The sequence below is a fragment of the Ostrea edulis genome, chromosome 9 (assembly GCF_947568905.1).
Source record: "Ostrea edulis chromosome 9, xbOstEdul1.1, whole genome shotgun sequence".
Lineage (NCBI taxonomy): Eukaryota > Metazoa > Mollusca > Bivalvia > Ostreida > Ostreidae > Ostrea > Ostrea edulis.
In genome coordinates, this window is record NC_079172.1 from 61,046,209 (window position 1) to 61,107,156 (window position 60,948).

Consider the following 60,948-nt stretch of genomic DNA (forward strand, 5'->3'; position numbering starts at 1 on the left):
ACCGTCCAATATCCTCTCAAACAGTACGCAACCGCTTTAAAGAGGTACAGCTATGTGCCAAACGTCTAAGGGGAGCTGTCGTGCTAACCCAGATACATTGAACATTACGCCTGGCTTTAAAGATCTACCAGAGCTGATTGAGCAATTTTGTTTCTTTATAAATGAGACAAAATCAAGTTATTGAGCTCTGATGGTAGGAAGAGGTGTATCGGCGACAAAGAGAACGCCATAGCGCTGTTTGTGTAGAGGAGGTGGACAGATTTGGTGGAGGTGGTACTATCATGGTCTGGGCGGGAGTATCAATGCACGTGAGAACTCCGATTATTCGTGTTATCAGTGGTGTCACAGCAAGGAGATATAAAAATTTATGACATTCTCAGATCATGCAGTTCTTGTACCGCATATCACAGCTAATAGAGGCAGAGGCTCCCTGTCATAGTGCAAGAACAACTCAACAATTTCTTGCAGGAAACACCATCCCCGTTATGGCCTGGCCTGCGAAATCCCCGAATCTTAATCCCATTGAACACATTTGGGATTTAGTCAAAAGTAATATCAACCCCCTCCTCCATGGAACATTAAGGAATTTGAAAGGTCTGTACAACAGATACATCAGCCTACTATTTAAAGATACATTTTATCCATGAGACAACGATCTCTTTCTGTAATTATAGCCATAGGTGATCATACACCGTACTAATTGTGTATTGTGATTTTGTTTTTATTTTGAGAGTATGTCATGTCTAGGAAATTTGGATGGAGGTCTTATGAGATACGTTTCGGGGATTCACGCAGTAAGAAATAGAAACATGTATCATTAATTAGGGATAAAAGATTTACATATGGTTTGCGTTTAGTCCTTTTATTTGAGAAATTAATGAGTGAACACTTAGAACTTTGGTTCAGTGTCTATCTATATCTATATCTATGCATGAATTTTTCACATTTATATCTTTCCATTTTATGTTTCAAATTGTTCAAAGGATTTACCAGTCGCTCAGTGGCAGAGCTTTCGCTTCGTAAGTTGCAGAACGCGGGTTACATTTTTTCTGTAATGCTTGCTACCTTCATCAACCGATAAAACCAAACAAAAAAATGCATGAAAAGACAGTTCTATCTATAGACCGTAGAAATATCTTGATATTCATTAAACGAATCATCTGATCCCATTGTATTTATCAATTATTTATATCATTGGTGTAATTATAGGTTCTGCAACAATTGTCAAAAACAGTAATGAGATAAGCCACTGAATTGAAAAAATAGTTTTTGAGGAGTAAAAGTATTATGCAATAAAGCAGAATAGGATCCGGCAGAATCGAGACTCGGGTACTCGTTCAAATAAAGATAATGTGCGATGTGTTGTTGCGGATATTAGAACTCCGGATGTAGACAAGGACTGGTCGCCGTGTTCGGTGCTGGGCTCTCGTTGAAAATCTGCATTGCGATTAAATGAAGAGAGCAATGTACTCGCATCTCGTTTGTTGAAACATAATTATCTTCTATCTGCCTAAGCAGATAGATTCTACTTTAAAAATGTTCCATAAATTATGGTTTTGCACATTGTTTTCAGCTCATGTTCAATCCTTTTCGACATTTAATGGAAAATATTTATCTGGTCATTTTTTCCTGACCCTGGATAACATGGGGATGCGGATGTGTGCACGGGACTGTGAAGCTTACGGTGGGGGCTGTAAGTCCGTGAACTTTGACCGTGACCACTTCGTCTGTGAATTGAACGCAAAGAATGCGACAGACAATCCAAATGATCTGGTAGATAAATCGTCTAGTGTCCATATTGAAGTTAACCAGTCCTCCGTAAGTGTATCTATATGTTGTTTTTGGAAAAAAACCAATGTACATTAAGGGTCAGATTTGACCCTTTGTAAGAGTTAATAATTTTCTGTCCTTATACTATCTAAGGTATGTATATTATATGTGTACATGGAGTAATTATATATATGCATCCATATATGAGGCCTCTGCTGGTGGACTGTTAGTCCCCGAGGGTCTCTACAGCCCAGTAGCTAAGTACTCCGTTACTAGCTTGAAAATACGGATGTATATTTAATTGCTGTTATAAAATTTAGAAATTCATTTCAAAATTAAGGATTATCTCCCTCATGCATAGCTCTTATCCTTGGACGAATTTGGCTCGACTTTCTTTGACACGCTGTTTTTGACTATATTTAGCTCTAAAACTTCATAGTTATTTCGGATTTCAAACATTTCGGTCGAGCATCACTGAAGAGACATTATTTGTCGAAATGCGCATCTGGTGCATCAAAATTGGATCCGTATAAGTTTTACATCCAATAATGTGTTATAAAATAGCAAAGTTGACAAGTTTTGTGAGTAATTTTATACTTGTATACGTTATGTATAACAATATCACGGAGATGTTTTCTCAGTTTTATACCGAACACAAATCAGTTCGTTTTATCTAGTTGCCATCAAAATGCTTTGAAAGTGTAAACGTAAACAAAAATATTGTTAAACGGGCTGTATCCTTGCATAGAATGAACAAAACCTAGAATTGTACAGTGGGAAAATGAGATGCAAATTAACACGAACCGTTTAATAAACCGATAGGTTAATTACAGAAGTAATATGAAGACACAAAGAACACCTTTTTATTGAAATGACATAAAATATCTAATCAAACAATATTCATAATAACGTTAATTTTTGTTGTTGAATTCACTGCAAGTTTCTAATTATATATATATATATATATATATATATATATATATATATATATATATATATATATATTTAATACAGTATGGCTGGCAAAGTTAAATAAAAAAAGCAATACCAATCCTAACAATTCTAGTTTCTTCTGATATTTGATACAGGTTACTGGTACTTGTGGCTCTAAGACGTGTTCTACCTGGGATAAATGTATCGTAACACACTCCGGACCCCAATGTGTTCTTATGGGTAAGTTCCATTTCTATATGCATACTATTGAACGTAAGAGTAGTCTCAAGAAGCAGTAATATGTAACAAACTGTAGATCTGAGGTGCATCTTCAAAGGTATTTCTACTTTTATTGAAGGTGCTTGCATTGAATTCTCTGTTATATTGAAGTAAAATTAACTTCCAAGTAACAATATTTATTTACATGTAGTGTACGATTGGTTATACGGGACATTTAGATATAATGAACAATTCCTGAATTTCCATTGATCCAGAGTGGACTGTATCTTGTTCAATGTCCCTCACGAAAAGTTTTCACTCACATTGAGATGTAGCCATTCCCGGCGACGGGCTGCAAAATTCAGGCCTATGCTCGGAGCTTACGACCTTTGAGCAGGGACGGATCCTTATCGTGCCACACCTGCTGTGACACGGAGTCTCGTTTTTTGTTTTGTCTCATCCGAAGGATCGCTCTATTTAATCGGCTCTTACGACAAGCAAGGAGTATTGATAACCTATTATAACCCAGATCTACACGGTATTAAGGTTATGTAACATAGTTTACATGAATACAGTGAAAAACGACCATGTCACTTTACTTATTGTGACAGAGAAATTGTACTTATTTTCTTGAAAAGATGTAACTGTAAGCCTGGCATCAAGATCATATGCTATATAGATATATCATTACCAATAAAGATAAGGGGTGGACCCGTTGGCGAAAAAAGAGGGAACCATATAGCATATAGGAAACTTGAATCTATTTTTATTTACTAAAAGTGAATGCTGAAATATTTCATTATTGGATTAGAGATTAATGAAGTTTTATTTATATTGCATTGTGTGATCTTCATTACATTGCAGAGTTTTTTCGCCGTTCTTTTTCAATTAGACATCTTTATTTCATTGGTAGATACTGTAAGATGTGTATATAGAAGGAAACGGTGGTCCAACACCTCACAGAGCTTCGTAGAAAATACATGTTTACCTATTCTTATGCTATTCCAATTATTGGTTGGTAGTTTTTTAACGTCCCGTCGAGATTTTTTCACCCATGTTGATTCATCGCCATGATGTGAAACTCTCACTTCTACGGCCTTGAGCGTTAATCATAGGTCTAAAACGTTACTTCACCAACAGCTGGTGATGTCTCAGTATTAGTGTTCATGGAAATTCCAACAGACTGTTGTAAGCCATGATGATCAAAGACTACGTAGATAAATTGCACAACAAAAACTATACAATGACTTTTTCATGGCAGTATTCGAGTTAATGGGATAACGTATTATTTTCTTGCGTGACGTCAAACATCTTTCCAAATTTTGCTCCTTTATCAGATGACCTGTTGTTATATTCTTACGAAGCAGAATTTATTCAAAAGCTTCTACACGAAAAGAAGAAAAGCTGTTGCTGTGGTCTTCCTCTAGATATTTAGATCTATTGACGACGTTTTATCTCTGGATATTTAGATTTTTTGACTACGTTTTATCTCTTGTTTAGATATATGGACGACGTTTTATCTCTGGTAATGCTAATTTTTATTCATACGTCGATTCCCAGTTAATAAAACTCACAATCCCAAACATAAAGTCATATTAAGGACCGTTTTCTCTGATTTTTAACAATTTCTACGTTGAGCCAAATTGATTATTAATGGAACCCTAACATTGTTGACGTTAAATGATTTTAAGGAAAATCTATAAAGAAAATCACAGCTTCCAACCTTTTATAGGCATATTATGAACGGAATGCATCGACCAAACCGTTTTCATGTTATAGCTATTTGTTGGTATACAAAAACACTAATCTCTTATTTTGATTGTGGTTGAGGCATGTCTCCATTCTTTCTTAAGCCTATAAGTTTACAATACTGGCTATAATAGACCTGCGGATAAAAAATGTGGAAAGTATGGGCGTGTTTCGATCTTAGCTAATTCGTTATTTGTCGCTTATGTCATAGCTAGTTTGTGTAGCTATTTCCTCATCATAGCTACTTGTCCACGAATTATACTTAATGTACATTAACTCTTGGGGTTGTATTTTCAAAAAAGATTATAACGAGCATAGAATGTGCGAAATGTTGACTTTAAACGGGCTTCTTGAAATCCTTGTCACATCAATGTGTTTAACAATAGACTGCTTCAATCGAAAAACTTATCATACGCCGAACAAGTTCTTGGGCATCGAATCAGTTGAGATATATAAAAAGCATATCATTTGTTGAAGGTGATGGTATATTGCTACATAGATATGGGAAGTTGAGGATGAGGAAGCTGAAGTCTTTCCGTTTGTCAAAAATTCAGCTTTTAGTTTGCCGTTAAAATCTATGTTTAATAAAATATCAAAGTAATAAGCAGATGTGGAAGACTGAAGTGTCTTTTATTTTGGATTTTCAAAAACCAGGTTTTCTCAAAAACATACCGTACATAGTGTTTGGTTTCATTGGAATTGTATCAAAAAGCTGAAAACAATACACATATCAGAGGCGCATTTTCACACATCCTGCAAGGCGTCAATAGCCATAACAAAGCTCTCAGTATTTGTAAATAACACACACCATGGAACACGGAGGGTACGGTGGTTTTTCCTCGGTGGGGTGTATAATACTGGTGTCGTGAACTGGATGGATGAAAATGATTATTCGTAATAAATAAAACATTGTCGATATAAAAAAATATCGAGTTGAAGGTCACAACAAGAGATTGATTCTTCTCATGTAGAAGTGCTTGAATAAAGTTTACCTCATTAAGATATAAACAAGGTCAGCTAACAAAGAAACAGGATTCATGCCCAAAGGATTTCCAACAGATTGATGGAATACCTGATCATCAAAGAGTACAAAGATACCGTCAATGAGGACATCCGGTATCTTTTTATTATCAACGGAAGAGTACTTGTGTGTAGAATCAGAGTGGTGTTTAACAACGTAATTTTTTTAATGCCTGATCACTAGATACGAATATTTCCTTTTCCCATTTTGCTGAAGAATCAAAAGTCTAGTCTTTAATTTATCATGAGAAATGGTCGTGTGACGTGTTGAAAAGTCATACGTTTTGATGTTGATTTTTCATTTGTCACTGATAGCATGAATAAATTGCATAACTAATTCGTTCTGTGTCGTTGATGTAAAACTTATACGGTACAAAGTTTGATGTACCAGATGCGCATTTCGACAAATAATGTTTCTTCAATGATGCTCTAGCCGACATATTGGAAATCCGAAATAACAATAAACTTGTACGAATTAATAAGAAAAACAGAGTGCCAAAGACTGGAGTGAAATTCGTCTAAGTATCAGAGCAATGCACGAGGGAGATAATCTGTAATTTGGAAATGAATTCAAAAATTTTATCACACCAATTAAATATACATTCGTATTTTCAAGATACATGTAGTAACGAAGTACTTAGTAACTGGGCTGTAGAGATCTTCGGAGTCTAACAGTTCACCAGCAGAGGCTTCCACCCAGGGTCGTAATGTAAAACTTGTACGGTACCAATTTTGATACATCAGATGCGCATTTCGACAAATAATGTCTCTTAAGTGATGCTCAAGCTGAAATATATTATAGCAAGTTTGTATAGCTAATCCGTCATCTGTCGCTTAGATTGTATGCATTACCTATCTAAAATTAAATTACCTAGACACATTTGTTATTTTCAGTTTAAGGCCAAAATTAAAGGACAAACCAGCCCATTTCCTTACTATGTACGATTTCACAAACATTCGAATATTTCTTTGAATTCGACAAGAATTTGTCAGAATGGTTGATTTTAGAAATCATGAAGCACATCAATCGATAATGATTTTATTGAAATTGTAATACATTAGCGTTTACACTCTGATTAAACTATGATTAAATTGGTTGTTTGATTGAGAATAACACTTAATAATTTCACATCCAAAGCAATGAGACAAACGATTATCATTTTCCAACACGACTGTTTCACAATTAAAGAAGTACTGAATTATTTGATAAAGATATTTTTCAGAAATTGCTGTTGTAAAAGCTTGACTATTTGCTATGGATGCTTTTTTGTAGGTTGTGACATTCCCAAGATTAAAAACGCTGTCTTCAATAGTGGTTTTCTTCCGTTCAGGGAGTCTCTGCAATGTCAGACTGGATATCAAAGTTTAATGAACTGGACATGCGCAGACAAAGGCAAGGACCCCACTGACTTCAAATGCTGTAAGTAGTTTCTGAATTTTACCTAACGTAAATATCCTGAAAAAAATATAAATTAAAATTCCATGTTAAACCTATGCATTTGTTTGTTAAAGATCAATTTAAAAATCCTGTGAGGATCCGGGTTAGAATAGGTCCTCCGAACCCCCTTGCTTGTCGTAAGAGTCGACTAAATGGGGCGGTCCTTCGGATGAGACCACAAAAACCGAGGTCCCGTGTTGCAGCAGGTGTGGCACTATCAACATCCCTCCCTCCTCGATGGCTCTGAGCACTGAGCGTGGGCCTAGATTTTGCAGCCCTTCACCTGCAGTGGTGACGTCTCCGTATGAGTGAAATATTCTTGAGAGGGACGTAAAACAATATTCAATCAATTTAGATAGACTCATCTTCTTACTTTTTCTAAACTGTTTGTTGATAGTAGGCGTTTCAGATTATCACTAAAACTGAGTTTATCTACGAAAAGTCTTTTCGTTTAGAAAGTTTACAATAGTGGAATTACAATTCCATTTTTCTCTCTTTGATATCATTACACATTGCAATGATAGGTATTTCTTCATAAACGTGAACCAGTTACAAACATAGCGTGCATAAACACATACATGTAATTACACGAACCTGTTACAAACATTGCGTGCAAGAACGCATACATGTAATTACGCGAACCAGTCACAAACATTGCCTACAAGAATGCATACATGTAATTACCCGAACCAGTTACAAACATTGGGTGCAAGAACACATACATGTAATTACGTGAACCAGTTACAAACATTGCGTGCAAGAACGCATACATGTAATTATGCGAACCAGTTACAAACATTGCGTGCAAGAATGCATACATGTGATTATGCTAACGAGTTACAAACATTGCGTGCAAGAACGCATACATGTGATTATGCGAACCAGTTACAAACATTGGGTGCAAGAACACATACATGTAATTACGCGAACCAGTTACAAACATTGCGTGCAAGAACACATACATGTAATTACGCGAACCAGTTACAAACATTGCGTGCAAGAACACATACATGTAATTACGCGAACCAGTTACAAACATTGCGTGCAAGAACACATACATGTAATTACGCAAACCAGTCACAAACATTGCGTGCAAGAACACATACATGTAATTACTTGATGAAGATATCGTACTTAATCACATACATGTAATTACTTGATGAAGATATCGTACATAATTTAACATGCAAGTACTGGATGAAGATATCGTACTTAATTTAACATGTAATTACTGGATGAAGATATCGTACTTAATTTAACATGTAATTACTGGATGAAGATATCGTACTTAATTTAACATGTAATTACTGGATGAAGATATCGTACTTAATCACATACATGTAATTACTAGATGAAGATATTGTACTTAATTTAACATATAATTACTTGATGAAGATATTATACTTAATTTAACAGGTAATTACTGGATGAAAATATCGTACTTAATTTAACATATAATTACTTGATGAAGATATTATACTTAATTTAACATGTAATTACTGGATGAAAATATCGTACTTAATTTAACATGTAATTACTGGATGAAGATATCGTACTTAATCACATACATGTAATTACTGGATGAAGATATCGTACTTAATTTAACATGTAATTACTGGATGAAGATATCGTACTTAATTTAACATGTAATTACTGGATGAATATATCGTACTTAATTTAACATGTATTTACTGGATGAATATATCGTACTTAATCACATACATGTAATTACTGGATGAAGATATCGTACTTAATCTAACATGTAATTACTGGATGAAGATATCGTACTTAATCTAACATGTAATTACTGGATGAAGATATCGTACTTAATCTAACATGTAATTACTGGATGAAGATATCGTACTTAATCTAACATGTAATTACTGGATGAAGATATCGTACTTAATCTAACATGTAATTACTGAATGAAGATATCGTACTTAATCTAACATGTAATTACTGGATGAAGATATCGTACTTAATTTAACATGTAATTACTGGATGAAGATATCGTACTTAATTTAACATGTAATTACTGGATGAAGATATCGTACTTAATTTAACATGTAATTACTGGATGAAGATATCGTACTTAATTTAACATGTAATTACTGGATGAAGATATCGTACTTAATTTAACATGTAATTACTGGATGAAAATATCGTACTTAATTTAACATGTAATTACTGGATGAAGATATCGTACTTAATTTAACATGTAATTACTGGATGAAGATATCGTACTTAATCTAACATGTAATTACTGGATGAAGATATCGTACTTAATTTAACATGTAATTACTGGATGAAGATATCGTACTTAATCTAACATGTAATTACTGGATGAAGATATCGTACTTAATCTAACATGTAATTACTGGATGAAGATATCGTACTTAATCTAACATGTAATTACTGGATGAAGATATCGTACTTAATCTAACATGTAATTACTGGATGAAGATATCGTACTTAATCTAACATGTAATTACTGGGTGAAGATATCGTACTTAATTTAACATGTAATTACTGGATGAAGATATCGTACTTAATCTAACATGTAATTACTGGATGAAGATATCGTACTTAATTTAACATGTAATTACTGGATGAAGATATCGTACTTAATTACTTACATGTTAAATTATAATTATATTATAACTGGTTATTCCGATAGAAATGAAAGTATAATGCAAATATGAAAAAAAATCATTTATGAAAGCACATGAGGGTATGAACTGCAACTCTTCACACCAGTAACATGAGGGTATGAACTGCAACTCTTCACGCCGGTAACATGAGGGTATGAATTGCAACTCTTCACGCCGGTAACATGAGGGTATGAATTGCAACTCTTCACGCGGTATAATTTTCATGAAAATCTATTGAATTGAAGGACCCGAAAAGTAGCAGCTCAATCCTTCCTGCATGTTCAAGTGAAGTTCCTGGTTAGAACAGGTCCTCATACCCGTTGCTTGTCGTAAGAGGTGACTAAGTGGGGGCGGTCATTCGGATGAGACCACAAAAACCGAGGTCCCGTGTCACAGCAGGTGTGATACAATAAAGGCCCCTCCTTGCTCAATGACCATGATTGCCGAGCATAGGCCTAAATTTTGCAGCCCTTCACCGGCAATGGTGACATATCCATATGAGTGAACGATTCTCGAGAGGGACGTTAAACAATATACAATCAATCATTGCATTCTTAAGTATTCGAACTTTTTTATACTGGCATAATTCATGAAGAACGTCATCGCTTCATGAGAAATAACCCCCATTAAAAGTTTTACTGTTATACAGCTGTAAACTTTTAAAAGTAAACAATATTTCTTTAGATATGTAAACACTCTGCTTTATATTTTAAACACCTCATTTGTCATAGTACCCGTCGAAGGCCCTATTGTTATCGGTATTCGTCGTTGTTTTATCGGTGGGATTCGCCGCTTTATGAAAAGATGACAGTTCGCACGAGTAACTGAGATTTTCAGCATGCAGGAAAGCAAATATTATTTCTATGCAAATAATTGATAATGACAAAAGATAAATATGCTTTAAAGTGCGAATAACAGGATTTAAACCCCCATTTTTATTGTGCCTAAACATGGTCAACGTTTGTATCATGTCTATAAAAGGTGAAGATAACAAACAATGATCAATCCCATAACACCTGTAGGCATTACAAAATTAAGCGTTGGGCAAACATGGACCCCTGGACGTACCAGAGGCGGAATCAGGTTCATTGGAGGAGTAAGCATACCCTGTTTACAGGTTACATCTGCCGTGAACCCTATGCCTTGATCAAGTAAACGGAGTAATCTGTAATCAAAATATGCTGTGTGTACAATATGCATACAAGTACAATGTATACCTAAACAATTTAGAGTGCTTAAACATGAAAAGGTGAAGATAACGAACATCGATCTTACAACTCCTATAAGTCCAGAGAAGGGCAAACACGGAACCTTGGACACACCATAGGTGGGATCAGGTGCCTAAGAGGTAGAATCATCCCCTGTTGACCGGCAACACCCGATCAGGCAAACAGAGTAACCCGAATTCAAAATAAGTGCAAAGAATGACTTAACAATTGGCATGAAACACCTCAGACAGCACCTTGTTTATATGAAACGTTGTCATGGTAAGTGGCAATGTTGGCCATAACACACCAATAACATTTTAAGATGAACTCTTTTTGATTAAACACGTGGTCATGTGTAACCATCAAAACATGATCTAAATTTGGCGTAGCCATGTTAGGTAGCTAGTCAAATCGACATTTTCATAACCACAATAAAATCTATGTAAACTTAACATCCCTACGAATATTTTATTTAAATATTTTGGATGAAATCGCCCCATTTGGGTTGCATAATAACTTTTTAAAAATCGTTGAATGATGAACATAGCTCACGGCTTTTATGAGTTTGATCTCAATCCCCGCCACTCTGTTATAGTGGTTGGACCAGACTAGGATTTCATAACATCAGCTTGGACTACTCTTCAATACCCCGGAGCCTATCTTAAGTCTAGAAGAATTATATATTTTTCATTTTATATAATTATTCGTGTTTACGATCAATGACGACTGAATACACACCTCGTATCGGATATTACGAATAGATACCAAAATTAACAGGGTTCGAATTGACTTCCTAACTAACACGGATACGTCAACAAACGATCCCATTTGAAACTGTGAGTTTTCGGGTTGCATGGGACTTAAATGAATATTTGAAGGTATGTTTGGGGGAAATATAGTGGGAAAATATGTTAGAAATCTTTTGACATCGAAGTTTTGAGACGACATTGCAAGAATACAATGAAATAAGACTACAACTATGCGAATTTTTTCTGTACCGTAAATAGAAGGTTTCTATAAGGGGTGGATTTGTAGATCTCTAGTGGGTCTCAATATTTTCCCAAAAAGCTACAGGTGATGTGTGGTAAAGACTTGTTTCTATGTTGCAGAGCTTTTCTAATAAGTACAATTTTGTCTATTTGCGATTGTATCGGTTGTAGACGAATCATGCTTTGATATATAGCTGGCCTCGTTGATATCGTGAACTTTTGTATGTCCTTTTCAACAAGATGTTGAAATCTGTTTAAATGGTCCAATCTTTTGTTTTCGAATTGTTTTGTAATTCACAACCAAATGATACAGAGGGTAAGATGCTCTTGTTATAAATATTTACTGATGTTTTTGGATGAGGTTTTTAAACATGCTTGCTTTGAATCCAAAGTAAGATTTCGTTCTCTTGATTCAAAGACAGGTAGTGTTTGGTATAGAATCAACGTCTGTAGTACACAAAATGAACATAACTTGTCCAATATGCAATGCAGTTGCTAAATACTTTTTGTAGTTATCTCTAAACAAAACTTTTTATTTTTTATTTTTCGACGTTAAACATAAAACGCCGATTACATGAATACTCATTGGCCAAATTAACGAACACTTGTAATGCTAGGGTGAAAGACCTCATAAAGCTATGTCATCTCTCAAAGTTGACAAACAATGTTCCGGAAGTCTTTAAATGATGATTAAACACCTTTCGCTTCTTCTAGAAGTCATCCGATGATATATGCAAGAATACCAATGTGCAATTGGCAAAATTATCCGCTCAAACAAACCTCATGCTTTCATTGTTAATTTATAATCTCCATCAGACAAACCCACAAAAAAATAACGTAAATGTGATGGAACTCTTTCCAAATACACAGAGACGGAAACGCAGTCATGGACATTGTTCATATAAAATTCCAAGTTTAAATGATGTCACGCTTGTTTACCTTTACCTTACGTCAACAGAAAATTAAGAATACAAAACTAGATTTTACAAAATTATCCGCTCATACAAACCTCATGTTTATAGATCATTTCAACAAGAAAACCATCATATATCGATCATTAGGTAATATATCATTTTTAGTATTTACAATCCCGTGGGGATCCAGGTTGAATAGGTTCTGAGTATCCCTTGCTTCTCGTGATACGCGATTAAATGAGGCGATCCTTTGGATTAGACCGTATAAACAGAGGCCCCGTGTCACATAAACTCCATCCCTGCTTAAAGGCCGTAAGCGCCGAGCATAGGCCTAAATTTTACAGCCCTTCTCCGACAAAGGTGACGTCTCCTTGTGAGTGATAAATTCTCAAGAGGGATGTTCAACAATATGCAATCGGTATTTGCAATATTTTACATAAAGTTGATACATGTAGGGCGATGTTTTAATCAACGTTTTGGAAAAATTCAATTAGAAACTGCAATGATCATAAAAGGAATGAGGTACGATTCATCCAGGAGTATATGTCATAGTTAACGATTCCAAATTCACCAGTACTAAAACGAAAAGAAAAATCACCAAGTGACAATCAGTTGTATATTCGTATTTAATGGTTTCAGATGAAAGAAAGTGGCCTATTTGTTAGGTCAATGAAATCAAATTTAGCTAATAATCCAATGTTTAAAAAATGAAGCTTTAATATTTTTCATTATTTACATTTCCAATGTTTTCTCTTCGATATCTTTACCAAATGTAATGATAACAATTTCCCCATAAATGTGACACAGATGGGAACAAGGTGTGGATGAACCTGGACAGATATAGTACGTCCATTTGAACGGATGGGAATTCCAACAGAAATGAAAGTAGAATATAGATATAAGGAAAATATTTTATTTTTGAAAATACTTCAGCGTATGAACTGCAACGCTTCTCGCTAGTATACATTTCATGAAGCCCTTCATGAAGTTTTCTGGCATAAATCGTCACAGTTTTTGCCCTCATGTACTTTCAAAATTGAACTTCATTTCTAAATTGGCAACTTAAAAACCAAGCTAGTAAAGTTAATATTGATCAAACATCACTTTGTCACTGATGACTCATCGTGTAGTCTCTCTGGTATTGATTATGAGGACAAAAGTCCTAGACGTGAGTTGTTAATTGTTTGTACAATTTCACGAATTCATGATTCCTTCTTTAAATTTTTCTAGAGCAAAGATTTGTCCATAGATATTAATATGTTTTTTTTATGCTGTACCTACGTATATTTACATTTTCAACTGTATTCTCCTACATAACACTATTACGAGTAATACGTATTTATCATTGCATAAATCCACTACGGGGGCTGTGCGTATGAACATTTGTTAAAAGGCAATACCTTTACTAAGGCAATACACATCTAGCAATCGCTCTCAGTTACTACAGAAGTCTATCAATAGATGAAATGAACATCACAAAATGTATTTATGGTTTTTATTTGTATTCCAAGCAGTGGATTTTCATCAATAATTGTTAAAAGCATTTCTGTAAACAATGTCTTTAGTTACTAATGTATATCTAAAATTTCGTCTGTTACAACTTCACCCTGGACATTAGGCTTTAGCAAAAAAGTCATTCACAGAATGTATGGCCGATAAATCGTCAAAGTGCATTAAGACCTACACCACCACTACCTCTGTGCCACAGCACCCATAATAAGGTGATTGATATCGGTTTCCAAGTTTATGTCGGGACATCGAAGCGAGGCGTCAATAAAAACCTGTAACAGAAATTTATCGAGTCAAAAGAAGCGTTCAGTGAGTCCATGTTTATCAACAATTACATATCCAAATCCAAACCGTCCCTTACCTTCTTGTTTAGTTATTTCCGGAGATTCATCTGAGCTGAGTCCTCTGTCCTGTCTATAAATGATTTGCCTACACCTGACGACTGCCGCCCTGTTCTTCATGTTCCTCCACCTCAGTCTTCTGTTAACTCCGTAATATCCACAGAATATCTTTCAAAGTCGGTCTTCAACGTCTTCTCTTTTCAAAAGTGAAATCGCATCACAACTGTAAGTGTAACCTTGCGCACCCCGGTTTAAATCGTACCCCACCCCCTAAAATTAAACATATGGAAGAGTTTCCCATTATATACTCGCGAGTTAATGTATATGTATGCAAGGTGAAGATAACGAACAGTGATCAATCTCATAACTCCTACAAGCAATACAAAATAGATAGTTGGGGAAACACGGACCCCTGGACACACCAGAGGTGGGATCAGGTGCCTAGGAGGAGTAAGCATCCCCTGTTGACCGGTCACACCCGCCGTGAGCCCCATATCCTGATCAGGTAAACGGAGTTATCCGCAGTCAAAATCAATGTGCCAAGAACGGCTTAACAATCGGTATGAAACACGTCAGACAGCATTTGACCCAATGCGAGGTTGTATTGACGAACTAGATCGTTATAACGACCATAGAATTTGCGAAATGCTGACTTCAATCGAGACTGTTGAAATCCCTGTACCATCAACTTGTTTGTCAGTAGCTTACCTCGATTTAAAAACTGACTATACCCAGAACAAGCTCTTGCATATCGAATCAGTATATGTTGATATACTTGCTTTTTAGCGTCTTAATAATTAAATCAGTTCTTCATTTGTTGGAACTTTGTTTTGTGTTTTCGTCATTTTGAAATAAAGATATGACGCTTCGTTGTGCAGGTCAATAATATGAAATGTATGGAAACGTGTTGTTAACACGATTCAAGAATGTTACTAATCAAAAATGTAAATATAAGTAATAAGGTATCATCTAAAAATATTTATCGGGATATAAATTCGGGTTGGTACGTGATCAAATTTTCCATAAAGCCCTTCGGGTTAATGGAACTTGATCACGTGACCAACCCGTATTTATACCCCGAGAATTATTTTTAAATGATACCTTATTTCTTAAATATACACAATCATAACAATGTAACCACTTTCGTTAAACAGTTTACTACTAGTTTTCAAATTCCTTAAACATTTAGCACAAAATGTATAGAATATGCATCTTTCCTTGTTCGTGTAGTTTAAAATTCAATTATAATTGAGTAATGTATTTTCTATTCTTTTTTCTTAATACCTTTACCTTTTGGTTTTTTTGTTTTGTTTTACTTTTTGCGTCTTCGTACATTGTGTACCTTTCCGTATAAAACATATTATTTCTATACCATTTACAAGATAACTTGAATATAATCAAATAACATGGAGAGGGCGTTTGTAGATATATAGTCTATTGTCCCATCCTTTTCTGTATTAAATGAATATGTTTATAAAGTATGCTTTTATTGAGAAATACAATACATTGGAATATTTAGATAAGGTGTCTTCGGGATGGTTGCTGATTTACCGAAGTCAGGAGGGTGGAAATGTCTCCGATTATTTAATGTTCACTTCCAATGGTACAAGCGATGAAACTGATGATAATATCGTCGATGAACATTGTATCGCTACCACCAAGTCCGATCTGTGCACCTCCAAGTACAGAACATCGCTGATTGACCAATGGGAATCGCTGGACATTACACAAGTGAGTATATATTTACCCAAACTAATGACAACGTAAAGCATTATTTTCTATGATGAAAAAGTGAAGAAAACGAAGAGTGAGCATTCTCATAATGCCAATAAACAATACAAAATCAAGAATAGGGCAAACATGGACCCCTTGACATACTAGAGGTGGGATCAGATGACTGCGCTTAGTAAGAATTTCCTGTCGACCATTCACATCCGCTGTGAATCCTACATTGTATATCGTGATCACATAAACTGTGTAATTGTGTTGTGTTGACACCAACGGACAAATCGAGTTCATGTGAATAAATCGTTTATTGATTTGTAAATGGAAAAGGTTCAAATTTAACACACTGTAGCTCATTAAAAGCACCATGAAATGATTTTAATTTTTTTTTTTACAGTTGTTTTTCAATGTAGAAATCAGTAATATTTTCCCCACAAAACGGATTAATACTACAAAACTCAGGTGCGAACATCTTTAACTTACCTTGTAGAAAGCGCATCTAAATAAGCTCTTTTATAAACTTACCGTGTGGAAAACACATTCAAATATTTTTTTTAATAAACTCATCGGGGAGAAACGCATTGATACATTAAGTTCTTATTTCATCAATCAGAAAGCGCTTTAGTTCTATTACCGACACTTACAGATGTTAAACTGCAGATATGCAATCTCATGTTTGTTTTCACTGGGAATTCGAAGTCGTACTTGCACTCACCATTTTGTGGAAAAGTTTGAATGTATTTTTCTTACCCTTCATGTGTTTTTCAAATATACATTTCAGATTAGTATTTCTGTAAACATTGTAGCAGGAAGAAATAATTTCGTTTGCTCCTTCAAAGGTACAACTTCATCTATACAAGAGTGGTACAAAAGTGGCAGAGGTTGTTTTCAACGGGACAGGGAGTACGAACACAAACTGGTTCTCCGGAAACAGAGTCGTGTCGAGCACGTGGACAGATGTGACACCAACGCAGACGTACAACTACTTTTCAATTGAAGGACATATGCCACATAAGTAATTATAAGCCACACATATTTGGGGGTTGGGGTTGACAAGAGGGCTCCCCCACTGTTTAAACAATGATCATTATGTGTTATTTTGAAATATTGGGTGACTGCTCCTAACTAATTTTGATAGTAATAGTAAATGAGATGAATGAAAACTTGAAAGTTGTACTCCCAACTTCTCCGTCACCCTTCCCTTCATTTGAAAAACGATGCCACGTGCCTGCATATATTGTATTGCAACCAACGTTCATTAAAGATTACCTTTAATACGCAAGATCGTAAATATCAAATTAGCGGAACTATCTTGTAAAGAAGTCCGGAAAAGCGTGTCGATCTTGGGTATTTTTTATTTATTCAAACATGGCATTGGAAGACGATTTAACCTGTGCTTTCCACAATTCAAAGCATTTTTAAATGAAAGATTTGTAAAAACGTCCGGATACAGGAAAAATGAACTCCTGAATTTTGCTCGTGAAACTATATGTTTTGACGCAAGCTCTTCTCAGCTTTGGGAATTTCCTGGCTGACAGCAGTAGGAAACAATCCACCACATTTCCATTAAAATCTATCATTTGTGGATATTTCTGTGTATTATGTTTCTTTCTTGAATCATTACTACAGTCTACTGCAATGCAATGATAGTGTACCATTGTTAAAATAAGGTGAATCGATCTCGACAAAAGTTGTAGAACTGGTATTATTTAGCAACATGCCCAAATTTTCACAAACTCTGGGTCTCGCGAGACCTTGAACGGGGAAAGTAAAATTTAAAACCAAGACGGAAAAGGCAGTCGTGATCTTGCGTATTGCTAATGAGAAACCATTGGAGGAGGCGAATTTAACAGACTGTTTTGACCACAGAAATTTCTTCATTTCATCGAAAGTTAGTATCTTGACTATCTTTATGCAGAGATAAATATTTTATTGAAAAGTCGTGATAGACATATATAGGAAGATGTTTAAAAATCATCACAATGTAAATTAAATACATACATTTGAAGTCTTGTTTTCGATTACAGTTACCTAGTGACTGAGGTTTTAATTAGAATCGGAAGTGACATGATAGCAAACCTCGTCAAATAACGATCTAAATTGACGAAAAATACAACTTGATATCTTTTTGAGAAATCAAGACATTTGAAAATATCTAAAGGTAATAATAAGAAAGAATAATAAAATCAGTAGAGAATGTTACATTGAATCACATACATGTAGATATATTAATAAAACACAGCAAAATACGAATCCTTTACACGTCTTTCAAATTCAATATATAAAATTGAACAGAATAACTAGTACTGGGTTGATTTTACAATAACATGTTTATAAGTAATAATATATTTCCTCAAATATTTCTAAAAGGTTTTACCATAAAATGAACCTCCATGAAATTAACCTGAATTCTAATGTATAGCCGATTAACTAGTCAACTTATTTTTGATAGGCAAATACCGTATCACAATCGCAATGTCTGGGGCCATCGCTCACTCAAAAATGTCACGTTGTTTTGAAAATGATGAGAATATCCCCTGTACACGAGGTAAATGAATAATCGTGTTTTGTAATGTCATTTCAGTGACTTTTGGAGAAATTTCCAAATTTGGAACTATTATGAAGATTGTGCTAATGACGTGTTTTGGATGACATCATCACTTTCTAAGCCTGGACATGGATGTCCTCAGGAACAGAATAGTACAATACATTATTTGTATTGTCCTCAGACAACGAAGTGTAACTTTGAAAATAGTGAGTGCAATAAAATTCTCACTGTCTGTATGGATAGAAATGATTGTACCGCTGTAACATACTAAATCTGAACTTACTTAAGAAATCCTATCGAAATCCTATAAAAAAGTGTGAACTAAGAAAAAATATGAAAAAAGGAAGAACCATTATAAGATTTTGTCTCTTGAAGCTATATACTATTTTTTTCAGATCACGAGTCGGCTGACGTCATGACTATATCCATTCAGGTTCCTGGTGTAACTTAAAGAAGGATTGCAGTCGCATGTATCTTGTTTGTGGAATTCTAATCCCATCATCGTGTTTGGTTAATATATCTGACATTTTCATATCGTGATGCGAAATCAATCACTAGCTGTGGTTGACTGAATGATTCTCGAGTCATTTAACTTGAATCGGTATTTCAAATGAACTCGATCCACTCTTAGGACTGAACTAAATACATATATTATCATTATACTAAAATAGTATTTTTAGACTGTGTTCACACACACACACACATACACACACAGAGAGAGAAAAGATGTAATAACGAAGCATTTATGAAAGACTGTAGTGACGTAGTGACTTTTATTTCGTGTTTACTGGGATATGTCCAATCGACATATGAGTGATGATGATTACTGTGAATTGATAATCGTCGATGTCGTCGATATATCTAAAGATCAAGTTGAAGGCGACAGTTGGGTTTTTTCTTTTCATATAAAATCTTTTCAATGATTCTGCCTCCTCCTAAGAATGTAAGAATGAACCGTCTATGATGTCACTTAGTATGGTATTTAATTCATTATCAGAAATGGTCTTGTAAAGTGTTGAAAAGTCTATAGGCTACAACAGTATTTTAATGTTGTGTATTTGAGATGTTTTGTGATTTAAAATCTACGAATAGTTGTTTATGATGTTTTAGAATCCCCATTTGATTATATGTTGTGACGTAATACGTTTCACAGTGAAGATGGGTTTGGTAGACCATTTACCGGATCCAGCGATGCATCTATCTTTGTAAGGTTTTTTGTGAAGTTTAAGAACCCAGTATAAGTAAGGTATAGGTAAGGTAAAAAAAAAACTATCATTCATACGTCATATTGACTGGGATATCAAACGTGTTTAAAACTGAAGTATTGTTTTGAAGAATTTCATCTTTTGAAATGGCAGTTCGAGTATAAGTAGAATTGTCAATGTGGAATCAATGCCAAGTTCACTTAAAACACAATTGTAATACAAAGACAAAGACAATTACAATTATAATGTTGTAACAAGCTGTGTCCGCTGGAACCAATATATTCCTGATGCAACCTATAAAATCCTTTTATCACTTCTTGTGTCATAAACACAGAAGGATAAATGGTATATATTGTGTAATAAACATGTATCATTCTGCTAGGATTGTATACATGACTATAAGTCTGCTAGGATTGTATACATGACTATAAGTCTACAATTTATGTTCATTTGCCGGTATCGTATTGTAAATATCTGTACCACAATCGACCTTCTGTATCAGGAGAGGGTATGGATAGATGTAACATGTCACCCAATCCTATCCGTTTGATTACTAAAACATGTTCTAATCAAAAGAATATATATATGAAGTTTACATAGGAAACTTCATGATCTTATATATACCAATTACTAAGCAATATATTTTGCTCATCGAAATGTAAAACACTTAGGTCTGCCAAACCATTTGAAGGCAAAATATAAGGTTGAAAGATTTATATTGATTTGCAACTCCAACCTGTTATTTTTTTGAAAAAGCAATGAAATGTGTGGGATGTCGATTATTTACAGTCTTCGTTGATATTATTTTTGAGATATCAAGGAATCTTTAGTTATTCTTTGAACAAATTACAACTACCAGAGTGAATACAGATTTATTGTATATAACTTGAGAGATAACATGATGACAATCAAAATAATAATGAAAGGTTTACCTCCATGCCATATGACATGAAATGTGAACATAACGAACAGTGATCAATCTCATAACTCCTGTAAGCAATAAAAAGAGTTGGGCAAAAACGGACCCCTGGATATACCAGAGGTGGTAACAAGTGCCTAGTAGGAGTAAGCATCCCATGTCGACCGGTCACAACAGTCGTGAGCCCTATATCTTGATCAGGTATATGGAGTTATCCGTAGTCAACATTAGTGTGCCAAGAACGGCCTAACAATCGGTATGAAACACATCACACAGCATTTGACCCAATGATATATTGTATTGCTAAACTAGATTGTTATAACAACCATAGAATTTGTGAAATGCTGACTTTAAACGAGACTGTTGGAACCCATGCACCATAAACTTGTGTCTCAGTAGCCTGCTTCGATTTGAAAACTGACCATAAGCAGAACAAGCTCCTGCGTATCGAATGAATTGAGATACATAAACGCAATATGCAGGTGATGATGGAATATTGCTACATAAATATGGAAGTTGACGATGGACAAGCTGAAATCATTCCGTTTACAATAAAGTTGAGTTGTTAGTTTACCGTTAATATCTACTTTCAGTAAAATATCTAAGTATGAAGCAGAAGTGGGCGACTGTGTGGTGTCTTTTATTTCGAGTTCACAGGGATATATGGAATCCACATATGAATAAAAATTATTTTTGTTAACAGATGATGCGTTGTCGATATATTTAAATGTCGAATTGAAGGTCACAGCAAGGGATTTTTTCTTCTCCCGAAGAAGATTTTTAATAAATTTTGCTTCATAGGAATATAAAAACATGTCAGCTAACAAAAGAGCACAATTCGTCTCCATGAGGATTCCAACAGAGTGTTGGACGACCTGATCACCAAAGACCACGAATATATTATAAATGAGGAACTCCAACATATGATTTATTTCAACTTCAGAGTACTCATGCGTGAAATCAGAGTGGCGTTTGACAAAGTAATTTTTTTGGATGACTGATCACTAGATAGGAGTATTTGCATTTTCCATTTTTTGTTGAAGAAGCAACTGCCTTTGATGTCAAAAAGTCTAGTCTTTAATTTATCGTGAGGAAGGGTCGTGTAAAGTGTAAAAAAGTCATATTTACATATTTTTGTCAAATGTATATTTCTTTTATTATTCATCTAATATTTTTACTTTTTATCATTGATAAATTACATGTATGTGTTAATGTTTGATGCACAGTAACCATAGAATCTCTACGGATACGAGTTAACTCCACCTTAGATTAATGAAGTGTAACATTACTACTTCGTACATTGTGCACCAGTTCTTTGCATGAAAGGGATGTGTCCGAACTTAGCATTGATTAATAAGCCTAAAGACCAAACACATGTTGTCTGCGGTGTAAATACATTTGTAAAGTTAGTGTAGTTTTAGTGCTAGGTGTATTTTGTTGCTTTCTTATTAATCTCTATTAATATTGGCCACATTATGTATTTTTTTCGTTTGTCCTGAAGAAGGGAGAGATCGTCTCGAAAATTTGTCAATCTGAACGTTCGTATAATCTTTGCACACACACACACACACACACACACACACACACACACACACACACACACACACACATATATATATATACAAAGCACTAAAATGACCAGATTGTTCGTGTCGTTGGTCATTTTAGTGCTTTGTATAATTTTTTTGTATTTGACCTTGTATCCATGTTGTGGATCCGACACTTTGAGGTATCGGGTGTTGTTGGAACTTTAGTGCTTTTATATATATATATATATATATATCTGTAGTTTGTAAAAAAGAATTCGGTATTTGATACAGTAAATACTATTTTATAACTGTCTGAAGAGGCATTAAAGCCGAAAGCGCTAACAGTGAAATGTTATTCGAGTTTTGTGTTTCTTGACTTTTATTATTGGATATATATATATATATATATATATATATATATATATATATATACATATATATATCTGTAGTTTGTAAAAAAGAATTCGGTATTTGATACAGTAAATACTATTTTATAACTGTCTGAAGAGGCATTAAAGCCGAAAGCGCTAACAGTGAAATGTTAATCGAGTTTTGTGTTTCTTGAATTTTATTATTGGATATATATATATATATATATATATATATATATATATATATATATAAAGCACTAAAATGACCAACGACAAGAACAACAAGATTGTCAAATTTTCGGGACGACCCTTCCCTTCTTCAGGGCAAACGAAAAGAATTACATAATGTACATAATATATATATATATATATATATATATATATATATATATATATATTTAAAGTATTGTATGCAAAGAAAGTGTTATAATAACTTCTTTTTTTTTTTTTTTACCAATATTGATGTATTTACGATTTAACTACTTACTGTAATATTTCTTTTTGTGATCACTTAGGCGAGAAGTTAACTGCCTTGTGAGCAAACATTTCTAAAATTTTGCAACATTACTTACCAAATATTTAATTGTACGCATAGTCATATCTTTGGATGTGTCCACGACGTCGAGTGAGTATTGTTCATTTTATAATTAGAATGTTATCCTTTTCAAATGTTTTTCTCGCAATATGAAATGAACTTTGACGTTACTTTTCAATTGTACATATGTATAATATTTACTGTGACGTCATAGTACTCTTGTGTATGTAGTTTTGTATTACGTTGCTATGACAGATAAACACAACTGAAGAAAATCGGTAATACGGTCAAAATATTTCTAGAAAGTGTTTAGAGCTTCCAAAAGTTTACTCCGAAAAAAATATATATATAGATATATAGAATGACATACGGTCGATAATTTACTACCTAAAGAAGACATTTATACTTTATGTTTAATAATAAATTACATAGTTTACAGGGTGTATTACTATTAACTTTAAAATTATTTGCCTTATGATGAGAGAAGAAGATTCTTGATTTTGTATCACTAGATGGTCGATTTAACCTGATATTGGGGCTTAAACTATTGAACCAGGTACCAGATCTTTGACCCAAGGAACATGAATGGTAGAAACCTCTGTTCATTAGCTCTGTGTGCGAAGTTTGATTGATTGATGTACAAGGGTCAAAATATGACCCATTATAGGAGCCTGGTACCATAAATCCTGACCCAGGGACCATGAATTTTACCATCAAAGTAGATGTTTCACTCCTTGTCATCGCTATGTACTGTTTGATCGTTTAGTGTCCAGGAATAAAAAAGACAAGAAATAGCTTGCATATATTTTCAATATACAAATTCTAAATCTCCAACTTACATTTAGAACCAGAACCCCTGACACAGGAGTCATGCATTCCACAATTTATTTACTAGGAACTTCTGCCTTTATCATTTAACCAGAACCCCATACCCAGCTGGGACTATGCATTTCGCAAATTTGGCAGAGGCATCCTTGCTCACCACGACTAAATTTGTAATTTGTCTGTTTGCTGACTCTAAGGATAGAAAACAATTAAGAACTGCACACCTTTAAGGCCATGACCCTATGGCTCTGGCGATTGGGATTCACAGAGGACGAAAACAATGCGCCACTGATGGTCCATCTCGAATTTGATGCAAACATGGTCTTATTGTTTTAAAAAAAGGAATTGATTATGTTTCAATGTTGACCTACGACGGACGACGACGGACAAACACCTATCGTAATAGACCCATAACCTGTGTGGTATTCACTCGATTCAGGAGGGGGAGATGGGGGAGCTTAGAAATACACAATTTGCATTGAAAGGATTTTTCGAAATAAAAATTAAACGATGTAGACGAGACAATAATGGATATTTCCCCAAACTGATTCATTTTTATATTTAATCAATTCGTATGAACATAGATATTTCTTATTAATCATACATGCAATCAAAAATTGACTTTTACGTGAATATTATATCAAAATTTAACGCGTTTACGATAGAAACGTGCACTGTTTTCAATGTTAATTTGTTTCTAACCAATAATGTCCCTTCATGAAGAGCATTTAATTGAATTCTGTTGTAACTTAAAACATGACATTTCGAAACGTTGAATTTGATTGCTGTCTGTAAACAAGTTTGGGATTTAATTATCGATTTTAGTGTTTGCTTAGAATGGACGTTCCCAGTTTGTCAATTAAATGTCCAATTAAAATTGACACGGACACTTAATGCTTCTCGGTTGAAAGGACAACGCAAAATTACGAAGCAATATTCCATTCACAATTTCGAAGGTTGAATTATTAATCAAACTCTGCCTGAAATTTCTAATATGTTTATATTGACGATTCTAAGAAAACCAAGCCAAATGAATGACAATAATATGAATTGGTATATAATTTCTGTTAATCGGTATTTGACTCAAAAATAATAGATTGCCTATAGAAATTTACACATATGGTGAGAATGACAATTTTCTCTAAATGACAGATCGCGTTGAGGTGATTCACCCCAGATAGTCATAATGAACTCGAAAAAATCAAACGGCAGCTACAGAACTGTTTAGCTTATTAGTATGAAAACCTGGTTTGCACTGCAATATACCATGGCATGTATATTGCATGACAATAAATTATATCTCTTTGTCCATCCTCTTGTTTCTCTGGTTTAGCTTCAGAAGTGTTTTAGTTTTAGCTTCAGACATGTTTTAGCGTTAGCTTCAGATCTGTTTTAGTTTTAGCTTCAGAACTGTTTTAGCTTTACCTTCAGAACTGTTTTAGTTTTAGCTTCAGAACTGTTTTAGTTTTAGCTTCAGAACTGTTTTGCATTTAGCTTTAGAACTGTTTTAGCTTCAGAACTGTTTTAGCTTCAGAACTGTGGCTCTCGGATATTTTTTTTAAGGTTAGACCAGAGTGCCATATGTCCACCCCTTATAAAAACGCTTTGAATTACAGCAAAAAGTTTTACATGACTGTAACCTCAAATTAAAATTAAAATTACCAGACATCGAACACCCCAACTGATTATCCTTGATGCATGTAGTATCAAAGATATAAGGCAAACATTACAACTCATCTAAGGGAATATCACTGACGTCGGTTGACCAGCTGCTAAAGTTCAAATCCACAACATTCAATTTATGCGTAATTCTACGTCTTTTTGTACAGTGCAGAGGGTGACTTTAGGAGATCAGAATTCACCCGCCCGTTTGCTGTAATTCCCACCATAAAAAGTATGATCTAGGGCGCACCCTTCCTTTTCAAATTTTCTGTATACGCCTCAGTTGTAGTGGCACTAAGCCTTATCAAAGACTTAATTATTCTCGAATTTAAAAATCTGCGGGATGAATTTGAGAAGTGATGGGGATTGGTTGTTAGCAAACTTATTTGCCTACTGTGAGTAACTTAATCACGTAATAGTTAAGTCCGAGGATTAACAGCTCATGTCCATTATAACAACAGGAGTTTACATACACGTAGAATGCCGGTTAGAAAGCTACATATACATTGTTTTTCGTGTGTTGACTTTCTAAAATGTGGTATGAATAAGGTATTGTGACCGAAACGTGGTAACAAACGCTGTCAAACAAAATATTAAGAATCAATTTGTCCACAGGTAGTCAAGTGATGCTTTTAATTCTTCCAAGGGTACAATGTGCAGAATTTTAGAATCCAATTTTGGTCTAGAAACCTATCTTGAAAATCTACCAAAATAACACAGCAGCATTTTTAAAATATCCGTACCACGAACCATCGTCTGCTAGTGAAAAAAATATATAGCATAATTGAGGGCTTGTCATTTTTTCAATGGTGAAATCAGGCTTCATACCAAGTGATGAAACGAGCCATTAAGTGAACATTTAATGGAATGAGCCATCTTGAAATAAAATGAACTTGGGCATTTAACGAAATCTACTTAATACTGATTGTTGCAGACACAGGGGTATGGTGAATCTGAATTTATACATTTGTTCTATTCATAAGGTAATGGCAATAAACACACATCAATATATATGTTCTTTGGGATCCTTTATAAAAGTGATAAGAAAGTATCCCGATATGCATCGAACGAATCTGATGTTATGGTATTTATCAATTATCTATATAGATCTATAGTCTGATTTCATTGACATAATTCCATGTTCTGCAACAATTGTCATAAACAGAGTAATGCCTAGGAAATGGAAAATCGTTATTTAGATGTAAAATTATTATTCAACAAGGACAATAGAACCGGAGAGAATCCGGACTCGGGTACGCGATCAAATAAAGACAGTGTGCGATGTGTTGTAGCGGATATTAGAACTCTGGATGTAGACAAGGACTGCTCGCCGTATTCGGTGCTGGGCTCCCGTTGCGAATTCTGCATTGCGATTAAAGCAAGAGAACAATGAGACGAACTCGCATCTCGACTGGTAAATCGTAATAGGCCTTGCTCTGCCTAAATGAACAAATTCTGCTCTTAAAATGTTCCATAAATTGTGGTTTTGCACATTGTTTTCAGCTCATGTTCAATCATTTTCGACATTTAATGGAAAATATTTATCTGGTCATTCCTTCCTGACCCTGGAAAACATGGGGATGCGGATGTGTGCGCGGGACTGTGAAGCTTACGGTGGGGGCTGTAAGTCCGTGAACTTTGACCGTGACCACTTCGTCTGTGAATTGAACTCAAAGAATGCGACAGACAATCCAAATGATCTGGTAGATAAATCGTCTAGTGTCCATATTCAAGTTAACCAGTCCTCCGTAAGTGTATCTATATGTTGTTTTTACCCTTTTTACGAGTTAGTAATTTTTGTCCTAATACTGTCTACGGTATGCACATTCTATATGTACAGGGAGTAATAATGTCTATGCATCCGTTGATATGATATAGAATATGAAAGTTAATATGTTTTGTGAGTACGTTTTAACGTTGCATCGTGGATGTATTAACGTCAAGAAGTGTTTTCTCTATTTAATACCGAACAAATATTAGTTCGATTTACCTGGTTGCCATTAAAATACTCCGGGAATATAAAAAAATATATTGTTAAATGGGGTGTATTCTTAAATATACTGAACAAATACGGAGACACCAAAATGAATCTTTTTATTCAAAAAATGAAATGAAATCATTAAATAATTCAATCGAGCAATATTTACAATAACATTCATATTTTGTAATTCAAAGTCACAAGAACTTTATCTAGATGTTGAATTTTAAACAAGGAAATGGGTTCCCGAATCTACAAGTTTTTAAATCAGAAATTGAAATAATGGAACAGATTGAACATATTGATCTCCAAAGAACAACTATATAAATATTGTTTATGTAAGTTGTCTTTATACGTCAATTCGTGATTTACAATTCTGTACAAAACGTTTCCGATACTCATCATTTCCGGTCATGAACAAAGGGAAATTAATAGATAAATAGATTATTTTTCGGTACTTAAAACATCAGATGACGACGCCGAAAGGCTTGTATTTAGCCAATTTATGAATGGATGTGTTATGTCACATGCTGTTTTGTTAAATACTGAAAAAAGCAGCCTTTTTCAGTCTTTCGGGATGGCGGTTTGCATGCACTTATCATTTTATAACGATCACACAACATTCTTAAAAACTATAATCCGTTTGCAAATCATATAGATGGTGAATATTGTTTTGTAAATTGTTGCAATATTTATTTATTTATTATCATTATACAAGTAAATATTTTAAATATAGTGTCTAAAGCTTAAATTGATACACAGTACCAAGTTTTACAAATGTAATGGGATGGGAATTAGTCAAAGCAAAGTAGGATTTGAACCCGGAGTATCTGAATCCCAAGTAATGTTTTCTGCTAACTGACCTACCTAGATCCATCTATACTAGACAACATTTCTAACTCCCCACCTAAGTTTTGTCATCCACTGGTTTTATTTTCTATTATTTTGACATAGGTTTTGATTGGTATAAAATATAACATCTTCAAAAGAAGTCAATTTTTTTTCAATGTTCATTTATTGAAATATTCAATTAAAAACATGAAAACTTAACAGTACCCTAAATTTTGAAATTCTCAACAATCAACAATGTGTGTGTCCCCCATTCGCTCGAATAACTGCCTGGCACCTGTTTCGCATTGAGGTCACGTAATTGTGTAAAAACTTTGTGGAATGTTATTCCAAGTGTTAGTAAGGTTTCTCTCAAGCTCTGCCAGATTCTGCGGCTGGGGAAGCTGTCTTACTCGCCTGTCTACCTCGTCCCATACATGTTCAATGGGATTGAGGTCTGGACTGCAAGGGGCCAGTCAATAACGCGGATATTGTGACTCTGCAGCATCTGTTGGGTGGTTCTTGCCGTGTGTGGGGTCGCATTATCCTGCATAAGGACCATTCCGCGATTTGCTTGGATGTGCGGGATTGACACTGGCTGAAGGACAAGGTTTTGGTACCTTGCTGCATTCAGGTTCTGGTGGATTGGGATCATTGGTGTTTTTGTGTGAAACGATATTCCCGCCCACACCATGACAGAATCACCTCCAAATTGCTCTCGCCCCCTTACCCATGCGTCAATATATCGTTCGACAATTCTGCGGTAGACGCGGGACCGTCCATCTGATCGCCTTAAATTGAATCTGGACTCATCTGTGAAAAGAACTTGTCCCCAGTCCGCGCGCGTATACCTCAGATGGCGTCTTGCCCACGCTAATCGAAGTTGTCTATGTCTTGCAGACAATACCAACCCTACATAAGGCCTTCTTGCTCGCAATCCCCCTTCCCTAAGTCTCACAGTTTGATCACTGAGGGGTCTTCCATGTGTTCCCAATGTGCGCCTTGCTGTTGCTCGACCTGTCAAATGTCTGTCGCGTAAATGGGTCACTCTTATGTAGTGATCCTGTTGAGGGGTTGTTACACGCCATTTGGGCCGTCGGCGTAGATCCGCTACACTTCCGGTTCCATTGAATTTTCGGATTAGGTTTGCGATGGTCTTGTGGTCTCTATTGAAATTTCTAGCAACCTGTGAAAATGATCAATGCAATTGAATTTTTAAATTGTTTCCTACACTGTGTATCTGAAAGTTTTTCGCAAAAGATCGAATGTAATGGAAGAAAGCAAACCTCTCGTAAACTGCAACCAGCATGGACCATGCCAACTGCTCTTGCGCGTTCCTCTGTCGACATGCGCCGCATTTGACTTCAGTAATTTTGTGTTTTTCAAATGCAAATGAGTGTATTGAGAACAAGAAAACAAAGAATTTTGAAAAGCAAGCCAGTAAAACCAATCGAGCACGAGATTTTCAATTTCAACAAAACCCGCTACGGTCCAGTGGCTACGAACGCGTTCTTGAAATCTTTGTGCTAAAAAGGTCAACATTTTAGTTAGCTGACGATATTATAAATTACAAATTGCATAACTGCAAAGGTTTGTAAAATTTAGAAATTATTAACTTGGGGAGTTAGAAATTTGGTCCAGTATATATGATACTGGTCATGAAAACATTCTTTCGATGATACTCATATCATGAAAATGGTTAGTAAAATACTAGCTATATAATTAAAAAGGGTTTTAATTCATAATCAATATTGACTGATGAGTCAATCGTACATATTTACTTCAAACTTTGCAAGAAGACACGAAACATATTTTCGAAATATTTACTGCATATCATATATTCATTTTTTTCGAAAAACTAAATCTGGATAAGATATAATGATAGAAATTCCCAAATCTCTTAATGCTATCTAATATGAATATTAAAAATAATATATGATATTTCATCGCAACTATGAAGTTTAAAGCTACATTATGTAGAATCGTTAAAGCATTATGAATATTGACAACGTACGCTTAAGAAAATGTAGAAATAAGATACATAGCACAAGGATGATTTAAACTGTGCGCAGATACAAGGGCAAACCAGCAATACTGAATGAGCTGTACTTAAAACCCATTTGTAGTCTCGTGTGATCTGATGATCCGCACCTTTCAACTCAACGTGATCAGACTCTTCGAATCAAGTTACTGTAGTAATAATATATATTTATTAGTTTTGGTATATATCGCTTTGCAGTAAAATATAACTCCGTTTCCCTTATCAAGATACAGGCTCACACTGTTTAATCCTAGACACCTGCTCCCACCTCTGGTATATCCAGAGGTCCGTGTTTGCCCAACTCTCTATTTCATATTGCTTATAGGAGTTATGAGATTGATCACTGTTCGTTATCTTCGCCTTTATAGGAGTTATGAGATTGATCACTGTTCGTTATCTTCGCCTTTATAGGAGTTATGAGATTGATCACTGTTCGTTATCTTCGCCTTTATAGGAGTTATAAGATTGATCACTGTTCGTTATCTTCGCCTTTATAGGAGTTATGAGATTGATCACTGTTCGTTATCTTCGCCTTCCATCAAACTGATCTGAACACTGAATAATGAGTGCACGATACATATGTAAATAGAAATCAGATGAAAACATTTTCAAATCCATATTTGATGGAATGAAAGGTGAAGATAACGAACAGTGATCAATCTCATAACTACCACAAGGAATACAAAATAACGACTTGGGCAAATATGGACCCCTGGTGTTGCTGTATGAGGTGTTTCATACCAATTGTTAGACCGTTCTTGGCACACTGATTTTGACTACGGATTACTCCGTTTATCTGATCAAGGTGTAGGACTCACGGTGGGTGTGATAGGTCGACGGGGATGCTTACTCCTCCTAGCCACCTGGTCCCACCTCTGGTATATCCAGGGATCTGTGTTTACCCAACTCTCTATTTTGTATTCCTAGTGGGAGTTATGAAATTGATAACAATCCGTTAGCTTCATCTTCATACTGTTATGCGGGTAATTGTATATTCTTAGCCGGTTACCTTTTTTGTTGGTAAATGCGTTTTGGTAGTTCATAAGTATGTGTGTTCAAGAGTTCCCCCTTCTCTAACGACAAATTTCAAATCATTTTAGAGACAACATGACACATTCTTTTGGAGGAAATGTAGAGTATTTTATCCTCTTTAAGAATAGATAATTTGTGCACCGATTTGTTTAAAAATTGAAAAAAAAAGTTTCAGGGATCATGTCCTTATATGCCTTGACCTTAAAAAGGACATTCGGGGTCAAAGGTCAGAGAAGTACATGTTTTTCATAATCTTTTCTATATATTCTCTAGCAATTCTTACTAGACAAGATTGCAAAATAGGACATTCTTGTTGCAGGTTCACATTCGCCTACTAAGATGCTAAAAATAAGTATTGAATTTATCTAATTTCCCAGATAACTGATTATTAGTAGTTACTAAATAGCAATAATTTTGGCACAATTTTGGCCGATTGTAGCCTTTTTTATCTCTGTACAATACATGTTATGCTGTTGTACATATCTGGGATGCAAAGATGTCAAACATTGGTCACATACCTTTGTAGGAAATTTTACAGAGATAATTTTTTATTATATATTTTGCAACCTTTACAGTGATAATAAAGATCAAATGCCACTCTATTGTAAAATATACGTTAAAGTTGTTTATAACTTCATCACAATTGAATAGTTTTTAATTAGACGACAACGTAATGAAATTCGAGATTTAACTTTGCAGAGGTTTTTAGTATTCTACAAACGTAGTTTATAAAGATATGAAATATTAGGTAGTTCATAAATATCTACTTACTAAATCAGCTTTTTGTGGGTGCCTTCATCGTCTTGTTAGAATTTCTAGAATTCATAAAAATGTATGTTAAACCATCTTACTGGACACATTTCTACAATTGCTCAGTACACAGAATGCAACCTTACTTAGACATTTTCGTAGCTATCTTATGCTGCCATGTAAACTAAGAATAAGTAATTTAAAGTTTTCTGACCATCCTTTAGTATTATGATACTGTACACTTTCTGTTCATCCATTATTATACTACTTTACTATACTTTGTTGTGCAATACATCTGTACTTGATTGACACTTGCAACCTAGAGAATTTTTTTTTTATTAAAGTTCTATTTCTATAACGATGTTTGTCACTTCAATATAAAGATGAAGTAGCCTTGTTTATCTGAGTCGTGAATAAGAAGGATCTGGAATCTTATCTTAGTATCAATAGACAGTGAATTGTGTGGTAGTAAGCATTCGTTAAGCTTTCTATAAGCACCCTACAGAGTTACATTATGGATTTTTACATCTGGGGATTGGACTTAACGTCCATTTTGTGACAGTTTATATATTCTCGTTTGTGAATTTAGCTCGGCCGTAAACCAGCATCGGGCACACTTTTTATGAACTTTGGTTAGACCATTGTAAGTTAGTGTTTTTTTTCAACGATTTATTTTTCTATAAATGATTGTAAATAGATTGTTAAATCTGTGAATTGTTTGTAAATTGATTTTTGCTGTCATTGTGTTATTTTGGCCCATAACAACTTACTTTGTCTGTTAGATAAAAAGGTGAACATAAGGAACAGTGATCAATCTCATAACTCCTATAAGGAATAGAAAATTAAGGGTTGGGCAAACACGGCCCCTGGACATACCAGATGTGAGATCCGGTGCCTTGGAGGAAAAAGCATCCCCTGTCAACCGGTCACACCCGCCGTGAACCCTATATCTCGTTCACGTAAACATAGTAATCCGCTGTCAAAATCATTATGTAAAGAACGGCATAACAAACGGTATAAAACACGTCAGACAGCAGTTGACCCAATCACAGATTGTTACAACGACCATACAGAATTTGTGAAATGCTGTATCCCAAATCTGCCACTGTACTGTTTATACTTTCAAAGACTTTGAAACTAATATGCCTATACCATGTATGTTTTTGCAATAACCTATACTGAACTGAACTATTTTGCATTGTCGTTGGACTGTTTGTATCATATATATTTTCTAGAAAGATAAGTCGATCTCAGAGTATCATTTTCATAGTCAAATACATACCAATTTCGAAGAACCATAAATCAATTAATTCATTTCTAAACCAAATTTAAAATGTATATTTGAACTTCTCTTGAACCATAATTTTGTCAATGAACCGTTTAACAACAATACAAACAATCTGAATGTCTGTTGTGTGGTATATGTATACCAAATCATGCCAATCCTTAGAAGATTAACATTCATAATAATTCATTGATTGTGGCCTGAACAATGGTACAAAAGTAACAGACCAGGCGTAACATTTATGCACTCGGGTTTTCGTTTCCCCTCAGTGAACAGTGATTCAGGGGATTGTATGAATGCTGAATTCCCTTTTAACACCATTGAGAAGAAGATAAAAACCTTTCTATGACCTTCAGATCAATTCGACATTTAGATTTATCGACGACGATTTATTTTTTTAACAATACTCATTCTCATTGAAATGTTGATTCGATACATCCCAATGAACTCGAAATGAAAGACACCACAAAGACTTTCATATTTGCTTCATTTTTCGATATTTTATTAAACATGTATGTTAATGGTAAACAAACAACTCAACTTTATTCTCAACTTTCCATATCTATGTAGCAATATTCCATTAACACCTTCATATTTCAATTTATTCAATACACAAGGGCATGTTCTAGGCGAAAGGAATAATTTTCGTTTAAAATCGAGACAGAATATACTGACAAATAAGTTTCAAAAGTCTCATTTAAAACCAGCAGTAAATTCTATGACCGATAAAAAGTCCGTGTTTGCCTTACTCTTAAATTTATATTATTTATAGGACTAATGAAATTGATCACTGTTCGTCATCTTCACGTCTTCATTGTAAGGTATGCCAATCCAACATTTTGTTACCTACATGTTATAATTAAAACTAAACTAGTTACATGTAAAATATACAGCCATTTTCACAACTATTTTACTCCGATCGGACGTAACTAATTTCATACACAAATATACATTATACGAAAGTTTGGCAATGATGGATTCCTTTTATATTATCAAAACATTAAAAAAGGACTTGGATTGAACAATATATATTTTTCTTTTCTGTAATTTTGTGTATTATTATACATCGAGTCACCATACAAATCATTATCGCTACGACTTTGATCATCATGTATACAATGTAGGTCCAATTCTATGAGACGTCACATACAGCTGATGATATCTCAATATAAATGAAAGATATTTCAAACGGACATAAACAAATCAAGAAAAGTGTTCACAACAGTTACATTAGATGTACTAATGATCCAGGGTATTTTAACTTAAAGGCTTTCTAAACTGATGTTGAAGATAATTAAGTATGGTCGACTTTAATTCGTAAGAGGCGTGTAAGATCAACACACTACTTGACAAGCAACGAAAAAAATATATCAGATCGAATTGTTAAAAAACTTACTTGGGTTAAAAGGTGAGCTTGCTAACACACAAATAAGATTCATATATCGCCTTTCAGACCCCCGTCTACTCTTGAATCCACCTATGAAAATTACATTCGATGAACGTAGTTTAGCTTTAAAAGATAATATCATCAACGTTGAACGTTTGGGAATACACCTATAGTCCATCATACATGTGATTGGAAGTTAAACTAGATATTGAAAAATTCTATTTAGTTTGAAGTTTACAACATGTTAACTTTATTCAAGTTTTTTTCATTCACAAAACACTTTTGAATCAATAATTAAAGAATATCTAGTTATTGTCATTTCTCCTTTAAAATGACGTCTTCTTATCTTTGAAAAACATTGACAACGTATACAGTTATTGCGGCTTGTTTTACGTTTTTACGAGCTCACGCGATACTATAAAATAACGTTAAACAAGAAAACTGATTTTAATCTTATAGTCTTAAATTATTCATCATGTTCAGGCTAAAATAAAAAGGCTGCTGTTGCAATATTTTTTTTCCATTTTCATTGAATACAATGAAACCATGGAACATAATTTGGAAAGCACAAGAAATAATGTTCACAGTTGTAATAGAGAAGGGATACACAAGAACATAGCTGACATAGAATACACAAGAACATAGCTGACATAGAATACACAAGAACATAGCTGACATAGAATACACAAGAACATAGCTGACATAGAATACACAAGAATATAGCTGACATAGAATACACAAAAATATAGCTGACATATAATACGCAAGAACATAGCTGACATAAAATGCGATAGAACATAGCTGACATAAAATACGCAAGAACATAGCTGACATAGAATACGCAAGAACATAGCTGACATAGAATACGCAAGACGAATCCAAACTGACATAGACAAAAGAAATTAAACTGTCATTCATAGGAAATAGACAAAAGAAATAAAACTGTCATTCATAGGAAATAGACAAAAGAAATAAAACTGCCATTCATAGGAAATAGAGAAAAGAAAACAAAACAAGAAATAGACAAGATGAATCATAATCGTCATACATAGGAAATATAAGAAGAAATATACATGTAACTGTAATGGTAAATGGGATACAATCAATTCCTGAATGTCATTTCCATTCCCAATGAACGTGTAGCGTGTGATAACGTGGTGAGAATTTCATCTTTATTAAATTAAAATATTATGACCTCATCGACCTGTCTAGATGGTTGAGTGGTCTAGCGCGCTTGTCACGCAACTAGGAAATTTGCCTCTGCAGTTTGCGAGTTCAACCCCGTGTAAGAGCGGAAAAGTGGTATCCAGTTTTAAGTTGATTTCACACGTGATGATTTCACACGTGGAATGTTTTAACTTATTTTATTCATATTTTGCCAACACCAAAGGCTTCCAATTCTTACAGTTTCTTCTGGTATTTGATATAGATCACTGGTACTTGTGGCTCCAAGACGTGTTCTACCTGGGATAAATGTATCGTCACACACTCTGGACCTGAATGTCTTCTTATGGGTAAGTTACATTTCTACAGGCATGCTATCGAACATAAAATTAGTCTCAAGAAATAAAGGAAAAGATGAAATAAAATGAGGTACGTCTTAAAAGGTATTTCTACTTCCGTTGGATGACGTATGAAATATGCTAGACTGATGGCCCTATAGTACCTGTATATACTGACAATATATAGACTGTAGTTCAGATGAATGATGACTATATAGATTGATCGGTAGATGATTGAGATTAACTTTTTGAATTATTGGCGAAATACTGAATTTTTATACAAAATTTCGAGTAAGTTAATTACTTTCTTTTTAAGAATCGGTGCTTTGTTCTGAGAAATATATCAGCCAAATCAAGGTATTACATCTCTTTAACTATGAACTACTTGTATCATAAATCATAGAACTGAAATGCACGCATAAAAGTATACAAATAGAAGATATATTGGATGAAAGAGACACTTTAATGTCACGCAGATTTAGGAGTTTTTGATTGATTAACCCTTCCACTATAAAATACAGTTCCTGTCAAACCCTTTGAAAATTTTAATTGACACAAAATTTTTCAAGTGGATAGAGTTTTGTAATAGATGCGTGATATGTTTGCACCAATGAGATCAGTATTGAACCGGTCAATACTTAGTTATGGCATGCAGTTGTGCTCAGGAGCTTGCTTCCTTAAAGTCAGCATTTCACAAATTATATGGTTGTTATAACGATCTAATTCACAAATAAAATATGTCATTAGGTCTTATGCTCAATGACGTGGTTCGTAATTTTTTAAGCCTTTACATATATACTGATCAAGATATACCGCTTACGACAGATGTCACTGGTCGGGAGGGGAAGCTTACTCATCCTAGGCACCTGATCTCAACTCTTGATATATCCAGGAGTCTGTTTTTATCTAACTCCTCTTTTTGTATTCTTTATAGGAATTATAAGATTGATCACTGTTCGTGATCTTTACTTTTTCATATGCATGCTTTCGTAAATACTTATAATGAATTTTACAATTTAAACCCACAATCTGAAGCAAGAAGCCATCTTCTGGTAATTTAAAGTGTTTGCAAACTTTTCGAACAGCCTCGCAATTTGTACTTTAGGAAAACTGGTAATTATAGAGCTTTCATGTTAGGATGAGTCTGTAAGATAAGATACATGGTGGTTATAGAGTTTGTACTATAAGATAGGCGACTTCTTAGAGTGTGCATTAGGATGGATAATTAGTCTTAAGCTTGTACGTGAGAATGGATGATGGTTATAGAGTGTGTACGTTAGAATGGATGATGGTTATAGAGTGTGTATGTTAGAATGGGTGATGGTTATAGAGTATGTACGTTAGAATGGATGATGGTTATAGAGTATGTACATTAGAATATAGAATACAAAACTTTACTCTATTGCATTGAGGGTTTTACATACATTATTTGAAGAAGCTATGGCTAGTCTATACTTGGATTTTTCAACACCCGAATATAGACTGAACTCTATGATTATGGATGTTGCCTACCACAGGCTCTATAAACCAGCACGGACCATGGCTGATATTCCTTCCAAATCATGCCGTCAGTTCCTTAAGCTCAAATTTACAAACCAAGGAATAAATGCCGTCAACATAAGCAACATTCTTCGTCATAAAAGGGTTCAGTCGTGTATTCCTACATATTTCAAGTTCAAGTCTACACCCTGTATTTCCTACAGCTATACTTCTACTATTGCATCCAAACTTTTTAATTATAAACAAACTTTGCAGTGCTTAGATATTGACCATCTTATACGTAATCCACCAATATGTTCTTGTTCTTCGTCTTCTTTCAGCTACAGTCCAGCTGGACATGTCATTACTGGTGATGTTGATATAGTTGAAAATGAGGACCTCAAATCACTTATTCTTAAAGGTCCTAAATACAGAGAACCTCGGTCTTTTAATTGGCGACAGAACTTCATCTCTATTATGAGTTCTGTCGAAGATTATTCCAGACGATGGGCTAAATATGAAAAAGAACTTGATACACTGTCAGAATGGGTTAAAAGCATAAGAGGGATATTAAAATCGCGCATTAGACACATGAAAACAAAAGTACGTACCATCTATCCTTCTGTTTTTAGTAAACCAGAAGTGATAAAAGAATTAGATAGGTTACATGAGGAATATGTTTTGGTTCCAGCTGACAAAGCTAGTAACAACATTGTCTTTGTTTGTAAGGCTCATTATTACAACTGTATTTTAAACGAACTTGGCATTAATTCCACTTTTGGTAATCACACTTATACTCCAACTGCCCTTTCAAAAGACGAAATTCTTCAAAACCATGCGTCAATTTTAGACACATTTAATATTTCAGTCAATGGGTCGAATGAATATGAGTTACCGTACCTATACTGGATTCCTAAACTACATAAAAACTCTTACAAACAAAGATACATTGCTGGAACAAGTAAGGGCTCTACCAAGCCCCTATCTTTGCTCCTCACGAAAATGTTAACAGCTGTGAAGGAGAAACTTCAAACTTACTATGCGACTACATATGCCAGAAGTGGTGTTAATCAAATGTGGATTCTAAAAAATTCTAAAGAACTTTTAGTAAACTTGAAATCACAAAATTTTTCCCAAATCAATAGCATTAAAACCTATGACTTTTCAACACTATACACGACCATTCCTCACGATAAATTAAAGACTAGACTTTTTGACATCATAGACAGTTGCTTCTTCAACAAAAATGGAAAACGGAAATATTCATATCTAGTGATCAGTCATTCAAAAACTTACTTTGTTAAACACCACTCTGATTCTACGCACAAGTACTCTGAAGTTGAAATAAAAAATATGCTAGAGTTCCTCATTGACAATATCTTCGTGGTCTTTGGTGATCAGGTCTTCCAACAGTCTGTTGGAATTCCCATGGGCACGAATTGTGCTCCTTTGTTAGTTGACCTGTTTTTATATTCATATGAAGCAGAATTTATTCAAAAACTTCTACGTGAGAAGAAAAAATCTCTCGCTGTGACCTTCAATTCGACTTTTAAATATATCGATGACGTTTTGTCTATTAACAATGATAGCTTTCATTCATATGTCAATTTGATATATCCCTGTGAGCTCGAAATAAAGGACACCACAGAGTCGTCCACTTCTGCTTCATACTTAGATATTTTATTGAAAGTAGACATTAACGGCAAACTGACAACTCAACTGTATGACAAACGGGATGATTTCAGGTTCTCCGTCGTCAACTTCCCACATTTATGTAGCACATTATCACCTGCATATGGTGTTTATATATCTCAACTGATTCGATATGCAAGAGCTTGTTCTGGGTATAGTCAGTTTTTAAATCGAGGTAAGCTACTGACAAACAAGTTGATGGTACAGGGATTTCAACAGTCTCGATTGAAGTCAGCATTTCGCAAATTCTATGGTCGTTATAACGATCTAGTTCGTCAATACAACCTCGCATTGGGTCAAATGTTGTCTGACGTGTTTCATACCGATTGTTAAGCCGTTCTTGGCCCACTGATTTGACTGCGGATAACTCCGTTTACTTGAGCAGGATATGGGGCTCACGGCGGGTTTGACCGGTCAACAGGGGATGCTTACTCCTCCTAGGCACCTGATCCCACCTCTGGTGTGTCCAGGGGTCCGTGTTTGCCCAACTATTTATTTTATATTGCTTGTAGGAGTTATGAGATTGATCACTGTTCGTTATCTTCATTTTGCATAGTTATAGAGTCTGTAAGTTAGAGTGGATGATGGCCATAGCGCCTGTACATTAGAATATCTGATGTATATAGAGTCTGTAAGTTAGAGTGGATGGTGGTTATAGAGTATCTACGTTAGAATAGATGATGGGTATATAGCATGTACCAATTGTAACTACTCGGCTATTTTCGGAAAACCGCAAATGAAGCTCGTATGTAGATTTAAGCCCACGAGTTTGTCGCCATGTGTACACAAATGCAACCATGACGTCAAAGTAGTATGTTACAATATGAAACGCAAGCTTTCAAATGCATCTAAGATATCATACATATCTAAGGTATTCTAATGGTATCAATTTCCACTTATATGATTATATATTAGAATGAATAAGACGTTAATTATACCAAAAGTGAATCTGTGGTGAACATTTAAATAACACATTATACAGGGATTCAGGTCTGGCCTTTTAACCTCATCCACAGGCGCACGTCCGACAAATAAATGCATCGATTTGATGCAATTCTTGAACCGGTCCACGTCCGAGTCTTCTTCCCAGTTACGGTAAAGGACGAGCACGTGATCTGATTGTAGTTTGTACGTTGTGATGGATGATGGGTACATGAGTTAGATGTTATGATGGATGATGGGTATTTCGTTTTCTGTTATAATTGATGATGAGCATATGTTTTGTGCGTTACCAAAAAAAAAAAAAAATGTAGAATCGATGCTAGTTGTGTACGTGAAGACAACTGATGGTTAAAATGTGTTTACGTAAGTAAGGCTGAAAAGCCAATAGTTTGAAACGACCCAGCATGAAGAGCAGTTTGGCCCACGTCAGGTTTAAAGATCAATGTTTTTATTACGCTAAAACTGCTTTTACGATAGCAAATCAATATCTATACTTTCATAAAAAGATGTGAAGATAACGAACAGTAATAAATCTTTATTATAGGAAATTAATGTTTTCGTATGGTATCAGTAATCAATTAACTACGCTATGAATGTTTTACTTAGTTAAATAAAAGTTCAAAATGTTGATTTTGTTAAAAGATGTCATGAGTATTCCATAGTTAATAAAAAAAAACAACACTTTTTTCTACCGTGTCAAATATTTTACTTTAGTTACATGCAACTGCATAAATTGTTTCACTCCAATGATACAAAGTACCAAAGCATTCACTGTAATAATAAGCTCTTAAAGAGGTTCGCACCTGAGTTTTGTAGAATTGTTAATATTTTGGGAAGTTTAACATTTATTTCTACATTGAAGAAGAATTGTGAAATTGCAAAGAAAGTCTGTGGTCATTGTGCTTGTAATTAAGCTACAGTGTGCTAAACGTGACCCTTTTACACTTAAATCTTTATGGTTTCTTTACCATCATTTTAACATGACCTTTTCAAGTGTATAATTGTATATTTATTTCAACTATTGAAATTTATATCATTTGATTGTACGGCGTGGAACTTTTTTCATGCACATCATGTTTTAGATTTTAGTAATTTAACTTCACATTATTGATGTTTTGTCAGCATTGTTTTGATATTATCTGTCTTAATGCTATTATAATTTCCTTTTACTACTTTTATAACATGCTGTATCATTTTTATTGTGTGCAGCCCTTTAGAATGGTTATTTATAGTGATATAGGGCGCTATATAAATAATAATAATTATTATTATTATCATTATTATTAAAATTACACTCATGCGTTCTAACAATATCGATATAAAAAATTTAATGTCAATAAATTGGAAATAAACAATGGTCTTTTTGCACTTGATAATCGGAAAAATTCCTCATATGGAACTTGAGAGTTCAAACGAACATATAAGGAGTACTGTCAACTTTTTAAATTGCACATACATTGGATATTACAAAGCTAGACTTAAATTTAAGATGGAACTAAAGAAAATGGCTGAAGTACTGAATTTTCATACAAAATTTCTCGTAAATCAATATAGATGTTTTTAAGAATCGGTACTCAATTAGGGTAAATCAACATCCATGTTTTTGAGAATAGGTATTGCTTACACAAAATATATACAGCTAATTATTGAATTTACAACACTTGAATTAGTATAAAGTCTCAACTATTGGTATCATAAATAGCAAATTTGATTTTCACACCTAGGAGTATAATTATTGCGTATAATTGTTCTGTTGCATGAAACAAAACCTATAAAATCATGTAAATTTAGATCTTTTAGATTAAAAATCCTACCGCCACAAAATATAGTCCTTTCCAATTCCCTTTAAAATTGGAATCGGTATAGAAATTTCGACTGGATATGTTTAAGTAGTATACACAACATATTTGGACGAATAGAATAAGTATTGAACTATTATTCATACGGTTATGGCATGCTGTACAGTTGTGCTCAAACGTTGAAGAAATGACCACCTTAACAACAATACGTAGACTTGTATTTGACCGCATTCAAAACTACTCTATGAAACAGATTGTGATAATTCAATATTTGTTGTTGAAAGTAGCTGAAAGATGCTTAATATACCTATATAAATGCAAATGCTGTCAAACGCGTTTTATACCGATTGTTAGACGGTTCTTAGCACACTGATTTTGACTACGGATAACTCCATTTACCTGATCAGGATATAGGGATCACAGTGGGTGTGACCGGTCGACAGAGGATGATTACTCCTCCTATGCGACTGATCCCACCTCTGGTGTGTCCAGTTTGTATTGCTTATAGGAGTTATGAGATTGATCACTGTTCGTTATATTCACCTTTCATATAGTAAAAAAAAACCTATGCATTGCAATTTACAAAGAACGAAATATGGCAATTGCCATGTCTGGTTTTGAAATTTAAACACGATTTTTGCTTAATTATTAGCTAGATCAGAGTTGAGCAAATTTGATTATTAATGGAACCATAACATTGGTGACTTTTACTGATTTCATGGAAAAATCTATATTAAAAAATCTCAACTTAACAACTTTAATAGGCAAATAATGAACGACATGCATCGACCAAACCGATTTTATGGTATAGTTGTTCGTCGGTATATAAAACATCAACCTCTTAATTTGATTTTGGTCAACGCATGCCTCCATTTTTTCTTAAGCCAATGAGTTTACAATGCTGGCTATATTAGACCTGTGGCTTCAAATGTGGAACATGGGCGTGCTTCGAACTTAGCTAATTGGTCATTTGTTGCTAATATTATAGCTAGTTCTATGCCCTAATTATCCAACACATTGAGTAAGATAGACACATTTATTACATATATTATGACCATGTTAGAAGGCAAGAGAAGCAAACGGTAAATACGATACACAACTTCACAAACACGCATGTATTATTACAATAAATTTCTTTCAAATGGACAAAAATCTTAATTTGTCAGAATTGTTGGTTTCAGAAGGCACGAATCACAATAATCAACAATGATCAAATTGAAATTGTAGCACATTAACGTTTAGACTTTAATCAAACTGGTTGTGTGATTGAAAATAAATCCAAATGGTTTCCCATGAAAATAAATAAGGTAAACCATTATCATTTTTAAACGCGACTGAAGTACTGAATTATATAGAAATCGAAGTATGTTTATTTAATAAAACCAATGGTCAGATGTGGCTGTTGTAAAAGCTTGTCTATTTGCTATGGACGCTTTTTTGTAGGTTGTGACATTCCTAAGATTAAGAATGCTGTCTTCAATAGTGGTTTTCTTCCGTTCGGAAAGTCTCTGCAATGTCAGACTGGATATCAAAGTTTGATAACATGGACATGCGCAGACAAGAACAAGGACCCCACTGACTTCAAATGCTGTGAGTAGTTTCTGAATTTTACGTCACCGAAATACCCTAAGATTTTTTTTTTAAAGATTTCATGTTGACCCTGTGCATTTGTTTGCTTAACATCAATCTGAATGTGCACTTCTTTCCTGGCTTTTCCATACTGCCTGTAGACAGTACAAATGTAGCTGATGCAGATTATCACTAAAACAGAGTTTATCCACGAAAAGTCTTTTCGTTTAGAAAGTTTACACTAGTACACCTATATATCAATGTTTTCCCTTAGACAAAATGTCTAACTCCCCACCTAAATTTAGTCATCCACTGGTTTTATTTTTTATTATTTTGACATAGGTTTTGATTGGTATAAAGAATAACATCTTCAAAAGAAAACAAGTTTTCTTCCATCTTCATTTATTGAAACATTCAATTAAAAACATGAAAACTTAACAGTACCCTAAATTTTGAAATTCGCAACAATCAATACTGTGTGTCCCCCATTCGCTCGAATAACTGCATGGCACCTACTTCGCATTGAGGTCACGTAATTGTGTAAAAACCTTTGTGGAATGTTATTCCAAGTGTTAATGAGGATTCTCTCAAGCTCTGTCAGATTCTGCGGCTATGGAAGCTGTCTTATTCGCATGTCTACCTCGTCCCATTTACAAACAATGCGTCTATGAATACAGAATTACTTGAAGATAGTACGCTTATCTTGACAACTGGGAAGTCCAAAAGAAATGAAAATAGAATGTAAATATGAAAATAAAATCTTTTTGGAAATTACATGAGGGTATGATTTGCAACGCTTCACGCCGGTATACTTTTCATGAAAAGATGATGAAGGATGCTGACGTAAATTGCTGCATTTTCAATGTATTCTTATAGAACCGAACTTTTATACAGACATATTTCATGAAGCTCGTTATCGTTTCATGTAAAATAATATACGGGGAAAAATTTACCATAATAAATCTGTCAACTTCTAAAACTGAATCATATTTCTTATATTCAAACACTGCTTTACATTTTAAAAACGCCAATTATCATAGTGCCCGTCGTGTGCCTTATTGTTTTCGGTGTCTGTCGTGGTATCATTATTTTCAGTTGAAAAAAAATATACTATATGTAATTGTACAACTTGTTCCCAGGCAAGCATGGATAATTCTAGGAAATGCGAAAGCGCAAAACTATTAAAATTACACCTAAATCTGTTTTTAACATCCAACGCAATCCTTAGCAGTGTAAATCCATATTTTCATTTACCGCATTATTCACTTTGTCTCCGGCTCTTGCATATTATGAACTACTATTTTTACTTGGACAGTTACCGGTCCAGGTCATCGGGTGGTGTCTCGCCTACGACAGATGCAAAATTCAGACTAGTGTAGAAGATTTTGGATCTATCAATTAAAGTTTTACATCAAACATACGCCTATTACTTGCCAGAAACCACCCTGTAACTGCCCGAGTATAACCAAACATGTGAAATCGAGAGAACGATATTTCTGTTATTTCAAGAATCTGTGGCTTAAAATTTGACACACAAATAGCTAAAACATCAATCTATGCACGGAGACCAGCAAATTATGCCTATCGCACGTAGTTTCTGATGTTTTAGGCTTTTGAAGCGAGTGGGTATTTTTTAAAAAAAAATCTGGATTAGAGTTAAACCCCTTTCTATATTTATGGTATCACAGAGTTCGGGCCTAAAACGGACTTGGCCCCGGTGGTTGTACCTGGTAGTTTCGTCAAATCACGGTAAATCGATCGATAGAGGGTTCTGTAGCAACCGTTAAAGACCTAAAAATTCACTAATACATTAACAAACAAACAAAAAATAACCAAAAAAATAAAGGCATTTGTGTTCACTTATGAAAAAATGATATCATTAATGGTGCACCATCATACTGTAACTATTAATGATAAATCGTCCGTGGTTTTTTTTTTCATCGGGAAAGGATTTATCATTAATGGTTATGATGGTGTGTTATTAATTATACGAAGTTTTCATTAGCGAACACAAATGCGTTCACTAATGCATTCATGTTTTCATAAGTTTGTTGTATATCATTAGTGGTTGCTAAAGGGCTCGTCTGAGCCCTCATAACCAGAAACTAGTATGATCGACCCACGACTGTGTCGAAATAAGATAGCTAATGGCAATTGAAGATTTTAAATGATACTTTAAAAATCCCAGTAGACGATAAAGAACCCTTACTATTAAATGGTCTTGAAAACTTAGCATAGGTCAAACATTGCAACACTTCCCCTATATCTGAGTAAAATCTAGGTACGAGTGAAAGTTTGTAAAAAGTACGTAAACACAACTTTAAAAAAAATGAATATTTTGTTTGCCGCATCTGTATCGGAATTCGGATAATGATATAAAATATGCAACAAAATTCAAGATAAGACTTTATGCAATGTTCGTTTCCCTTTGATCCACCCCTAAAGTGTTTTGACTGAAAAACTAGTCATTAAAAGACTTGGTTATATCATATAATTTATGGGAAATAGTTTTCTTCACATTTTGAAGGGCATTCATCTCACCTTTCGTGCGCGCGCTAACTGTGACAAAGGTGATTTTGAAGTCTGTAAATGATGGTCTATCAGATTACACCTTTCGCTTTTCCGAGAAGTCATCGATTGATATGTGAATACCAACCTGAATTTGGCAAACTCATCCACTCATACAAACCCCATGCTTTCATTGTTGATATACAATGCCCATTAGACAAACCCTAAAGACATTTAGTCATCAGATAATATATAATTTCTAGTATTTACAAGTTTTACATCAAGTTCATAGGATGATGTTTTCAATAAATTTTGGAAGATATTCGGTTAAAAGTTGCAAGGACCATAACAGGAATGAGATACGATTAATGTACTTCCAAATGTCAACTTGGAAACCAAACTATTACATACATGTACATACTGATTCGTTTTGTGAACACCCACACTCTCACTGATGACCCATCATGTAATCTATGTGGTATTGGTTATGAGTACATTATTCATTAATTTCTAGAAGTGAGTTCTTAATTGTTTGTACACATTTAATGATTTACTATTGTCTGTTCAGATTTTTTTCTGTTGGAGTATCTGATTGGTCAATAGATGTTAATCATTTTTGATGCCGTGCATCACTAAATACAAAGGAAACCCAGTGGTTACACAGTTTACTACTATCGGAGTAAACACATTCCTTAAACATTTAGCAAAAATGTATAATTTGCATCTTTTTCCTGTCTGTGTAGTTTATAAATTTGTTTATTGAGTAAAAAATTTTCTATTCTTTTTTCATAAAATCTTTTTCCCTACGTTTTTTGTTTTTGTTATATTTTTTGCTTCCGGTTGTATTGTGTAAAATGTGTACCATTCACTATAAAACATTCCCCATTATATATGTGTTACAAGATAACTTTGTAATCATATGATATGGAGAGGGTATTTCTAGGCATATATTCTGTTACCGAATCATTTTCTGCATTTAATAAAGATATTTATAAACTATGCTTTTATCGAGAAATAATGTATATTGACATATTTAGATAAGGTGTCTTCGGGATGGGTGCTGATTTACCGAAGTCAAGCGGGCGGAAATGTCTCCGATTATCTGTCGTTCATTTCCAATGGTACCAGCGATGAAACTAATGATGATATCATCGACGAACATTGTACCGCTACCACCAAGTCCGCTCTCTGCACCTCCAAGTACAGAACATCGCTGATTGACCAATGGGAATCGCTGGATATTTCACAAGTAAGTATAGATTTACCCAAACCCATAACAACGTAAAGCATTTCCACTATCAAATCCCCACAAAGAGAAAAGTGGTTTTCCAGTGAATTTAACTATTCATTGTACGATCAAATGTACTCTCGTGTACTTGTATCAAAGTGCTTTACTAGATAAGGTTACAGTTGACTTATTAACATGGAAGCAGTTAAAATATACATAGTGAGATTACATTTGTCGTTCTTTCCAATCAGATATTTGTGTTTGAAGTTTTCTTTTACATTTTGTGATGAGAACAATTATATCATTAGGAGCCGATATTTTAATTGCCGACTTAATGGAGATGATATCATTAAGATCTTTGGCAACAAATCCCGCTGGTGTTTAAATTCATACAAATTGCAATATTGTGGTAATATTTGTCCTATGTATTGACGAATGAACTGCATAGATATTGATTTCAAGTCATATAAATCGTCGCGCTGGGTGGGTTTAATTAATGCTGAGAATTATGAAAATTCTGGGCCAGTCAATAACAATTATATTTCCTTTTATCACAAAAATGAGATACATGTACATTATTTAACATTTCACTCCAGAGAAAAATATATATGAAATGTCATAATGAATGAATATTTTATCTTTGTTTGTAAAAACAGTTTGTGTATCTGCCTCCTTAACTGTAAACCAGGAGTTAGTGTGAAATCGAACTAAAGTCTAAATTGTTGAGTATGCTCCTGCTTGTCTAGTATCGATATCTTCCATGCTTGTCATCAGTTCAATGCATAATAAAAGAAAGGCAGCGGTCGTCATTAGGTTAAATTGATGGGCGAATTCATTTGAGATTTTAGGCCATATAAAATCCAAATAGAAAGAGTTGATATCACTCAGTCAAAATAATTAAATTAAAAAGCAGGAAAATATGCAGTTCCAAAATGAATTCAGATTACTAGCGCTTTCTGGATTTTAACATCCATCCTCACGTGAATACCAATATTGAATACCCTTTTGATATTTTTCTGCTTTTTTATTTAATTATATATATACATGTTTTTTGCTCCTTAGGCTTGCCAATCATTTTTGATCAGCTCTTTGGACGAATAAGGCATGTCCTAATTCGCTCCACTTTTAACGTTGATTGACAAGCCTAAAGAGCAAAAAACATGTAGTCTACGTTGTAGATACATGTACGTTTGTAGATTAGTGTAGTTGTAGTGCTAGATGTATTTATATGTAGTTTTTGTTACTATTCTCTGTTGATATTGGCCACATTATGTAATTCTTTTCGTTTGTCCTGAAGAAGGGACGGGTCGTCCCGAAAATTTGACAATCTGGTTGTTCGTGTCGTTGGTCATTTTAGTGCTTTGTATATATATATATATATATATATATATATATATATATATATATATATTATTGATGCTACATGTATAACTGTTACTGATTCAACTTCTTCTATTGATCCAGTGGTTCAGATATAGTGTATATTTACTACTTCATCTTCTCTATATGATTTTTGTTATGTCGATTCCAATTTTTAAAAGGTTTGGAATAGACTACATTTTGGGGCGGAAGAACTCTTTAATCAAAAACATATACATTTGCACGATTTTACAGATTTTGTTTTATCCAAAATATCTTCAATGATTATATCCCAAGGCGTGTATTTCAATTTTTTTTATACTGATATCATGATACAATAGCAGAGACTTTGAACTAATTCAAATGTTTTATATTCATTAATTTGCTAGATATGTTTTTGTAAACAGAACACCGATTTAAAAAAAACATCTTTATTGATTTCCCCTAAATTTTGTAAGAAAATTCAAAGTTTTGGTCAATAATTCAAACATTTGATCCATAACACCCAATTGTATTTTAAGTGCAAAAAGGTCACTATTTATTTCCAATCCCTACCAATAAAGATTTTTATATCCAAATTCGTAGAAGACATAGGTGCGTATCTATTTGATGTAATGATTGATTTATGTCGACAACAGAAAAATCGAGTTTATGTGAAGAAATCGTTTAGTAAATTTTATGAGCAAAAATGTTACTTTTAACACACTGCTACATGTACTCAATATTAAGCACTATAACCCCAGTTTTCTTCTTAGTTTCATAATTGTCCTTCAATGTAGAAACCAGTAATATATCCCCCCCCCCCCCAAAAAAAAAACAAACAACTGACAATACTACAAAGACCCGATCTCTTTAACATACGGTGTAAGAAGCGCATTTGAATAAGCTCTTTTATAAACATATCATGGTACTGTATAAGGTTTACATTATGACCCATGGGTCGAGGCCTCTGCTGGTGGACTGTTAGTCCCCGAGGGTCTCTACAGCCCAGTAGCTAAGTACCCCGTTACTAGCTTGAAAATACGGATGTATATTTAATTGCTGTGATAAAATTTAGAAATTCATTTCAAAATTAAGGATTATCTCCTTCATGCATAGCTCTTATCCTTAGACGAATTTGACTCCACTTCTAGGCACTCTGTTTTTCCCTAAAATAGCTCTAGCAAGTTTATTGTTATTTCGGATTTCAAACATTTCGGTTGAGCATCACTGAAGAGACATTATTTGTCGAAATGCGCATCTGGTGCATCAAAATTGGTACCGTATAAGTTTTACATCATGGCGAAAACGCATTCATACATGCAAGTCCTTATTGTTTGATGCAGAGAGCGCTTTAGTTCAATTAACGACACTTACAAACGTAACACAGCAGATATGTAATATTGTTTTCAACGAAAGTTCCGAGTCGTACTTGGACTCAGCATTTTGTGAATAGAAATCTTATATTAGTATTTCTTTATTCAACGTTGCATGAAGAAATGTTTTAATTCGCTCCTTCAAAGGTTCAACTTCATTTATACAAGAGTGGTACACAAGTGGCAGAGGTTGTTTTCAACGGGACAGGAAGCACGAACACGGACTGGTTCTCCAAAAACAGAGTTGTGTCGAGCACGTGGACAGATGTGACACCAACGCAGACGTACAATTACTTCTCAATAGAAGGACACGTGCTTGAGAGGTAATTAGAACGCACACATATTAAGCGCATATAATCCGGGGCATTGTCTGTTATTTTGATCTATCGGATGACGGCCCCCTAACTATTTTGGATAAATGTTGTAGTAGTGAATGAGAAGAATGAAATTTTAAAAGTTATGCTTTCAACTTCTCTCTCCCCCTCCACTCCGTTTGAAAAACGCTGATACATGCATGCATAGATTGTATTGTGACCCAAAGTTCTTTAACGATTACTTTTGAAGCGATGGATTTAATATAACTTTTAACCATTAAATTATATTTCTTTATTTCATTGAGAGGTTGTACGGTACCTTAATTGTTTTATTTATTTTTTGAGAAGTGAATATTTTATTTAAGATTCGTAATGGATTGTAACATATCAGAAGTTGTTATTTTAATCACAATTCGATTCAATGTGTAACAGAAAATCATTTTTCACAGGTTTGTACTCTTAATTCTAGATGTGATTATTTTAGCGTTTCATAAACTCTTATAGTTATCTTCGTGATATCTCCGAGACAAGAAAAGAATTATCAGGTAGAATGCAGTTACATTTCATGACATGCTAATTTAAAATTGATGTGGATATGTCCTGTACACGAGGTAAATGAGGAATCATCTATCATTTCAGTAACTATTGGAGAAATTTTCAAATTTGGAACCAATATGGAGGTTGTCCCAATGATGTGTTTTGGATGACATCATCATTTGCTAAGCCTGGTTACGCCTGTCCTCAAGAACGGAATAGTACAATACAATACTTTTATTGTCCACAGACGACGAAGTGTAACTTTGAAAATAGTGAGTGCAATAAGATTTTCGCTCTCTGTATGAACAGAACTTAATTAGTTATTGTACCGCTGTATCATACTAAATCCAAACTTAACCAAGAAATCCTAGTTAAGAAAAAGTATAAGCTTACAAAAGAAAATGTTAGAAATAATATGAAAAAATAAAGGGAGAACCATTATATCGTTAAACGTTTTATCTCTTGAAAATATAGACTTATGTTTTCAGATTACGAGTTGGCTGACGTCATGACCATATCCATTCAGGTCCCAGGTGTAACTTAATGGAGGCTTGCTGAGAATACTGCAGCACGTATCATTCACATATTTCGTTTTCGGAATTCTAATCAAACCATCGTGTTTGGTTAATATCGTTCGTCACTCGATGCAAACTTCCGTTGCTTTCGATAAGTTGTACAGGTATCGAGGAGGTTTCGGGTCACTGGATCTTTAATACGGCATGTAGACATAAGCAGACGATAGGGAGAAGTCTTTTTCCAACATAGAATGTGAAAGACTTAAATACAAGATATTAGATAAGTGGGGACAAGTGGTGTGGGCACATGTCTCTGCCGATATTCTCTCTCAAAAGGATTTTTGCACAATTCGAAAGGAGAGTATTGGATAAAGTTTAATTGATGTCCCTATATAATTACCTAATATACGTGTAGTACATTTGATTTTAATTATGCAATACCAAAATATCGATCGATCGATCGATCGATCAATCGAGAGAGAACCAGTATAAAGTAGCAGTCCAAGGTAAATGTTTCAACAGGTTAATTGTAAAGCTTACCATATTTCTTCTTTCTATCTATATATATGTGAATTGCTCACGTACCAACGATTCATCCCAAAGATCAGTGATTATAGATAATATCCACAAATTGAATGTTGTATAATTCACTACATTTATAGTGTATACAATTTGCATTTATATAGTTTCTATTGCGATATATATTGTATAATAAGTCTGTATTTTGTTCCAATTCAATTTTTTTCGTGTTGTCGATTTATAATAACCTTATATATATATATATATATATATATATATATATATATATATATGTGTGTGTGTGTGTGTGTGTGTGTGTGTGTGTGATAACTGCAAATCCATCGATTCACGGCGTTCAAGAAATACGCGCGATTGAGGCCTTAAATATCGCTATAATATTGTATCGCTGTCTCATCAATCTAATATCAGTCAATTCGAATCCCGGTTCATTTCAATATTTACACAATAACGTCTAGATGTGAACTAATAACCCCACAAATATTTTTAGTCAAACCTTTAGATAAAATGTATTGTTTTTTTTATTTCTATTATATAATATATATTATTCGTGTTTATAATCAACGAAGATCGAATACATAAATTATAAAGAATATCATGAATAGGTGAATGTACCGAAAGGGTTCAAATTGACTGGATACCTAACATGGCTACACCAACAAACGAAATCGGATTGAAGCTGTGAGTTTTTGGGTCGTATGAGACTGTAATGAATACGGTATGTTTGAACAAACATAGTAGGAAAATATGTTAGTAATTTTATATTTGATTTATGAGACGGCAATACAAGAATACAACTATATGAAGCCTTTGTCATATTGTAATTTTTTAATTTACTGGGTGGATGTATGGGTGTAAATTCTTTGCAATATGACACCTCAATCATGCGCATGGTTTGTGCGTGGTAAGTCGGAGATTTTTATAAAGCTCTCTGATCTGTCTCAATATTTTCACAGAGAGCTACAGCGCTGCAGCTATAGATATGATATACTAGATGAAACCCCGCGCACGCGCGGGAAATAATGTAGTGTTGGGCAGAGGAAGGACTTTTTATATGCGTTTTTGAATTGTTGTGCACATGAATTGAATGAACGATATCTTTAAATCAAATATAATTTTTGAATAATTGCATGCATTAGTTATGTTATATTTATTGATATCATGCACAGTAAATTAAACTTGATTATTAGGAAGTCACTTGGAGCTCCAAATTAAAGGTTACTTATGCAACAAAGATAATCACATATATTGTAATTTCTCATGTACATCATTATGTGGATTTTACCTTGTACATTAAAGGAGATAGATTATACAGGCGATGCTTGCTGCCTAAATCTTTATGCATAATAATTATGTTATATATAATAAAATACTGTTTAAAAAATATAAATGATCTCTCTCCATATTGAAAATTACATAATGATTTACAAATGCAATTGTAATCCGTCATGTCGAATAATTGACCAAAGACGAAGTGAACGGTCCTTCATAATTTCAAAACATTCAAAATTTGGAACTAAGTATTGCGAATGTATTTATAATGGTTTGATGTAATGCATTTTATATAGCAGATGTTGAACTAAAATCAATTTCAAAATCATCTTAAAAATATAAAGTTTGATTAACAGCAAGTTGAGGGGTTATCTTTCAGAAAATGTGTTGAGAAAAGTGTTATATATTTTTTAATGTTGTTTTCGCTAGGGGATGGTGGTGGTGAAACCTTTCAGTCATTGGTAGGGTTCATAAAATCATTTCTGGCAACCAGTAAAAACTAATAAAATTTGAAGGGTTCAGTTAGAATTACTCTCTTAAAATATTAAAAGCTGTGAAGGAGAAACTTCTAACTTACTGTGCGACTACATATGCCAAAAGTGTTGTTAATCTATGTTGATTCTAAAACATTCTAAAGAACTTTTAGCAAACTTGAAATCGCAAAACTTTTCCCAAATCAATAACATCAAAACTTTTGACTTTTCAACACTTTACACGACCATTCCTCACGATAAATTAAAGACTAGACTTTTAACATCATAGACAGTTGCTTCTTCAACAAAAAATGGAAAACGGAAATATTCATATCTAGCGATCAATCTTCCAAAAACTTACTTTGTTATACACCACGCTGATTCCACGCACAGGTACTCTGAAATTGAAATAAAAAATATGATAGAGTTCCACATTGACATTATCTTCGTGGTCTTTGGTGATCAGGTTTTCCAAGAGTCTGTTAGAATTCCCATGGGCACAAATTGTGCTCTTTTGTTACCTGACTTCTTTCTATATTCATATGAAGCAGAATTTATTCAAAAACTTCTACGTGAGAAGAGAAAATCTCCTGCTGTGGCCTTCAATTCGACATCTAGATATATTGACGACGTTTTGTCTATCAATAACAATAACTTTCATTCATATGTCGATTCGATATATCCCTGTGAGATCGAAATAAAGGACACTATAGAGTCGTCCACTTCTGCTTCATATTTAGATATTTTATTGGAAGTAGACATTAATGGCAAACTGACAAATTAACTATATGACAAACGGGATGATTTAAGCTTCTCCATTGTCAACTTCCCATATCTATGTAACAATATTCCATTATCACCTTCATATGGTGTTTATATCTCTCAACTGATTCAATACACAAGAGCTTGTTCTGCGTATGGTCAGATTTTAAATCGAGGCAACCTATTGACAAACAAGTGGATGGTGCAGGGGTTTCAACAGTCTCGAATGAAGTCAGCCTTTCGAAAATTCTATGGTCGTCAAATGCTGTCTGACGTGTTTCATACCGATTGTTAGGCTGTTTTTGGCACACTAATTTTGACTACAGATAACTCCGTTTAAATGATTAGGATATAGGGCTCACGGCGGGTGTGACCGGTCGAAAGGGGATGATTACTCATCCTTAGCACCTGATCTCACCTATGGTGTGTCCAGGGATCCGTGTCTGCCCAACTGTCTATTTTATATTGCTTATAGGAGTTATGAGACTGATCACTGTTCGTTAGCTTCACCTTTCTCTTCCTAAGTATGTATAAGGATACATTTTGGCCGTAAGTCAATTTCTCAAAGCTTTCCTAATTTAAGACTTCGCCATAAATTCGTTCTTGCAGGCTCTCAGTTAAGTAGACAAAAGTATTCAACTGCAAACACATCATTTGCTAGAGAGAGAGAGAGAGAGAGAGAGAGAGAGAGAGGAGAACGTTAGAATATGTACTTTAAACATAACTTTGCGTTATGTAGTTGCGATATATTTATATGATTCAATTAACATCATATAATATTCTATAATGTCCATTCAACCAGGGACCTCCGTGGCCGAGTGGTTAGAGCAACGCGCTCATAATTACAAGGCCTCTCACCTCTGGTCGGCGCATATAATTTCTTAGTTTATAACATAACTATATTGGATTTATTGTATCTATGATAAGAATATATAGATACATAAATATTGTTTGTCTTTTTGTCAAGAATATCATGTGTATAAATAAATAAGAACGTTTCAAAGATACTTATCTTTTTAAAGGCGAAAAGACAATGGTAAGTGACTTTTCGCCCCCAAAAAACTTTAAAGAAAGAATAGAACTGCCAGGGATTCTTAGAAATAGCAGGATTATCAGCGTGTGCTACAGATTATTTAATTACCTCCATAAGTCTAAGGGACCGGTCAATATTTATTGGGGGTTGGAACCGGTGCTTTCCATATATCCACATTTTAAAAACTCTTATCTTCTAAAAATACAAAAAAAAGTTGCTGTCCTACATCATATGTGTAATTAAAAGGTGTTTGTCCTATCTAATATATATATATATATATATATATATATATATATATATATATATATATGATTAAACAACATTTTTACATTTTACATTTTAAAAATCTCTTGAGTTCTTCATAATTATCAGTTAAAATTTGTCTATCGATCCTCATATCAGCTGAGGAATTCAAGTTCCTGAGAAACTTTTGTTTACTTTGTCATGTTTGTTGGGTAATTTGTCTAGTGAAGATACAAATCTCTTTATTTTCATCTATTTTTGTTTGTTTTTTTTAGTTAAATTGTTGTTTAAAGTGCTACATTTTGCATATTTTCTAATCACTGTTGTACTGAACTGTTGTCTCATGTACTTGCAAGTATTTTTCACATCTCAGTATTTTCTATGAAAGATGAAGATAACGAATAGTGACCAATACCATAACTCCTATAAGTAATAGAAAAATAGAACGTTGGGCAAACACGGACCCCTGGATATACCAGAGGTGGGATCGGGTGCTTAGGAGGAGTAAGCATCCCCTGTCTACCGGTCACACCCTTCGTGAGCCCTACACCTTGACCAGGTAAATGGAGTTATCCGTAATAAAAAATATCCGTAATAGTTGAATCATCCGTAATCAAATTCCATGTGCCGAGAATGGTCTAACACTCGGTATGAAACAATTCAGACAGAATTTGACCCAATTGGTTGTAATGACAAGCTATTTAATTATCAAAGATGTGTTTAGACTTGAGCTAAATTCTGGTCTGTATCTTTCAAGTTACGACCAACATGATATACCATTTTTATTTTCCATGATTGAAATCCATACTCCATGCAAAACTTACATGTAATTTTTGCAATTTTATTCACAGCTGCATGAATACTTCTTTTGGGGATTTTTTATTACATGTACTTGTTTTAATATTAAAAAAATTCAAAGGTCCAGTACAGTATTTTATTGCACATTCTCTCTAGTATATTGAAGATGGACATGTAATAAAGCATTGATACAATTCAGTATCATTGTGTAAAAGATAGTTGAATTAAAAGTTTGAAATACTTTATACTATTTTTCGTTCATTGATACATTTACTATCAGTGTTGAAAATTTAAAAAAAGTTGGAGTCCTATCAGTATGTAAGTCAAAATAAATTTGTGTCCTGTTGGATTTTGCACCGGTCTCAATCCTCCAATAAATGTGGACCGGTCCCTAAAGAGAAAAGAAAATATCATAAAAATGAATTGATGCTACCCACGGACTCTCTCTGATAAAATAAAACTACGATGCACCGTATACTACATTTTTTATGCATTGTAGCGATAAGGCATTAAAAGCGTTTGCTCGCCTAAACAAGAAGATATTACAATTGACTAGAACCACACAGTTTTACAGTTCGTCAATTTTTTATTTTCTTTGACGTAATTCTATATCGATATTTGAAATGATTTTCCAACCGAAAAGCAGAAAACTGATTATTTAAGATAAAACACTTTTTAAAAAATAAATGTATACAAAAACAAAGCACACATATTTGAATAAACTTGATTCCATGTTATTGTTTTCGAACGCTCTAATGGTTCAGAAAGAATTGCTCTTATTAGCCACGTACTTAAAATCGCCTTGTTCCACTCTATTTTAGTGTTTTGCGGCATGATATAAGATTGGGGATTAATCAATTTTCATAACAATTTATTAGTTACTCGCGAATTCGTCATCATTAGTAGCCGATTTGCACATTTGTTGCATACATTTTTTTTATTAGTGAAGAAGTGGACAAACATTTCTTTCTTCGTCCGTTATCCTGTCTGTCTGTTTTAGACTTTTCTAGCTGTAGAACTGTAGCTCTCGGAGGAAAAATAGAATACACCAGGGATATATAGGTCCAACCACTGTAAAAAAAAAAAAAAAAAAAAAAAAAAAAAAAAAAAACCTTTAAATTACAGCACAGCATTTTACATCACTGTAACCTCAAATTCAAGGTCAAATTACCAGAAATCGAATTCCCCAACTGTTTATCCTTATCAGTATCGAAAATACATGTATAAGCCAAATATTACATGTATGTAGGGGAGGTAACTGGAGTCGGTCGAAAAGTTGCTGAAGTTCCAATTAACAACATGTAATTTATATGTAATTCTACGCCATTTTGTACAGAGTATTTTTGCACATATTTTTGTGTATATTTCAGACTGATACTGTTTTTGTGCATCCTCACATATACATTTGTAATAATGCATAAAAAATCTTTATTGTACATCATGTACCACTTTCATTGTGATTCAGCGAATAAATTGAAGGAATGAAGGAAGACAATTTACCTCAACCATCATCCTTCAGATAACAGGACAAATCGCTCACCAAGTGGTTCCAGATGAGCGACTACTAGTGGACTTTTGCGAGAAGGGCTGACTTTTACAATTTACGGCTGACTTTAATACAAGCTTAATATACGAAAACATTTTCGTGACATATTTGTACATACATGAATAAGCGATGAACCGAGGCAATGTACAGAAATGTTAGTTGTCCAAAGAGTATCGAGTTTTTCCGGTTCCTTTCCATACTCGTACTATTTCTCACAGGCATTTGAGAAGCAGTAGATGATATTTGACGGTTGGTTATAGCCGATAAATGGACTTTATTTCCAGTTCACCATAACGATGCGAGAGGTACATGTAGGACCTTGACATAGTTGCCTCTAAACGGTAGGGGTCTAATTATCATATTAAATCGAACTTTTCGCCGAAATTTTCGAGCGATGCAGCTGGTAAAACAGAAAACCAAGATGGCGGCGTGATATACCTTGTAAATATCATGTTTACAGGAAGACAATTTTTTTAAATTATAGATATTTAATTAAAACGTCGAGTGTCAGTGTGTGTGATATCTCTGTTACAGTAAAGTCTATGTGACCTAATATCCCCATATATCCCTCCTGCACCCCCGCTCCCATGGGGATACGGGTTAGAATAGGTCGTCAGTACCCCTTGCTTGTCGTAGAAGGCGATTAAATAGGGCGGTCCTTTGGATGAGACCACAAAAACCCGAGGCCCCATGTCGCAGCAGGTGCGGCACGAGAAATATCCGTCCCTGCTCAAAGGCCATAAGCGCCGAGCATAGGCCGAAATTTCGCAGGCCTTCACCAACAATGGTGACGTTTTCTCTCGAGGGACGTTAAACAATATTCAATCAATCAACCAATCCTGCACCCCCGGAGCCTTAAGGATGGAACAAAAATTGATCAATGTTAAAGCATCTTCCCTACAACCTCACATCTGTAATAAAGATCTAGGCCTCTACCGAAATTGTAAATTGAAAATGATCTCCGGGGTAAACGTACTGACTCCAGGACGGGGCCAGACTTGGTATATGTAATGTTTATGTGTAAACCATTTTTGAATGTTATTGATAGCATATATCATCTTTAATGCTATGCCGTGGGCCCCTTGTTAGTTAAATATTTTAGATGAAATAATTCCAGATCCATCTCCGCTAAGTTCTATTTTTATATGTCAGTATTGAAAAAATGCATCGGGGACAGGGGCTAGACTGATGGCCTTCATAACGTACTAGGATTACTTTTCAATAGTTACGTCCAATATTCGTGTTTATTATAAATGAAGACCGAATACGTATTTCATATTGGATAGAATGAATAGATATAAAAATCAACGGGGTTCGAATTGACTGCTACGTAGCATGGCTATCTTTAAAAACGAAATCATTTGAAGTTGCGACTATTCGGTTCACATGGGAATTTGATAAATGTTTGGACAAAAATACTAGGAAAATATGCAAGAAATTTTTGATATTATGATGCCAGAATACAGCGACCTGCCCCGTAAATTGAAGGTTTGTATAAGGGGTGGATTTGTAGCTCTCTGGTATGACCAAATATTTTCCAAGAGAGCTACAGATCTGCATTAGTGCAGATGTACATGTAATTCAAAATTGTCGGTACGCTTAGCACGCACTGTGTTGTATCTGTGTTTGATTGAATAAACCTGTATAACAACTTCACATTTTATGATAAAAGAAAACGCAAACCTCCTGCATAATAAACTTACATGCACATCCGATTTATCATGTTGCGATAACTTTTTGTAAAGTTTGAACATGAATCAATACATATGTTCGAGTTAAGATTTTACATCTTCAATGTATGTATGTGTGCAAAAATGAAATGAATTGTTTTTATTTTTTAATAATTGTCAGATAAATGAAAGAAGTTCCTGTGGTTTAAAACCTAACAGTCGTACTATAATAATATTGTAACATACAGTGATCTGAACACGCTCACCGTTGCTTAGAGAAATACTACCATATCACTAGAAACGCTACATGTAGCTCGCTAGCGAAGCAGTAGAAATTCCCTATCTACTGTTCGTTACACTTCCTACGCTCAGTTAATCTTCGTTCCGAAGCTTAGCATGGATCTTCTCTGATTGTTTGGCACCTCTTCGGCAAGGGCATCCGCCGTTCACGACG

At 34.3% G+C, this 60,948-nt stretch overlaps 2 protein-coding genes across 2 annotated transcripts; both read left to right on the plus strand.

The window, feature by feature from the left end:
* The first annotated feature begins 15,824 nt into the window (after positions 1–15,824).
* LOC130050577 (uncharacterized) lies at positions 15,825–17,485 on the plus strand. The gene is made up of 2 exons (XM_056150805.1): positions 15,825–16,472; positions 17,306–17,485. Exons 1-2 carry the CDS (start codon positions 16,203–16,205, stop codon positions 17,483–17,485), a joined length of 450 nt encoding a protein of 149 aa, XP_056006780.1. The 5' UTR covers positions 15,825–16,202.
* A 9,874-nt stretch (positions 17,486–27,359) lies between these two features.
* Positions 27,360–56,207, plus strand: LOC125659113 (uncharacterized). Its single transcript, XM_048890662.2, has 7 exons — positions 27,360–27,808; positions 36,791–36,875; positions 44,219–44,365; positions 47,890–48,101; positions 50,942–51,117; positions 51,748–51,917; positions 52,134–56,207. The coding sequence occupies exons 1-7, from the start codon at positions 27,527–27,529 to the stop codon at positions 52,187–52,189; spliced, it is 1,128 nt and encodes a 375-aa protein (XP_048746619.2). The 5' UTR covers positions 27,360–27,526; the 3' UTR covers positions 52,190–56,207.
* The last annotated feature ends 4,741 nt before the right edge of the window (positions 56,208–60,948 follow it).

What these genes read in the sequence shown, in the direction of transcription:
- LOC130050577 (XM_056150805.1), top strand. Translation starts at nt 16,203, where the DNA reads ATGAATATGTTTATAAAGTATGCTTTTATTGAGAAATACAATACATTG. An exon ending in AATCGCTGGACATTACACAA is followed by an intron (nt 16,473 to 17,305) that starts GTGAGTATATAT and finishes GCTCCTTCAAAG; the next exon opens with GTACAACTTCATCTATACAA.
- LOC125659113 (XM_048890662.2), top strand. Translation starts at nt 27,527, where the DNA reads ATGTTCCATAAATTGTGGTTTTGCACATTGTTTTCAGCTCATGTTCAA. An exon ending in TTCAAGTTAACCAGTCCTCC is followed by an intron (nt 27,809 to 36,790) that starts GTAAGTGTATCT and finishes TATTTGATATAG; the next exon opens with ATCACTGGTACTTGTGGCTC. An exon ending in AATCGCTGGATATTTCACAA is followed by an intron (nt 48,102 to 50,941) that starts GTAAGTATAGAT and finishes GCTCCTTCAAAG; the next exon opens with GTTCAACTTCATTTATACAA.